The 72,089-nt window shown below is 37.0% G+C and overlaps 1 protein-coding gene and 1 long non-coding RNA gene across 2 annotated transcripts; one reads left to right on the top strand and one right to left on the bottom strand.

Moving 5' to 3' along the window:
* Window positions 1-15,446: 15,446 nt before the first annotated feature.
* Window positions 15,447-15,890, bottom strand: LOC140036282 (uncharacterized). The gene has a single exon (XM_072077635.1). It carries the CDS (start codon window positions 15,888-15,890, stop codon window positions 15,447-15,449), a length of 444 nt encoding a protein of 147 aa, XP_071933736.1.
* Window positions 15,891-56,299: 40,409 nt separating this feature from the next.
* On the top strand, window positions 56,300-66,951 carry LOC140037275 (uncharacterized). The gene is made up of 3 exons (XR_011841197.1): window positions 56,300-56,820; window positions 58,800-58,845; window positions 66,403-66,951. It is a non-coding gene; the product is annotated as an uncharacterized lncRNA (long non-coding RNA).
* The last annotated feature ends 5,138 nt before the right edge of the window (window positions 66,952-72,089 follow it).

Raw genomic sequence — 72,089 nt, 5'->3', positions numbered from 1 at the left:
TATTTTAGTTATTAAACTAAATAATCAAACCAAAATTAACTAATAAAACACACAAAAAATACGTAAAATAAACTCTTATCACCATCGAAGTGGCAGTGTGTACTTTATCGCACCAGCCTTTCGAGTGGTGATTTACTTGAAATGTTTTTTCGAAATCCTGCTTGCACTAGTTAACTACTGAGTGGGGAAATGTACCACACCTGAGGGTGGGAGGGCCTCTTATCCTATCTCAAGTACTAAAACCTTGAATTTGTTGACTGGAGCGTGGACTCGTCAACTAATCTACCAGGCAGGGGAACGTACCACACCTTAGGGTGGGAGGGCCTTTTATCCTGACCTGAAACAACTTGTTGTGACGTCGTTGGGTGAATCCCTCGACTAGTTATACAAAGGTATACTCGAGTAATACCAAGCACTTTCATGAGGTGTGCGGGTCCGGTGGGAATAAGTTGGTTGGAGCGTGTTAAGGAATAAAATAATGAATCTACATGGACTTTAGATAGTGAGAGTTGACGGAGGGTCAACTGCGATTAATCTTGATCAAGTTCGTGGAAATGGCTCCTGAAAGCCCTGTATCCTACCCTGTGCTGTTATACGCTTTTCTACTTGTTGAATTTAAGCTTGAAGGTTATTTGCTATTTGTGTTATATGATTGCATGTTTTGGCGACACCACTGAGCTTTAGCTCACCACACGATATTTGTTTTCCTTAACAGGTTTTGGCGTTCGAGAGATTTGAAATCTGCTTTTGGCTTTTGTAAATATTGTTTCGAATCGGTCTATGTATCTTTTGTTTTGGGTTGCCACTTGAAGCTGGAAAAGTGCAAACTCCAAACTTTGGTTTGTATGAATGAATTTGTAATTTTCGGATTTCACTTTGTAGTTTGTATTGTATAAGTGTAGTTATGTGTTAAACTGGTCGGAGGTTTTTAAGAGTGAACGTTTAGATTTCCAAATGGGGATGTTATCTCTGAAGTTAATATGTTTTTAGTGTTTTGGTTATTTTAAGGATTGGCTTGTTCGGGTGGTGAGTTGTGCAATGGTTTAAGCCATACGTCGGGAAGGTTTAGCCAGTTTGGTTGCGCGAGTCCTGGCGAGAGTCAGGCAGACGACCCTCCAACCCTTGGTTCGCCTTAGGGGGAAGTGGGGCTGCCACAAAAGTGATGCCGTTTGGAGCAATATATCAAAGGGCAATGCAAAAAATTTTCGATGATATACTCCATAGAAATGTAGAGTGCTACGTTGACGATCTTGTGGTGAAATCAAAGAAGCGAGAAGATCACATTCAAGACCTTCGAAGAGTTTTTCAACGTCTTAGGAGATACTAACTCAAAATGAATCCTTTGAAGTTCGCATTCGGTGTCACTTCTGACAAGTTTCTCGGTTTCATCATTTATCAATGGGGAATAGAGGTTGATCGATCTAAAATTGATGCGATTGTGAACATGTGTGAGGATCCGAAAATTTTCTTATTTTCGTCATATATTACTGGTTTATTTAAATAGTTATTCACTCACTTTCTCCGAATCATTTAATTCGACTACTTAAAATCTATTTATATGGAAAAACACCTCTCTTACGTTTTCAAAGCATTTTGTTAGGAAATTTACTTTTCAAAAACTCGTTTAGTTCGGAACAACAATTACACGTTTTTTTTTCGAGGCTATGTTTGAATTGAGAGTACATTAATTTTGGAGAAGTAAGAATGATCAATAGTAGATTAAGAAAAGTTAATTTGAAATTTGAGGAGTTAATACTCGACTCATGTGAGGACTCGTAAAACTCCTATTAAAACCCTATTTTGAGCTTATTTAATTATTTACTTGTTCATTTATTCCGAGTATTATTTTCTAGACCTATTGAACCTAATTACATGGAAATATAGTTTCATTATATTTTTAAAGTGACTTATTTCAAAAATTAATTTTCGGGAGCGCGTTTAGTGAGAAAGTGAATAGTGCTTGGAAATTTTACCCGATTGAGAGTACAATAGGCTTGGAATATTAAAGACTTATACATTGGACCTAAATTAGGTAATTTAATGTTTAAATACTCAAGTGATAGTTATTAGTATTATCATTGTAAGAATTTCTCGGAATTTTCGTGTTATCGCGCTTAAATTGGAGATACGCGTTTTCACACTCGTGATTTTAATTGAGGGACTTTAGACCCTTATTTTAGGATAGTTAAGAGTGAATAATATTTATATGAACATAAGTGCATTAGAGGGTTAGTGCACTAGTGAAACAAACGCGAGAGGAATCGAGCACGAAACGCGCGCGAGTGCGCGCGGTAGTAGAGTTGACTTTTGCATCAACATGGGCCACACAAATGAAGCTTCCTTAGGAAGCTAAATTTTGATCAAAATTTCTCTCTCCTCACCCCTCATTTGGCCGGCCATTGAGCTCAACAAGAACACCAAGTTCTTCCAAATTTTCCTTCACCAAAAATCATCATCAAACCATCACCAAATCCTACCAAAATTTAACCACATTTAGCTCTACACTAGAGGATCATCTTAAGCTATATAAAAGGGGAGCTTTCACGGTTTTTCTTGGGGAAAAGAGGACCGAAAATTCTATCCTTGTGTATCTAAGAAGGTGAGCCCGATCAACTCTCCAAATCTTGCTTCATGGAAGTAGTAATGCACGTTTAAGCCCTTGCATGTTTATGGGTAGCTTGTTTGTGATGGAAAATTGGTTGTGTGGGCTCTATGAACTCCCATCTTGGATATATGGACTGATTTGTGGTGTTTTGATGGTAATAATGTTTATTTAGTGCTTAAACTAGTGGATTAATGTTGGGTTATTGATAGAAACTCAAGGATGGTGCATTGACCAAAAGTGACTGTTTTGCCCCTATCTTGTTCGAGCACTTTAATGCAAAATTTTGAGGATCTAATGGCTTGATTGTGTTGTTTACATGTTTTCTTAGTTGTGTAAAAATTTTCATTGAAAAATATTGAGGTTTGGTTGGTTTGGTTGGTCAAATGAATTTAGTTCCCAAAGCTAGTAATCTGGAAACTGTTCCCGAAATGCTCAAACCAGTGTTCGTATTTCAACCATAATTCTGTGCTTCGACGTCAAAATCAAGTGCCATTAGCGGAATTTGAAACTAGACATTCCTACCTTTCCAACGGTATAAAATGCACCTTCTGGTTCCATGTGTGTGAGTCGCACCACTCTTTTGAAGTCAGCTGTTCTATTTCTCTGTTCTGCTGGAATGAAATACAGAAGCTGCGACTTGGAGCTCAATTTTGAGCTAGTTGTGTACTGAATTTCAAAACATTTTCTTTTGTGAAATTATAGCCCTATGAATTTATTTTCCAACACTATCAACCATGCTCAATTTTGAGTTAAATTGAGTGAGTTATGATCAAAATACAGAACCTGCCCTGCTCTTGAAAACCCTTGGATTTGGACAGATTTGATGCAAGACTTGTTGTGATCTTGCTAATTAAATTTCTTGATGTTAAACACCTAAAAAATGCACCATGAATATTTCTTAGTCATTGCTTACACAAATGAACCATGTTTAAAGGATTTTTCTTGACCGAATGATTGGAAGTGGAAAACAAAAGGCTCAAGACAATTTGCCTTAGGATTTTTCTGAAACTTTGGTTGATTGGTTAACTACCTTCCCGAAGGTATATTTCCATGAAATTTGATAGAGGGATACCTTTTATATAAGGGTACCACAGTGCCAAATTGGTCCTACTCCGAGTCCATTTCATTATCAAACTAAAGTCCCAAAGTTGGAAGCTCAAATCTGGAAATTTGTTCACCAGTTTTTAATTTTTCCAAACTTTGAGCTACCGTATCTCGGTGCTCAAAAATTCAATTTTCATTCTACTTACTTTGTTTTAAACTTGGATCACAACTCTAATAGAGTTCCAAATTTCAGAGGTTAGTTCAGATCGAGTGAATTTTGCCGAATTTTTAAAATTGGCCAAAAACCAACCTAAACCTATTTTCAATACCCCAGAACAGCAACTTTGAGCTAATTTTTGGATACCTTCCGTTTGGAATCATAGAAAATTGTCTTCTAGGAACTTTTATTACTTTGGAAGTAGTTTCCAATGGTATCAAGTTTTCCAATTTTGGACTTGTAGAGAGTGAGATACGATTTTTCAAAATAAGTGTAACAAATCTGAAAATTTCTAAATTTAAGGAAATGGAGTTTTTCAAATTCTCTTTTTCCCTTTGATAGCACATGATTGTTTTACACTTGAATTTAAAGATGAAAACCAGATTTTACTTGTATTTTAGAACCCCACTTGTGAGTCTCGATTTACGAGATAATTAAGGCTCATTCTCGTAAAATTTTCTTAGATTGTACAAGGGTACAATCTCCCTTATTAATTGGGATTTATAAGTGATAGTTTATTATTAAATGCTCAGGCGCTCAAGAGGGCCTTCCAGAGGATCTCACGGCAGACGCCTAAACTATCATTTGAACTCGCTACTTGAATCACTGTGAGTATCAAGTGCATGAATTTGTTGCTAAGTGTTTACTGCTTCTTATCCGTTATGTAAATTTGAGATTTTGAGACAAGAGTGTACTTTATCGTACTCGATCTTTTTCAAATGAAATTATATTCGAATTTTGCTATGTGAATTCATATCCAACTTGTACATGATAATGTAAATGTGATTCGTATTTGTGATTCGTATATGTGATCCGTATTTGTGATTTCTATTTGGAATCGTCGATTTGAGCGTTGCTCATCGACTTATATTCGTATTCGTATTCAGGGAACGCCCAAACTCGTCGGTTAACTTTGCGAATCAAGCCAGCATGGGCTTGGTCGATAAGCTTAGCCAACCATGAGATATTCGTAGAGCATGATCTATTGGAGAGATCTTGCTCGGCATTACTCGTGTAGTATTGCCATGATATACTCGAGTATTATCAAAACTTTGATGAGCGGGCTCGGTAAGGAGGTGTAACGGTGACGGGATTCGAAGAAAAGTGATGTATCTACGGATTTGATACTCATGTAATTGACGGAGTGTCAACGTGAGATGTGATCAAGATTTCGACTCGATTCGACTACTTGGAATTTAGCTCCTGAGAGATACAGTATCCTTGAATTATTTCTGTTTATTTTTCTTATTCGAAATATGAATTATTCGAATTTTATAGCTTTACTTACTATGTAATTTGTGGCTACTTGGATTACGTGTTTGCATGTGTGTTTCTTGGTCTCACTGAGTATTAGCTCATCCCATTAGTTTGTTTTCCTTAACAGGGTGGATTGGAAGATTTTTGAAAAGCCGACTAGATTATACTTTTAATTGGAATCTGGGTTGTAAATATTTAGTCGACTTTTAATGGTTGTAATTTGGGACTTGATGTATCTTTTGTGAACATGATATAAGATTTGAATATTTAGTTAAGGAAGCGACTTTTTTTCATTTTGACTTGTAGTATTTGGTATGTATCGTTAAGTTCGATTTGAATTGCCTTGAGTCCTAGCGAGAGTTGGGTAGGCGTCCCGCGGATACCCTTGGGAGAAGTGGGGGCGTCACAACATGCCCGAATCACGAAATATCCATGAATTGAAGAGCTTTCAAGAAAAGTGTTTATCTCAGTCCGTAACTTTTGATGATTACAAACAAATGGATGTTACTAATATTCTCCGATTAGACCTTTCAGAATTGGAGCAAAACAGGTCAAAGGCTAACATATGCTGAAATAGCTATCAGAACCACAAAAAGATTGCATCAGTCTTTTGACAACCATTGAGTAACTTCAGATGCATGAAGAACCCACCCTCGGACGTCCGAAGATAATAAGCCAAATCCTCTAAGTTCACTGACCTCGATCGGACGTACAACACCTGAGTACTGGACGTCCGACAAATGTTGCGACACTTTGGACGCAAAATATTGGAGGCACCGGACGTCTGAAAGAATTGTAGAAGAATTCCCAGTTTTACATCATATCTTCGGATGCATATTCTGGAGATCCCGGATGTCCTAAATATTTCAAGAAAACTTCTTAAACTCACTGCCTGCGTTCGGATGTAGAAAACTAGCCTACCAGACGTCCGACACCACCAACGGCTAGTTGACTTTTCAGTTACCTTCTATCCGTTGGTAGCATTAATTGAAGAATTTTTTGGTCTCTTATAAATAAAACAAAGTCAATCACTTCAAAGGGACTTTGCACATTGAGACTACATTAGATTTTGAGTGATTCAAGTGTGAGAATACTCTTTAAAGAAGATTTGTTCTCTTAGCTGTATAATTTTCGATAAGGTTTTCAAGTGTGTTTCAATTTCTTCAATAGTATAGATTTGTAAGGGTTATCCGAGTGATAGTAAAACTTACTTGCTTGACCAAGTGCAGCTTGGGGCGAGGAGGAAGTGATCCTTTCGTTGTACACAAGAGATTGGTTGTAAGTTGATCAACTTGAAGAAGCTAACTATATAAAGTGTTTTTCAAACTCAAGTGGAGTTTGAAACTTGGTTTGCTATTCTATCCTTTTACTTACTATCTTGCAATATAAATTATTTATTTTATCTACTCCCAAGCACTTGTGCTTTCTCATCAATTGCTCCATTGTGTGGTCCTTTAGAAAAAAAGGGCAAGTACTAAAAAAAAAAGTGACTCATATCTTGACTAGTTTTTTTAACTATCTAATTCACCCCTCCTCTTAGGTTGTTTTCGATCCTTACAATTGGTATCAGAGTTTGGTCTTCTAGAGATTAAGCTCAGTCAGTTTTGGAGTAAAAATGACAACCAACAATGCCATGTTCTTTTGAAGGACAATCTGTCACTAGACCCCCAATGTTCAATGGATCAAACTATGTGAGTTGGAAGGAAAGGATGATTATTTTCTTACAATCTATTGACATCGAGCTGTGGTTTATTGTCAATGAATGTCCATATGATACCTTTATTATTGATGAAATCACTCATAGATTTAGATCAAAAACAAGAAATGAGTTGACTGGTGATGATAGAACTCACCTCACTTTGAATGTCAAGACTATGAATATGTTATACAGTACTTTAGATTCAAATGAGTGTATTAGAGTCAAAGACTGTAGATCTGCAAAAGAGATTTGGGATAAATTGAGAGAAATCCATGAAGGGACTGAGAATGTGAGAGAATAAAAGAAGTCTATTCTAGTCACCAAGTATGAATCTTTTAAGATGGAATCTCATGAAAACATTGATAAGATGTATTGTAGATTCAATGATCTCATTAAGGACTTAGAGGTGCTTAAAAAGGAATATTCTCTTGGCGAGAAAAACAGGAAAATTCTGAATGCTTTATCTAAGGATTGGGAGAGTAAAGTGACTGCTATTGAAGAAGTTAGAGATCTAAACTCCATACCTATTGAATCTCATATTAATTCTCTAATTTCTTATGAATTGAAACTCAGATCCAAGGTGCAAGAGGAAGAAGATGCAAAGGTGAAAAAGAGCATTGTTTTAAAAGTCTCGCAAGATGAAGATGACTCAGCCTCCTTGGATGGAGATGATATGGAAGCTGATGATAGCGATATTGCACTTATCATAAGAAACTTCAAGAGAATTCTTAACAAAAGGAGATTCAGAAAAGGAGGACCTAGCAATTCATTCCAAAATCAGTTCAACAACTTAAGAAACAAAGGGAAGCAAGAGTTCAATAAGAAGCAAACTGACAAATGCTTCGAATGCGATCAACCTGGATAATATGAAAGCGAGTGTCCAATGAAGAAAAAGAAAGAAGGAAAAACTGAACGAAAACCAAAGTTTAACAATTTTCAGATCACTTGAAATGACTACAACTCAGAATGTGAAGTTGAAGAAGAAGAAGAAACTGCCCAAATGGCTTTCATGGCCATTGGTAACGAAGAGGTAACTACTAGTAACTCTCAAACTGATAGTAATAAGGAATCTGATGATGATGTTAACTCTTTTATGGAAAGAATGCATAATAACTTGAAAGAATCCTATGTCAGAAACAAGGAACTAAAATAAAATATTAATTTTCTTATTCAAGACAATGCAAATCTTTTTTGACAAAACAAGGATCTGAAAAATGAAAATGAGAATCTGAAAAGGATTGAAAATGATTTGCATGCTGAACTTGATAGAAAGACAAACTTCTGTGACATGCTAAAAAATGAATAAAGTAGCTTGAAAAGAAGAATGGATGATCTTAGTCAGATGTTTCAACATAAGAAATAAAGCTGTTTTCAAAAGAATGATACAAAACCTCATTTTGGTACTCATCAGAAAAGGTTGAATCATAGTGCAAATGAGTTTACTATCTATGAGAAAAGGCAAATCAGATTTATTAAACCTGTACATTTGAATAATTCATTGACTATGTGCAGCTTCTGTTGTCAATTTGGACACATAAAAAGCAATTGTTATGTTAAAAAAAATATGAAAAATGGCATGAGATGCATGTGGATGGTTAGACATAATGCTAATTCTCAAGAATCCAAAAAGTAAAGGATACCAAATATTATCTTATGGACTTTTATATAGGTGAACCTGGTGAATATTGTTAAGGAATCAAAAGTGGTTCATAGATAGTGGATGCTCAAGATATATGACTGGTGATCCATCACAGTTCATCAACCTCAAGCCAAAAACAAGCGGAAAGGTAACATTTGGAAATGATAACTAAGTCAAAACTGTTGGAATTGATGATGTTGGTAAGAATGATCAAACCTTTATTCACAATGTTCTTTTAATTGACAATTTGAGTTATAACTTGTTAAGTGTTTGTCAACTGTGTGATAGGAATCTGTTTGTGTTATTTAAAAGGCATGAATGCCTTGTTCTTGACTCAAAGTTCCACACTATTTTCAAAGAAAAAAGAGTTAATGACATTTATGTAGTTATTCTTGAAAAAGTTGATTCTTCTAGCCCTAGTTGTCTCAAAGTAGCAAATGAGAACCCCTGATTGTAGCATAGAAGGCTTTGTCATTTCAATATGGATCTGCTAAAAGAAATTTCCAAAAAAAAAAACTTGTTAGAGGGCTGCCAAAGATCAAATTTGAAAAGGACAGAATTTGTGATGCCTGCCAATTTGGAAAACAAGTCAAAATGTCTTTTAAACCCAAGAAATGTGTTTCTACTACAAAGTCTCTAGAACTTTTACATCTTGATTTATTTGGTTCTACACAAACTACCAACTTAGGTGGCAAAAGATTTTGCTTTATTGTTGTTGATGATTATTCTAGATACACTTGGATGATATTTCTTACGCACAAAGATGATGCTTTCAAAAACTTTGTTTCACTATTTGCAAAAGTTCAGAATCTGATTGGATTGAAAATCATCAAAATCAGAAGTGACAATGGCTCAGAATTTCATTTTTGTAACTTTCCAAAATTTTGTAACAACAATGGTATTACACATGAATTTTCAATTGCAAGAGTTTCCCACCAAAATGGGATTGTTGAAAGAAAAAATAGAACTCTTCAAGAGACTACTAGAACCATGCTAAGTGAGTGTAATTTACCAAAACACTTTTGGGCTGAACCTATAAATACAACTTGCTATACCATGAATAGAGTTATTTTAAAACCAATTTTGAGCAAAACCTCCTATGAGCTGATGCTTGATAAAAAATATGTTGTTGGATACTTTAAAATCTTTGGTTGCAAATGTTTCATTTTAAACATCAAGGAACATCTCGAAAAATTTGATAAAAAATCTAATGAGGGAATTTTTTTGAGATATTGTGAGAATAAGAGAGGTTTTAGAGTCTATAATCGAAGGATTTTGGTTATAGAGGAAACTATACATATCCCTTTTGATGAATCTAATGGTAACATTTCCATAAGTAGTGGTGAAGATGATGATGCAGGTATTCAAGAAAAACTAAAGAAACTCACAATCACTGACCAAGGCATTGTTTCACTAGAAAATGATTCCAAAGAAGATGAAACTCAAGACAATTCAGCAAGGAAAGACAATGACAGAGACACTAGTACACCTAATGATCTTCCAAGAGTTTGAAAATTTGTTTAAAATCACTGTAAGGAACTCATCATTGGTGATCCATCTGTGAAGGTCAGAACTCGTTTCTTCTCTAAACAACTGATGGATAATTTTGCATTAGTTTCACACTTTGAACCCAAAAATGTTGTTGATGCATTGAAAGATGAGAACTAGATTCTAGCTATGGAAGAGGAGTTAAATCAATTTGAAAGGAACAAGGTGTGGACATTAGTTGCTACACCACAAGAACATCCTATCATTGGCACAAAGCGAATTTTTAGAAACAAAATAAATGACAAAGGTGAGGTAATAAGAAATAAGGCCAGACTTGTAGTCAAGGGATATACTCAAGAAGAAAGAATTGATTTTGATGAATCATTTGCACCCGTAGCTAGGCTGGAATCAATTAGAATATTTTTGGCCTTTGCATGTTTCAAGAACTTTAAATTATTTCAAATGGATGTTAAAAGTTTTTTCTTAAATGGATTTATAGATCAAGAAATATATGTTGATCAACCTCCTGGTTTTGAAAATGAAATTTATCCAAATCATATATTTAAACTCTCAAAAGCTTTGCATGGATTAAAACAAGCTCCAAGAGCATGGTATGAACGTTTGAGTGATTTTTTGATTGAAAATGGTTTTAAAAGAAGTATTGTCGATACTATTCTTTTCACTAAGCAAAGTTCACGTGATCTTTTAATTATGCAAATATATGTAGATGATATTATATTTGGTGCTACTAATGAGAGTTTATGCAAGGATTTTTTCAATATCATGCAAAAAGAGTTTGAAATGAGCATGATAGGAGAATTAAATTTCTTTCTTGGACTCCAAATGGTTCAAACCTGAGAAAAAACGTTCATCAATCAAACAAAATACACCAAGGAGCTGCTCAAAAGATTTCGAATAGAGGATTCAAAGCAGGTCGGAACACCTATGTGCACATCTACCAAACTTGACAAGGATGAAGAAGGTACAAAAGTTGATGAAAAGAAGTATAGAGGTATGATTGGTAGTTTGCTTTACTTAACTACTAGTAGACCTGATATCATGTTTGCTGTGTGCTTATGTGCTCGTTTTCAGTCTTGTCCAAAGGAATCTCATTTAAATGCAGTAAAAAAAATTCTTAGATATCTAAAAGGAACCTTGAATTTTGGCCTATGATATCCTAAGTGTCATGAACTTCCTTTGTGTAGATTCTCTGATGCTGACTTCGGTGGTTGTAGGGTTGATAGAAAAAGTACAATAGGTATATGTAACTTTCTTGAAAATTGCTTAGTATCCTGATTTAGTAAGAAACAAAATGCTATTTCATTATCTACAACTGAAGCGGAATATGTTGCCGCTGGAACTTGTTGTGCTCAATTATTATGGATGAAAAACACATTGAATGATTTTGGATTGGTGTATGATTGTGTGCCTATGTATTGTGATAACACTAGTGCCATCAATTTGACAAAAAATCCCATTCAACATTCTAGAACTAAGCATATAGATATAAAGCATCATTTCATTCGAGATCTTGTCAATAAGGGTGAAATTTGTGTTCAATATGTTTGTTCTAAATATCAAATTGCTGATATTCTCACAAATGCCCTACCACTGGATCAATTTGTGTATCTGAGAACAAAACTGAGCGTCTCAGAAAAAGTATTATAAAAATTTTCTGTCACTCTTTATCGGACGTCCGATGAGTTAGAACGGACGTCCGACAGTGTTCTTCATCATTTTTTCAGAAAAGTTTTGGTTCGGACGGTTGTGTCAGACACTTCACTTCGTTCGGCCGTCCGACACTCAAATGTTGTGTCTTATAAAGAAGTCATCTACTTCATTCAGTTCATTTATATCCTTAGTCTCGGACGCAACCCTTCATTTCTCTCTCAAATTCAAAATTCAAATTACTCTCTCTTCTAATCAAGTTTCAAGAAATTGATCCAACTGACATCATTACATTTTTATTGCCCGTTTACTATCCCTCATAACGACTCCTAACTCCCAACTGCCCCATAAATCCCAATTCACATCTGAAACCCTAACTTCTCAAAATCCACTCCTTGTGGTCGATTCAAACATCCATTATAGTTCATATTGCATTCTTAGTCAATTTGATACGCATCTACACTACACTCTACCACAAAAACCAACTGCATTACATCATGGTGAAAGTTAGAGATGGTTCTGCGGGTGTCGGACGCACTTTTAGACTTAGAGATGAGGAGATTGAAATTGTAGAACCCTCCACCAGAGCATCCAAAAAGAGAATTAGAACTCGTGGTAGAAAGGTGAAGCAACCTGCAAAGAAGAAACAAGATGCTCCAACTGTTGATCCATCCCCTGAGCAGATGAAGGAGCATCAAACTGAAGAACAAAATGCTGAGGATCAGCAAACTCTTCAACCCTCTACCAGAAAGTCACCAAGGACGAAGTCTGGTGTTCAGGATACTGGGTCAACTGCTAAACGAAGTGCAAAGAGGAAACGTACTTCAAAGGAACCAGAGGTTCAACCTGCCAAGGAACCTACCCCATTGCCAAAGTTCATAGATGACGAGGCCAGAGATAGGTTCGAGTTGATCTCACAAAAAGGATTCATCACTTAGAGGTCTATCATTCCTTACGAATTTCATAAGCTTGATCTCGAACCAGTTATTAAGCTTTTTGAATTCCAAAAATGGATTCATCTTCTGACTATTTCCAATACCTTTTACCCTGATATGCATCATCAATTTTTTACAAATCTTAGGAAGGGTAATTCACACACAGAGCTTATCTATGGAGTCAATTCTATTGATATCACACTAACTCCTGATGTTGTCAATTTGGTCTTAAAAACCAACATTAAAGATGGTTATAAAGGAAAATTTGTAAATTTCTTCTCATATGAAGAATTTTCTTCTGCTTACCATCACTTTCACCTTGCTAAACTGATGACTTACTTTCGCACTCATTTTAACACTCCTGCTGAGGCAAAATTGGAGGATCTCAATCCTCAAAACTTGATTATTTTTATCATTATTTTAAATCTGTTGGTACCCACTGATGGTCACAGAACTGATGCAAACAAAATGGAGCTTTATCTGTTTTGTTGAAAAAATCAGAATTGATGTTAATTTTGTGATGTGCAAATTTTTGCTCAAAATCAGTTTTGATAGTCGTTGGAAGCTTTCTTATGAAAAATTTCTGACCCCTATCCTTGCTCACTTTGAAATTTCCTTCACTCGAAAGTCACCTAAATATAGTGCATCATCAGTTTTCTCAAAAGCATAGTTTGAAAGAAAAAATCTGAAATTTTTTGAGGGTCATTGGTGTTACAAGAAAACTGCTTCGGAGTCTAGGAGAAAGAACTTTCATGAAACTCCTGTGACTCCTAGGACCCCTCGTGATCAGTCCATGTATGTCTCACCTTTCACCATTTACCCTAGAAAGTCAGCCGATAAATCTTTTTCATCTAACTCTAAGGTCATTTCTTTGCTTGAGAATCTCAAACAACATATCCTACTCGTTGAAGATGGTCTAATGATGACCATGTCACCCGACCAGCAGGCTACCTTTATTGAGAAAAGGAATCTACTTGTATCTCCCACTCCTGTAGACAATGAAAATATTCATCAAAAAGAGCCAAGAACCGAGCAAACTGAGCATACTCCTGGCACTGAAGCTACTCCAGAGACGCATACTTCCAGTTCTTAGCCCAAAGATAAAGGAAAGGCTCCAATTACTGAAGAGACAACTGAAGAAGATGATGAAGAAACTGAAGAGGAAGATCAAGTGGATCCTGAGCAGTTTCGTTTGGTTAGGAGAAGGTCTGGATCATCCAATATCATCATATAGGCACTACTAGGCTACTGCACTTCATGATTAGGATAATAGTTCATAATAGATTTTTGCATCTTTTGCACTTAAAGACATTTGGTGTGCTCTGTCTTGAGGATTTTACTCCTCTACTGATCTGTAAAACTATTTAGTTATCCTTTATGTTGAATGTTGCTTCTGTAGAATTTTTCCTTATTTTTTGGATGGATGTTACTTATTTCAGTTTATCTGCCAATATTAGTTCCTGGTTGATATTGTTTTGGTTTTGATTCTGGATGGATGATGTTGCTGTTCTGCTGTGTTTTATTTTATTATTTTGCTAAATTCGGTTTAGATGGGTGTTACTGTGTTTTATCTTGCTGATAATACCTGGTGATAATATTGGTGAGCCAATGATGTAAAATGATGACCACATTGTTGGTAATGTGGATAATTTTTACTGGTTGATTCAATGATGACAAGAAGGGGGAGATATGGATATGTAAATGGATATGTAATCTATATGTGAGGGGGAGTCATTTTAAGGGGGAGTGAACATTATTCTGAGGGAGAATTGTGAATATTCATAAGTAGACATTATTCTGAGGTGAAATTGTGAATACTCCTTGGATGCATTAAGTAAGGGGGAGCTGTACCTAAAACGGTTTTACTCCATCCATTGTTTTGTCATCATCAAAAAGGGGGAGATTGTTTATCCCAGTTTGTAACTTTTGATGATTACAAAACAAATGGATATCACAATATTCTCTGATTAGACTTTTTCAGAATTGGAGCAAAACAGGTTCAAAGGCTAACATACGTTGAAATAGCTATCGGACGCACAAAAAGACTGCATCGGTCGTCCGACAACCATTGAGTAATTTCGGACGCATGAAAACCCCACCCTCGGACGTCCGAAGATGATAAGCCGAGTCCTCTAAGCTCACTGACCTCGATCGGACGTACAACACCTGAGTACCGGACGTCCGACAAATGTTGTGACACTTCAGACGCAAAATATTGGAGGCACCGGACGTCCGAAAGAATTGAAGAAGAATTCTCAATATTACATCATTCCTTCGGACACATATTCTGGAGGTACCGGACGTCCTAAATATTTCAAGAAAACTTCTTAAACTCACTGTCTGTACTCGGACGCAGAAAACTAGCCTACCGGACGTCTGACACCACCAACGGCTAGTTGACTCTTCAACTGCCTTCTATCTATTGGTAGCATTAATTGAAGAATTTTTCGGTCTCTTATAAATAGAACAAAGTCAACCACTTCAAAGGGACTTTGCATATTGAGACTACATTAGATCTTGAGTGATTCAAGTGTGAGAATACTCTTTAAAGAAGATTTGTTCTCTTAACTGTGTAATTTTTGATAAACTTTTCAAGTGTGTTTTAATTTCTTCAATAGTGTAGGTTTGTGAGGGTTGTTCGAGTGATAGTAAAATTTCCTTACTTGACCAAGTGCGGCTTGGGGTGAGGAGGAAGTGATCCTTCAGTTGTACACAAGAGATTGGTTGTAAGTTGATCAACTTGAAGAACCTAGATATATAAAGTATTTTTCAAACTCAAGTGGAGTTTTTTTTGGTCAAAATGTCACTAGCTTTAGTATTAATTAATTTTGTGCCTATACAGCATTGTACAAAAGGGAGCAACTGCTCCATTAGGACTGTGATGTTCGTTTGAATCACAGGGGGAAAGATCTTTCCCACTTAACATCATGTATCAGTTTGGTTGCAAATTGTGCAAGATTAAAACTAACTCTATCTTTATGCTGACTAACTAAGTAGAAATTACACTTCCAAAAGGATGCTTTGAGTTGCTTTATATCTCTGATAATGACTGCAACCTGGGATTCATCTTCAGCTTCTTCATTTAGTCTAACTATCAAGGCTTTACATTCAGATTGGATCTCTAAAGAAGCCCAATGTTGTTCCATAGCAAATAACAATCCTGTACGAATTGTTAGAGCTTCTATTAAGATCCTATCTCCGCTGAAAGTTAAAGGGATCGCCTTTGTTACTGTTAGCTTCCTACTATTATCTCTGACTACTATTCCTATTCCTGCCTTTATCCTTTTCCTATCTACAACTCCACAGGTGGCCACACACATTGCTCCTGGGACTTCCATCGTGGGTAGCCTGGTCAAACTTGTGGGGCGAATCCAAGATTTGACTCCTTTCTTCTTTCCCTATCTCTTCATATTCAAGCCATTCTTGTTGTGCTCTGGTGACTATCAGGTGGCTTTCTTGAACCTTAGAATTGAAACAGACTTCGGTCCTGCTCTTCCATAAGTGCCACAGGAAGTTTGCTGTCGGGCAATATGACCTGATCCCTGGTTCCTGTGAGCAGCCTCTTGTAATTTGCCCCACCATCTTTCGAAGTTCCACTGGTGCTCGAGCCATCCATCCCACTGAATTGGGAATAGCTTCCAGCTATCCTGGACATTCCTGCAAAAAAAGAATAAGTGCTCAATTGTTTCTACTTCTTCTCCACATCTTCGGCAAATGTTGCATCCTTTCCCTATCCGTGTGGCAATTGCTTCATTTGTTGGGAGGGTTTGATTGAGGCATTTTCAGATGAAGTGCTTAATTTTATGCTTCAAGTTGAGTCCCCAAAGTCTTTTCCAGATCATTTCTTTACTTGGCTCTGTGCTTTGTCCACCCTGATCAAACTTGCTTGGTCTATGGTTCTTTGCCATTTCCTTTAAAAGAGAGTAGCCTGTCTTGACTGAGCAGATCCCTGACCTTGTGAGATTCCATCTTATTCTGTCTCGGCCAAAGGGATGCTTTGAATAGCTACACTCTCTTCTTCAGAAAATAGCCTATTTATGATACCTAGATCCCACTGTTGTCCCTTGATCAGCTGCTTCACCTTGATGATTTCACAGTTGGTAGGTTTGGCTGATTGAATTTTACCTCCTATTAAGTTTGAAACCCATCTATCCTCCCAGATGTTGATTGTTTCCCCGTTTCCCACATTCTTCCTACTTCCCTCTTCTATAAGGCCTATAGAGCTGTGTATACTTTGCCAAATCCATAAATCCCCTGCTACCTTTATAGCCTGTAAAATAGAAGAATTTGGAAAATATTTAGGTTTCATGATCTTACTAACAAGAAAGTTTGGTTTTGTGATGAACTTCCAAATTTGCTTTGCTAGTAAGGCCATGTTGAAATCCTTGAGGTCCTTCAAACCCAATCCTCCCCTTTCTTTGATATTTGTCAAATGGGACCAGCTCATCCAATGGATTTTCCTCTTGTTGCCTTCGCTACCCCACCAGTAGTTTGCCATGATGGAACTTAACTCCTTGCATAAACCTTTTGGCAATTTGAAGACTGACATAGCATAAGCTAGCATGGCCATTGCTACTGACTTCAGGAGGACTTCTTTTCCTGTTTGGCTCAGCAATCTTCCTTCCCAACCTTGAATTTTCTTTTTGACACTTTCTCGGATGAAACTCATAATCTGATTTTTTGATCGTCCTATAACAAGGGGAAGTCCCAAGTATTTACCCTGAGCAACTACTTTGATTCCCTCCAGCTCCCTTATTATGTCTTCCAACACCTGTCTGTTTGTGTTCTTGCTGAAAAGGGCCGTTGATTTCTCCAAGTTGATTTGCTGTCCTGATGCGGTTTCATAGACTTTTAGGATCCTCCTTATTTCCTTTATCTCACCTACATTTGCTTTACAAAAAATCAAGGAATCGTCAGCAAACAAAAAGTGGGACAGACTTGGAGCGTTCCTAGCCAGCTTCAGACCAGAGATTCTTTTGTTTTTCAAGGCTTGGTTAAAGAGACTAGAGAGGCCGTCAGCACAGATAATGAAAAGGTAAGGGGATAAGGGGTCCCCTTGTCTAATGCCCCTGGAAGGAACTATATAGCCTTTTTTGTCACCATTGATATTGAAAGAAAATGAAACTGAATTTAAGCAAGTGATAATCCATTTAATCCAAATAGGGCAGAAGCCCATTTTAGCCATCACCGCAGCAATAAAGTTCCACTTCACTCTATCATAGGCTTTTGACATGTCTAATTTTAGGGCCATATAACCATCTTTACCTTGCCTCTTGTTATTTAGGTGATGAATGCTTTCATGAGCTAGAATGATATTATCAACGATTTGCCTACCAGGGATAAAAGCAGATTGGGCGGGATTGATGCAATTTGGAAGGAGTGGTTTCATCCTATTGATGAGGATTTTTGCAATGATTTTGTAGACCACATTACATAAACTAATGGGTCTAAACTGATTGAGATTAATGGGGGCATCATTTTTTGGAATCAAGGTGATCAGAGTTTCATTTGTAGCTTTAGGCAAGAAATTTCCCTCGAAAAACTGTCTAACCAAAACAATCACCTCTCTTTTAACTATATTCCAAAATTTTTGAAAAAATAAAGGGGACATACCATCCGGCCCAGGGGCCTTGTGAGGATGCATGGCGAAGAGGGCCTTTCTGATTTCAGCTTCAGTGACATTTCTGATTAGGGACCTATTCATCTGGTCTATTATTTTCCTTGAGATTCCATCTAGGATTTCCCCATACTCTGATGGATTGTTGGTTGTAAACAATTCTCTATAATATTCAGCCACCTGCATCCCAATTTGTTCCTTATTTTCACACCAACTGCCATCCCTCCTTTGAAGCCTTGAAATCTTGTTTTTTCTTCTCCTTATATTTACACAGGCATGGAAGAATTTTGTATTATTGTCCCCTTCTTTTAACCAGTTTACCCTTGCTTTCTGTGCCCAGAACCTTTCCTCCCTCCCATATGCCTCTTTCAACTGATCATTCAAGGAGTTCAGCTTGTGATGCAATCCTTCTCTGAAATTTCCTTTGAGCTGCTGAATTTCCTGCTTGATTCTACCAATGTCATTGGAGCCGTTGCTTTTCAGATTTTTGCTCCAGTTTTTCAAAGCAAACCTGCAATCTTTTATCTTCCTTCCTAGCACAAACTTTTTTGGACCTGCTTGTGGTGCCTCCCATGCTTTCTTAATGATCTCAGTTACTTCCTAATGTTGAAGCCATTTTGCATCAAAAAAGAACCTGTTCTTTTTCTTTCCCTCCCTTGGAGGGAAGGTGTCCAGTAATATCATACTGTGATCCGAGGCCTGGTTCTCAATGTGCAAAACTTTTGCACTATTATGCTCATTTACCCAACTTATACTACTCAACACTCTGTCTAGCCTCTCTTTAATGTTAGTACCGTCTTTCCAATGACATTGTCAGGTCCAAGGAAGTCCCTCAAATCCCAAATCAACAAGTTCATTCTTTCTCACAAAATCCTTAAAATTCTTAAAAGTCTAATCTTCCCTCCACCTACCACCCCATTTTTCCTCTTGAGATAGTAAGTCATTAAAGTCTCCCAGTATGACAAAATGTTCCCCCCAAGCTTTCTTCCTCTCGGTCAGCATATCCCACTGAAGTTTCCTCTTCTGATCATTGGTACTGTTATATATGCAGACACAACCCCAATTTTTGCCACTGTCCTAATCCACAACTTTCAATTCAATTGAGCAATCCGAAAATAAGATACTCTCTATTTTTTGTTCTTTTTTCCAAAAAACTGTAAGACCACAAGCAAGGCCTACTGGATTAACTACTACTAAATCATCATACCCAATTTTTTTCCTAAAATTACCTAAGAACCTAACATTATTTTTTGTTTCACTTAAAAAGATAACATCTGGAGAGTGGAGTCGAATGATCTCCTTGAGTTGGGGAATTGTCAAGGAGCTTCCGGCACCTCGACAATTCCACGCCAACACTCTCATGGATGTTTTGGGGATTAGTTAAGGTTGGTCTCTGTGACAGCCCCACCTTCCCCAAAGGCGAACCAAAGGGGTTAGCGGACTGCCTACCCAGCTCTCGCCAGGACTAACGAGCAGTAACACGCGATCTAAAACGTTTCGGGAAAGTAAAAGCGCGCTCGGACAAGCCACAAGCATCAAAATAACAAAATAAAAAAAAATGAAAACGATGAATAGTGCCTGGAATAGTAGAATCCGGAATCCCACCAAACATTAATACATAGCAATTCAACATTTACAACCAAATCGGCATGTCAAAAACTATTCATCATAGGTAGACAAAGTTCGGTTTGCCAATCAAAAGATGAACCCAATACACATTAGGGTTTCATGCAAAGAGCTATTCGAAATAGACATATACATGGCTCAATTTGGCAACCAACAAGTATGATCTTCCAAAAATGATCATTTTCCTGTAAGGAAAACAAATGGAACGGAGTGAGCTAAAGCTCAGTGAGCAACTACCACATAATAAGCAACAAAGATCACTTAAGCATAACCTTTCATTTCAAGTACACAACTAAGGAATAAAACAAATCAGTAAAAGGATACGGACGGCTCTCAAGAGCCCATTTCCACGCTTACATTCTTGATCCAACTTCATTGACCCTCCGTCAATGTTAAAAGTACCAAACCGTAGACCTCACTTCACTTCCAGTCCTTCCACCCAACATACCCCAACCGGGCCCGCACTCCAAGCAGTAACTTTAGGTGATACTCGAGTACACCGGAACCAAGGGTCTCATTACCACAAGATTCCCATTTCAGTCCCCGTCGCTAGTCAAATTTCACGACCAAGCCCTCGCTGGCTCGATTCAATTGACTACCAACGGGGTCGAGCTCAGTAGTACAGTAGGGCCGTTGGATACTCGTCCAACCGACACCCAAACAATATCCCATGAATGGAATCCAATAACTCATATAGCAAGTGCAGTAATACAGTGAAACGGTAAACAGTCATTTACAGGAATAAAAGGAATGAGGGCGGTCAAGTACACCCTCACCCTAATCATTTCCAATAGCCAAACAAGCCTTCAAGGCATCACAATCACATATAGCAAAGCCACATTATAAACATCCAAGTGAGTAGTATACTCACCACTCACGTAGGTGAGGTTTCATGCACCGTCGTCCAAAGTATGTCGTGCACTAACGTCACGCCCTAGAACACGTAAACAAATACAATGAGACTCGCTAACGAGTCATAAAGCCAAGCCAATCACAACCCCAATAGGGTTTCATATGCATATATAGGCATAATAGCAAACCAGAAATTTCAGCAATGCACTAACTTGACCTTAACAAAAAAACAGTTTTCGTCCTCCTTTTGCGGTAATGGCACAAAATACGCTACGCTTATCGGATGAGGGTGTAAGACCCACCATCTTGAAGCTAAATGACAGGGCTACAACAATGTAGAAGGCCACTCAGTCCAAATCCTAGCACAACTAGGTCAAAAATGCAGAAAACCAAACCAGAACCGTAATTGCAGGTTTACAAATCACACTATGCTGTAATTAGTCCAACTCAGTCTATACCGGTCCAAATTCATTGATTCCAAAGGCATGCGATAGCTAAGACATCAAGATACATTTCATCAGAAGACACCAACATCCAAATCCAAAGCAATTCCAGTCAAAACAGACGATTACAAGCGCAGTTGGCACATTCTGATCAACCCAGAACAGCAACAGTAAAATCGACATATCTCACTCTACACTACTCCAAATGACCTGAAATTTTACAGGCACCTCAAAAACATCAATACCTACAACTTTAATGTTTAAAGAAAAGGCCAATTCGGCCTCTAACCATATGATACAAAACCGGACAGAAAAGGGGGTTATGAAACCCTAACTTCCTCAAATTCCTTCCAAACCCAAAATTGGTTGCAATTATCAATCATTTACATCCACTAGAGTCATAACCCCTCATTACCAACCATCATAAATAACCACAACACCATGATCACATTAAACCATAAAATTCCTCAAAAAAATAAAAACTTCACCAATTCATCTCAAACCAAGAAATAAATCACAAATTTCAACACTTTAGCCACCACTAGGCACAAATTAAACATCATTAAGTGTAGGAGGAAGTGTAAGCAGCACTTACCAAGTAAACAAGAGAGAGGGAGTTGTAGAACTCCTTAGCTTCCTTAAAAACTTCACCAAACAACTTACTAGCACCTAATGGAAGGATTTTATGAAGTAGAAACTAGTTTATGTGATTGTTTTTGGAAGATTGAGCTAAATGGAAGCTAAAATGGTGAAGAGTTTCTTCCTTCTTTGCTCAAGAGAGAACCGGCCATGGAGGAGAAGAAAAGAGTGATTTTTATTGATTTTTTTGAGATATTTAACTTAATGGGAAAAAGTCAAAAAGGTTAATAGTGTCCCATAAAGTCCACCCAATGATATAGTGACACTTGGCACCTCATAAATGCATTTCTATCCTTTTGTTACCTCTCACATCAATCACTTCACCTCCTCTACTTATCTCTTAACACCCGATAAATTTTACACAGTATCCGAAACTTAACCTTATTGGCCGAATTTTTCCGAACTTTTCGCACTAGTGGGTCCCACGTCCTTAATCTATCCGTAATTTTTCAAAAACTACCCCATGCTAGAAAAATCATCTAAAAACTATAATTACCCATAAAATCCACCAAGAAAATTTTCCTAAGCCAGAAAATGCAGAAAACATGCAATTAAAGGGGAAAAACCCTAGGAAAATATTAGGGAAATACGGGTTCTCACAGTCTCCTCCACCTTCTCAGAATTCAAGCACCTAGTTTCCTGCTCAATTTTTTGTTTCTTACCAGTGAGGTCATCCACTTGCATATCTTCAGTCCACATTCCTTCCTCCTCTTGAATTTTTCTCTTTAGCCCAATTTGTAGCTTTTGGGAATTTTCATTTAACGCACCCAGTGGTTTTCTGCAGGTCCTCATTAGGCTTTTCTTTGTGTTCCCTTTGCAGGTTTTCCGGCTCATGCCTCTGCTACTTATTCTTTCCCGCTGTTCAGAAGAAACCTCTTCCTATGCTGTCTCTGTCTCTGTGTTTTTTGTTGCCAAACTTCCCCCTGTGCTGACTGCCTGAGGTTCTACAGCGTGTATCTCTATGTCTATCAAGTTCTCCTTGCTGTCACCTAGTATTGCTAGCTCTTTGCCCCTTTCCTACATTTTTGCTTGTCTTGCCTCAGCACTCTCCCCTGCTTTCACCAAACTGGTGTCAAAAGCTTTCTCCGGCTGCAGGGGAACTGATTGGTTGGTGGCCAGGGTGTCATTGAGATCCTTTATTTGTCTTACCTTCAATCTGAACTCAGCTGAAACTGGACTGTGTGAATTTTTTTGGCTGGGTTTCTGTGATGTTGGATTTTTCTGTTGTACCTTTTTATGAACATTTGTGCCTTGAGCATCTCCGTGTGTCCTATCTGGGTTGACCTCCGTTCTTGTTCCTTGAAGTTTCGTTGGGCATAGCCACAACCCTTGAGCTCTCATCCAAACACCATATTATTTTTTGTTTCGTCCGTGCATATCCTCAACTTCAATGTTACAATTCTTCTCCCCATGTCCTATGATTCCGCAATTGTAGCAAAAATCCGGAGCTTTCTCATATCTAAAATCCACCCAGCACCTACTACCTTGGAGGTTTATTATTGTTCCCCTCAATAAAGGTTGGGTTGTATCTACCTCACAAAGAACCTTTATATGCTTTCCCTCTTTGCTGCCCCCTTGGGGGATTAGGACTTCTTTTACTTCCACAAAAATACTTCCAATCTTCCTACCTATTTCTTGGGTGATGAAGTGCAGTGGAAGGCCCCAAATTTGTACCCAGAGTGGTGCTATTTCGAACGCTCTAGCATCCCTATCTATGCCCACTCTCCACCTCTTTATATTGAAGATTTGGTTATCAATGAGGTAAGGTCTTCCTAACATGACTTTTTCACTGTCTTCTTCACTGTTTAAAATGAATTGGAACAAGTTTGGACCTATTTCCACGGTTTCCATCTTCCTGGGACAGTTCCATAGTTGGTTTGCCACATTTTTAACACTAGTGAAATTGGCTGACTTTGACCCTAAAACTTTCCCTATCAGACGTCTGTTGCAGTCCCCCAATCCTCCTTCGAAATTAGTTCCTTCAATGTTCACTCCGCTGCATTCTTTTTCTAATAGTGCAAACCTTTTCAGTACTTCTACCAGCTCATCCTCCATTGTATGGGGAGATCCCGATGGGTCTTCTAGGCAAATAACAGACTGATATGGTCTCCTACACCAGATCTGCCACCAAGCCAAATAGAAAGTTAAAAACCAGAAATAAAAAGAAAAAGAAGGGAAGGAAAAGGAGGGAATGAAAAAGAAATAGAGAATAGAAAAGAAGCTAGATTGATTTCTATAAACTTTTGTGCTGCGTCTGAGGTGTTGGATCGCTTTAATGGCCACATTAATTAGACAAGTGCAGCTCATACGAGAGAAGAAAATGCTCTAATTTTCTAGGAAAACTAGAGAGAGAAGCTCTCATCTGGAATTTGAATTCTAGAGAGAGATTCCCAAGCCGCCTTAGTTGACACTAGAGAATAACGAGTGACAACAGCCAAACTCAAGTGGAGTTTGAAACTTGGTTTGCTATTCTATTCTTTTACTTACTGTCTTGCAATATAAATTGTTTATCTCTTCTACTCCCAAGCACTTGTGCTTTCTCATCAATTGCTCCATTGTGTGGTCCTTTAGAAAAAGAGGGCAAGTACTCAAAAAAGGTGACTCATATCTTGGCTAATTTTTTTAACTACCTAATTCACCCTTCCTCCTAGGTTGTCTTCGATCCTTACAGTTTTGTCCAATGAAATCAGCCCCAATTCGCTCCATTTTTGAAACCAAGGTTCCAAAAACATTTAATGAGCAATTGATGGCTAAATGACACTAAAATTTTTGAAATATAACATCTCAAAACAGACTTAACCATTCAGTCAACAGAGAAGGGAAAATTTTTCAGTTTCCAGCTTTGTCGCAGTTTTGAATTCAAACCATATCCAACTCTATACAAATCCAAATTGAGAGTGGTTTATGGGGTTGGAAACTAAGTTCAAAATGCTACAATTCATCAGAAGGCATCATTTTAAAAATCGTTTCACAAGTAGAAATCAAGCCACAAGATGCAGCTTCCCAGTTCATTCAGACAAATAGGCAAAGCAGGATAGTCCACTTTGCCGATTCGCCACGGATCACTCAAAATGAACTAGCAGGGGATTTTTATACCGTTGGAAAGATATAAATGTCTAGTTTTGAATGCCATAAATGGAACTCAATTTTGACTTTTGTACATAGAATTACATTCGGACAAAGAACCACTGCCCGAGTACCCTGTTAGGCATTTTTCATATTTGAATCTTTACCAAAACTCAAGTTTTGTGCAACCATTTGATACGATTTTTGAAAGAAACTTTGTACACATAATATACAACATATATCCATCAATTTAACAGTCAATCAAGCATCAAAATTTCGAAACTAAAACAGAACAACATGACCAGAATTTCGGCCAGCTTCCTTTCGCAACTTTCCTTCGATTTCTCTCCACTTTCTAACCATAATCATCTCATTCATCACATAAACAACCATAATTAAACAATCAAGCCTCAAGCCAGCTATCTAGAGGCCTCATCAAGACAGCTAGCCTATGATTTAAAGCTAGATAAATTGTTCTTCAAGTCCGCTAGTCTATAAACACAATTAGGGTTTCAAACCCATGAAGATTAACCATTAAACTTTAGATAATTGGAAAGATTAAAGAGGTCGAGTGATTACTCTTTAAACCCTTGATAAAAGTCAGATTTTTCCACCGAAGTTTCTCCAAGAAAATCTACAAGATTGCTCCTTTCTCTTAGATGGAATGAAAACCCAAGAATCTATGAAGTTGGATGAAAATTTGCAAGTGAAATGGAGCCAAAAGAAATGGAGTTCTCCTCTTCCTATTGGTTGGCCGAATGGAGAGGAGAAAGATGAGGGTTTGTGTGATGAAACTTGTGAGGGAAGAATGAAGGAAAGTAGCTTTAACTTGGGTGCAAAAAGTCAACCCTCTATAGTAGCAAAAATAGTGTTGTGCACTACCACTTCTTCTCTTGTTTGGTACACTTATGCACTAATCCTCCAAGGTAATTCCTTTAACACTGAAATTTCTCACTCTTACTAGCCTAATATTAATTTCTTAAATCTCCACTTAGTCGTTCTGGCCCGAACATTTGAGTCGCGCGCGATAAAACGAAATTTAAAAGAAATGCATACAACTAATATATAATTAACTAACACTAGGGCAAATAATTATAAAAATGACTAAATTAAGAAATAAAATATGAGTCCTCACAAGGTGAGTGAGTTAAATTAAACCCAATTAGGAGCACTAATGGCCTCCTATTCATTTGTTGACTTTTGGGTACCAAAGCACCTTTATGTCATTTCTTCCTTTCACTCCATCACTTCACCAACTACCACACAAATCCCTTCTTCTCCTTCTCCTCTTGGCCGGCTCTTCCTCCACCATTTCTTACCAAAACTTTCAGCTAGTTTTTCTTCCACTTTTGCTCCAAGAACACACTCCAAACTTGCTCCTTTTCTTGGTTCATCACTCAAGCTTGAAGGGAGACTTGATGGAGGAAGGAACTTTGGTGGTTTAGAGCTTAAACACTAGTGGTTTGGTCTTCATCTCTTGGAAGCAAGGTAATCCTCCAAAGCTCTCATCTTTTCCTCTCAACTTATAGTAGTTAGTTAGTTAGTTCTATCTAGTTAGTCATTAGGTTGTTGATGGGTTCAAAAGAACCTTGACACTAGTTAGAGGACTTGAGGTGGCTTCATAGGTAGAGGTCCTGAGGATTATTGTGTGTGTACGTGTTTGTTTGGTGCTTGTTTTGATGGATTATGGCTTAGTTTTGGTTGGGAAGTTGAAAAGAAAACTTGAAGAATGAAGGGTGCTTGCTGTCCAAAAATTTGCTGATTGATTACCTCATGTTAATTTCAAATTTTGTTGTTGTTTTGGTGCTATAATATTTGTTATATATTGGTGTTTATGTGTGTTAAATATCTCCCAAAAAGCTTTACAATTGGTTGAGTTAAAATAGGAGAAAGTGAGGTTGCAAATCTGGAAAATTGCTGACCAGGATACCAAACCAGTGAGTACATTTTAGCCCATAACTTTTCGTCCAGGAGCCGAAATCACATGCTATTTGTGGCATATGGAACTATACTCTAAGAGCTTTCCAGCGGTCTAAAATACAACTCCTAGTTTGTTTCCTATGAGCCGTAGTGAACCGGAAAAAATGACTGATTTTCCTCACTATTTTCATCCGAGAAACAAGCATAGCTGCAGTTTGTGGCTCAATTTCACCAATCTTGCAAAATGAATTTTATAACAGTTCCTTCTAGTAATTTTTAGCATTTTGAATCTAGTTTTCAACGCCACAAACCAAGCTAAATTTTGAGTTTTGTAGCTTTAGTTATAACCAGATTTTGAAACTCTGTCAAGTACTTCAAACTGGAAATTTCGTGAATTAGATTCCAAAAATTAGTTTTTTTTTAAAACTATTGTATCTTGGTATAGAAAGGTCCAAATTGAATTCCGTTTGTTGTATTTGAAACTAGATTTGGAGTCTATTAGTGGTATAAATTTCAAGAACTGATTCTATTTCTATGAAATTTTCCAATTTTCCAAAGTTTACTGAAATTGCAAGCCTGTTTTGCTGTGTTCTGTCTGGAACAGTGAACTTGAGCTAAAATTGGAATGATGTTGGATTGAAATCCAGGAAAAGTGTCTTCTAGAGAGTTTTAGTACACCGAATCTAGTTTCCAACGGTATAACATTTTCAATTTTTGGACTTACTATAACGCCCCCACTTTTCCTTAGGGCAAACCCTTGGGTATCGGCGGGACGCCTACCCAACTCTCGTCGGGACTCACTACAATTCTCAAATGAAAAACAGACAAATTCCATTAATTACATCTAAATATGCCAAAAACTAATAATAATATGACTATAATGTTTCATTGCACAAGTACATCCAAGGACATAAATTTCAAGTCAACCACATCGAGTTCCAAATCTTACAATTCCCCAAAGGTCAGTTACAATAATACCAAACTATACCAAAGACTAGCCTTCACTAGTATCTTCCAATCACTTCCTTCACGCCAGTTTCCTGTTAAGGATTAACAAATACAATGGGATGAGCTAACGCTCAGTGAAACCAAGAAAAGACATGCAAGTACGTAATAGAGCAAGTAGAAGAGAGCACGAAAAAAAAATCAAGACAATAGTAAAACCAAAAGTTTCAAGTAATTAACATTTCAAGTAGGAAAAATAAGTAAAACCAATTAAGGATACTGGAGCACTCAGGAGCTAAGTTCACTCGTAAAGCAGTTGAAACTGATACCATTCTATCTCAGGTGTTGACTTTCCGTCAACCAAGTAAAGAACAAGTCCGTAGAATCACCACTTGCTACGTCTCCTCCCAACATTTCTCCCTCTCGGGCCCGGAACTAAAATTAAGGATACTGGAGCACTCAGGAGCTAAGTTCACTCGTAAAGCAGTTGAAACTGATACCATTCTATCTCAGGTGTTGACTTTCCGTCAACCAAGTAAAGAACAAGTCCGTAGAATCACCACTTGCTACGTCTCCTCCCAACATTTCTCCCTCTCGGGCCCGGAACTAAACATGCAAGAGGTGGTAATACTACTCGAGTATACCAAGTAAGATCTCTCAAATAGATCAAGCTTATCACTTCCTATGGTTCACCAAGTTTTCCGACCAAATCTTTACTGGCTCGGGTCCCAAGGTTAGCCAATAGGTTTGAACGTCCCCCATGAGTAAAATTTGTCGATGAGATACACTTCAATCGACATTCAAGTTCAAGTTCAATACAAGTCAAGTTCAAGTAAGTCAAGTAACAAGTCAAGTAAACGAGAGCGAGTGCGATAAAGTACACACTCGCCTCATCAAGTCATGTTCACATACACAAGCAAGATCAATCAAGTAGATACAACAATTCATGCACTTGACACTCACCGAAATCAAGAGTGTAAAGCAAGAGCAAGACAAGATCAAACGAGTTCCTCGTGATCCTCTTGATCACCTGAGACATGCATAATTACAAATCACCTAGGTATTCAACCAAGGTCTAGTAGTATTCCCGCTACCCTCACTTAAGAGATAACATGTTAAAATCGAATACAAATATCACTTATTAACTTAATCCACGAGGGTAGCATTTGAAAATATCTAAGAATGCATTAATTCAATTCAAGTCAAGTCCAAGATTATCCAATTTGAGGATTAAGCAGATCTCTAAGTTTTGGCACACAAATCGAGAAAGATGGAAGATTATTTTCTTGTCAAAATTCCCTAGTTAAATGCCCAAGTTTCAAGTATAAGTGAGCTTCACATTTTCCAACCTCATTTAGTTAAAGTCCAGTAAAATCGCCACTAACGGCTCAATAACTTCTTTAGCTACCACTTCAAGTTGTAAAAGTAAATCAAGTAAAATTCTCAAGTTTTCTTTTAGTAAAAGACTCACTTACCGTTCATTTTCAACGATTAAATCGAGGGCGTAAACTTAGGAGACTATGGCGATAGAAATTTTGGCTTTCAAATAAGGAAGATGAACACATTTATACTTGGTAGCTTGGCCAAAGCATTCCGAGTATTACTAATTAAGTTCACAAGAAACCTTTCAAATCATTCTTTTAAAATGCTTGTATGATTGCCAACTCTAGTACAAATATCAGGGCCAAATGTGACGACCCCATCTCTCCCTAAGGCGAACCAAAGGGTTTGGCGGACCGCCTGCCCAACTCTCGCCGAGACTCACTACAATTCTCAAATGAAAAATAGACCAATTCCAAATTATTACATCTAAAAGTGCCAAAATAATATCACGATTATAATTTTTTTTATTGCACAAGTACATCCAAGGATACAAATCTCAAGTCAACTACATCGAGTTCCAAATCTTACAATTTCCCCGAAGGTCAGTTACAAAATACCAAACTATACAAAAGACTAGCCTTCACTAGTATCTTCCAATCACTTCATTCACGTCACTCCCCTGCTAAGGAATAACAAATGAAATGGGATGAGCTAACGCCCAGTGAGGCCAAGAAAAGCAGGCAAACAAATAAGTACAACTAGCATTAAAGTTTATACAAGAAGATAACCATGATATTCATATAACTCACAAGGGAAAACAAAACACAATCAATAAGGATACGGGAGCTCTCAGGAGCTAATTTCCACTGGATCGATGAGACATCGCTCCAATCGGGTTAGAATTGTTTATGGTTCTGAGTCGACATGAGAGGTACCTCCCACCCGAATTGGTGTGGTACATGCTATCGCTTAGAGAACCGGGTCGATGAGACGTCGCTTCAATCGACTTAGAATTGTTTATGGTTCTGAATCGACATGAGAGGTACCTCCCACCCGAATTGGTGTGGTACATGCTATCGTTTCGAGAACCAATTATAGCACTGAGATGGCATGAGAGGTACCTCCCACCCGAATTGGTGTGGTACATGCATCCGCTCAGAGCTCACGAGTTAAATATATTCATGTACAATTACCAATCATATGTATTCATGTAATAGGTATCACGCAATTAAAAGATAGAGAGGGCGAGGGCGATAAAGTACACCCTCGCCTCGGCAAGTTTATGTATCATGTATAACACTTGTACAATTAACATTTCAATCACATAAGCATTTAACATGCACTTGACACTCACCACTAGCCAAGGGCAAAATAAGAGTGAAGTGAGAAGTCAAACGAGCTCTTCGAAGTTCTCGTGACCACCTGAGATGTGTACAATCATAGTTATCTAGGTGCTCGACCAAGGTTAAAAGAAAGACATTTTCTCACTACTCACTCTCAAGGTCTGAAGTTCGAGCTAAATTAAAGAAGCTCTTCTAGTTAAATCGTTAAATAATGCTCAAGAGAGCTCGAAGGTGATTTTTGATTCAAGTCGTGGTACGTAATCTCATATCCAAAAGAAAGTATCATTTTCACTTTCAGCACGAAAATCGAGAAAAAGGGTAAATCGTTTTCAGTTTCCTAAAACTTTAAGTCATATGTCCAAACCATAAAAGATAAAAAGCATGCACATTATCCAAACAAATGGAGTTAAAAACTCGTTCAAACTCCACTCATTTTTATAGAAAATATCAAAGTTAAGGTTCCAAGGTTCAAGTATGAAACTAGTGAAATTCATCAAGAATTATTCCAGTCAAAAGCTCCCTTTTTGCAGTCTAAACTCATGGAAATCGAGGCATAAAACTAGGGTTTGAAGTTCATTTTTCAAGTATAAAATAAGGTCTCATTAACCAAGAAAGTGGAACAACCAAGAAAATGCGTTAAGAGAGGTTTAACCTTCAGAAACCAAGATTTGAAATGAAAGTTTAAAGTTCCAAAGGAACCCTGTATTCAACTATGAAATTACACCTAAAACGGTCCTACAATTGCAAAGGAATGTGGAAAGTTCTTGAAAGGAGTATTTGTTTGAAATCAGAAATTTTCCGCTTAGAGCGACACTACTTGGAAAAATCGTATCTCGAGTTCTTTAAGACCAAAAATTGAAAACTTTGTACCGTTGGAAACTTGGTTCGAAGTACTAAAAGTTCGTAGAAGGTACTTCTCTATGATTCTAAATAAAAAGCATTCATTTTTCAGCTCACAGTTGCTGATTCAAGAAAGCAAGACAGAACCAGTCTTGGTTTTCGGCGATGTTTGGAAATTCGGCAAAATTCACAGAAAGTGAATCAGCCTTTGAAATTCGTAACAGAATAAGAGTTCCAAAAAAGGTTTCAAACACAACAAACAGAACTAAATTTGGAGTTTTGAGCAACAAGATATCACAGCCTAAAGTCGGTTAGTTTTCACTATTTGAACAGTGAATTTTCAGATTTGAAAAGCAATGTTTGGGGCATCATTTGGATATCGAAATGGCCTGGAAATTACACCAAATTTGGTACACTTAAACTTCCATGTGATCAATACTCCTCTATCAAATTTTACAAAAAAAATTACACGGAAAGGCAGTTAACAAAATGACTAAAGTTCGTGAAATTTTCCAAAGCAATTTTGCCAAACCACTCTTTCTTTTCTTTCCAAAGGTTTTGTCCAATGAAATCAATCCCAATTCATTCCATTTTTGAAACCAAGGTTCCAGAAACACTTAATGAGCAATTGATGGTCAATTGACATCACAATTTCGAAATATAATCTCCCATAACAGGTTTGACCATTCGGCCAGCAAGAAATAAAAAACTTCCCAGTTTCCAGCTTTGTTGCACTTTTGAAATCAGACCACATCTCACTCAATACAAGTTCAAATTAAGAATGGTTTATGGAGTTGTAAACTAAGTTCAAAATGATACATTTTATCAGAAAGGGTCATTCTCAAAAATCAGTTCACAAGTGAGAGAAAATCGAGCCACAAGATGCAGCTTCTCCATTCCTCTCGGACAGATAGTCACAACAGGACAGACGATTTTGCTGAATCACTACAGTTCACTCATTTCAAACTAGCAAGTGATTTTTATACCGTTAGAAAGCTATGAATGTCTAGTTTCAAATGCCATAAACAGCACTCCATTTTGACTTTTGTACAAAGAGATATGTTCAAGCAAAGAAGTACTATTCGGCTGTCCTGAACACCGTTTCTAGATTTCTTTCTTTTTTTCGAAACCCTAGTTTTGAGCAACCAAATCAAATGATTTTTGGAACACTTTGTACACACAATATACAACATATATATCCATCAATTTTAGAGCCAAAAAAGCATCAAAATTTTGAATTAAAATAGAGCAACATGGACAGAAACTTTCGGCCAGCATGTTCCTCACCAATTCCTTCGATTTCTCTCCACTTTCTAACCGAAATCAACTCACTTAACATATAAACAACCATAATCAAGCAAAAAATCCTCAAGGAAGCTACCTAAAGGTCTCATCAAGTCCGCTAGCCTAGCGATTAAAACAAGAAATGAAACTCCTCAAGTCCTCTAGCCTATTTCTTGCTTAGGGTTTCAAACCCATGCAAAATAACCATGATTCTTGGAGAAAATGGAAAGATGTGAAGGAGATGAAGGGTACCTCTTGAACCCTAGATGAAAACAGAAATTTTCACCACAAATCCTCCAAGAAGGTCCAACGGGTGTTGTCTTTCTCCAAGTTAGAACTAATCTCCAAGTGGTATGTGAGTTGGGTGAAAATTTTTAAGTGAGATGGAACAAGATTTGAGCAAGATGAAGAGAGCTTTCTTCCTTCCTTTTCCTTTGCTGTTTTGGCCGACCAAAGAGAGGAGAGAGAGAGTGAGTTGTGTGTGTTTGGCTTGTGAGGGAAGATTGGAGGGAAAAAGAATTAAAAAGCTTGCCAAAAGTCAACTCGCAATAGTGCATAAATAGTGTTTCGTACCACCACTTTTCTCTCTTGTTTGTTGCACTAGTACACTAATCCTCCAATGTAATTCCTTTAATTGTAGTTACTCACTCTTAATAGTCTAATATAAATTTCTCAAATCTCCACTTAGTCGTTCCGACGCGAAATGCGCGAACTTTGGACTCGATCACGATAAAGCAAAATTTAAGAGCAATTCATGCAACGATAATATAATTAACTAACTCTAGGATAAATAATTATAAAAATTAATATTTTAAGAATAAAAACATGAGTTCTCACATTCTCTCCTCCTTAAAAGAATTTCGTCCATGAAATTAATACCTTGTTCTGGAAATAGATTTGGGTATTTCTTTTGAATCTCCTCTTCTATTTTCCAAGTCTCTTTCCCCATTTCATGATTTCTCCATAAGACCTTCACTAGGGGGTTTGCTTGCATCTTAACTCCTTCACTTTTTGATCAGAAATCTTTATCGGCCTTTCTTTATATAACAATTCTCATCAAGTCCTACTTCTTCCATTCAAAATTCACACTTATTGACCTTAACAAAAGTTGGTGCTCTCTCGGAATTTTCAAAACTATTCTTAGGTGTCATTCATGATCTTATCATAGGTCTAAAGGTGTGGAACAATAATTAAAAATACGTATAAGCCGAAAAATTAATTAAAAACAAAGTAAATTTTCATATGTCATAAAAGATCATAACAAAACGTGTTAAGTCACAATATACAAACAACAAAAGAATGTCATCCCCTATACGAAATTACAACCTCTAAAAGCGCCAGTCTAATCTAGGGTAAAACTACAATCCCTATTTGTCGAGTGGGATCAGATCCATCCCTACTTGTAGAGTTTCCATTACTTGGATCCCTCTTACAATCATTAGTATTAATCACTCCTTCTAGCACTTGACTGATTTGCTATGGATCTAGCAGGTTGTTGAGAATTTTCTCCTTCCTTAGAGGCTCTAGGGCAATTCAAAAACTTATACTCGGTACTACCGCACCTCAGACATTTTCCTTGCTTTCTCCAGTATTCGGCCTCAGTGTGGTTAATCTTGCCACAGTATCCACAAGTTACGTGAGGAGTCACGGCTTGATCAGTTTGAGAATTCCCCTTCTGTTGACCTTGCCTACTCTGATTTCCTGTTGGCGGGGATTCGCTTGATGGAGTTTCTCCGGATTTTTCAAGCATTTTCACTCCTCCAGCCCGTTTTCCCATTTTAAGGGGTTGGGTAGACCTCTCGGATTTCTTAGAGGTATCGCTTGGTTTACCCTTCTTTCTAACATGAAAAGTCTTAGATTGAGATTTAGCATTCTCTACCCTCTGTGCCTTATCCAAGGCATCCATGAAAGTGGTGATCTGGGCAGCTGCTAGGGATTCTTGAATTTCTACATTTAACCCTTGAATAAACCTCCTTATCCTTTTTCGTTCCGTGATCACTAGCTCAGGGGCAAATTTCAAAAGTTTAGTAAACCGTTCCTCATACTCGGCCACACTTAGTAACCCTTGTTTCAACTTAATAAAGTCATCCTCCCTCCTCTCTTGTATTATAGGTGAAAGGAATTTGACATTGAACTCCCTCTCAAAGTTGGCCCAAGTCCCAGGGATTTGTTCTCTTTCCCACTTCGCCCTTACAACATTCAATCACGCGCGTGCCGCTCCTTCAAACTGGAAAACGGCAAAATTCACTTGCCTTTCCTCGATATAATAGCAAAAATATCTACCATCCTTTCAAACTAATTTTTCACTACCTCGGGATCAAACCCTCCATGAAACTTAGGTGGAGCGAATTTCAAGAATCGCTCTAGGGCTCTGTCCTCACCCCTCCCTTGGTTCCTAAGTTGGTTGACTGGTTCAGGTTCTTTGCGCTCAACTAAGCGCTCGAGAACATCGGTCATGCGGTTAATGGTCGTAGCTATTTGGTCACCCTCTTCGTTTCTAGGATTTTAGTTCGGCCCAATCGCGGATTCTTCACCTCTCTCGGGAGTGCGGGGTTACCGAAACCCACGCCTACGCCCCCGTTCACATTCTCTCCGATCCATTTAGCAAATTTCTAAACGCATAATAAAAGAGGAAATATAAGCATATAAGTTGGAAAACATGTACACAATGCAAGAACACTTTAAATCAAAACGTAGATATTTTCATAAGTTAGAAGTCATGTCACAAGTCAAGGTGCATACAACGAGTTAATAGTATCAAATGCAGGACATAGGCAACTAAGTGCCACAAAATATAGGAGTACATGCAGGCAAAATACAAAAGGCCTCACGGCGTGCACCAACCCTACTATCCTAGGCAGGATCAAAAGAAGGAGAAGCATAAGCCTAGTTAGGAACAGAACTAGAAGAATCCACGATACCAAACCACATCATTCGAATGACTATAAATTCCAAATTCCATTCAAATGTCTAAGTTACTTTCTAAATTTTTAGCCTAAAACTTCCAATGAATACATATTTCCTCACTAAATTCAAGATGAAAATTCCTATACGGGATAGGGTAATAAGTCAAACTAAAAGGAGAGCAAAAGATGTCTCAATTTCAAGCTCAAAGTGGGGTCCACAAGAAATTAAATCAAAGATGTATAATGATTTAACTCCCAAAAAAAAGAAAAATACTAGCATTCAACATCTGTGAAGACTTACAAAATTTATCTATTTTAAACTCCTAATTCTAGCTCATTTAATTATTTATTTGACCAATTGGCCCGAATATTATTTTCTAACCTTTTTAGACCTAACTATATGGATCTATAGCTTAGTTATATTTTAAAGTGACTTGTTTCAAAATTTAATTTTTGAAAGCTCGTTAAGTGAAAATAGTGAATACGCGATTGGAGTCAATAATCGATTCGAGAACACAATAAGTTTGAAAAATTGGAGACTTGTACATTAACCTTAAAATAGATATTTTTATGTTTAAGTGTTCAAGTGTTAGTTAGTTATACTAGCGTTATAAGAATTTCTTGAAAATTTCACTTTATCGCGCAAAAATCGGAAGTACGTGTTTTTATGCGTGCGATTAATTGAGAGACTTAAGACCATTATTTTTAGACCATTGAGAGTGAATAATAATAGTATGAAAATAAGTACATTAGAGATATAGTGCACAAGTGAAATAAACTCGAGAGGAATCGAGCATGAAACGCGCGCGTGCGCACGTGGGGAGAGGGTTGACTTTTGAACGAATCATAGCCACACATTAAAGCTTCTCTTGGAAGCTTAATTTCAGATCAAAACTCTCTCTCTCTTGCTCTCATTCCAGCCGGCCACCAAGGGAAGGAAAACAACCCAAAGCTCTCCAAAATTCTTCACCATTTCTTCACAAAATCCTCACCCAAATCACCTCAAATTCCACCTACACTTAGTTAATCACTTAGTTAATCACTTGCTTTCCACAGTTTTGTTGAGCTTCAAGAGGCCGAAAATTTCTACTTTGTTCATCAAGAGAGGTAAACAACGATCAACTACAAGAATCTTAGTTTATGAAGACTATCTTGCACTTATAAGCTTGTATAATCATGTGGGTAGCTTTATTTATGTTGGAAAGTTGGTGTGTGGGCTCTATAACCTCCCAGTATGGCTTGATGGGCTGATTTGTTGTGTTTTGATGTTATTAATGTTGGATTAGAGTTTAATCTAGTGGAAATAGGTTGTATTGTTGAAGGAAAACTCAAAAGAAGTGATGAGGGAATTTTTCCATTTCTGCCCCTGTACATGCCGTGGCCCTTAGAGCAATTTTTTTGTGGTTCCAATGACTTTTTTATGATGTATACATGTTGTGTGGGTTGTGTAGAAAGTTTCATAAAAACATTTCGTGATTTGGATTGGTAGATGTTGAGTTTTTGAAAGTCTAGTAAAACTGGAATTTTTCACGAAACTGTTCTGGCAGTGTTTTTCAAACAGCTATAACTCTTTGCTCCGATATTGAAATCGAGTATCATTTGTGGCACTGGAAATGAGACATTCCCAAATTTCCAATGGTATAAAATTCACATTCGGATTCCACCTGAGTAGTCCATACCAATCATTTGAACATGACTGTCCTGTTTCACGTCTACACTGGGAACTCTGTTTTGAGCAGCAAATTGATGCTCAAATATGTGCTAGCTGTGGACAGATTTTGAAAATGATTTCTTCTAAGAAATTGTAGATTTATGAATCTAGTTTTCAACGCCACTGACCACGCTCAATTCCAAGTTGAATTGAGTAAGTTGTGACCGAAATCCTAAACTGACTCAATGATTTGAAACCCTCTTCTTGGCTAGTAAACGTCTAAATCTTGATTGGGACTTGTTGTTTCGAAATTCTTGGTGTTAATCACCTACCAAATGCATCTTGGATGTTTCTTAGACATTACCTACACAAAGGGACCATGTTTGAGACATTTTTATTGGCCAAACGTTTTGAAAACGAAAAACTCATGTACAAGGCAGATTTGCCTTGGAAATTTGGAAACTTTGGTGATCTGGTTAACAAACTTTCCGTGCGTATTTTTCCATGAAATTTGATAGAGAAATAGCCCTCATATGGTAGTATAATACTGCCAATTTGGTGCCATTCTGAGTTCATTTCGATGCTCAAGTAAAGTCCCAAAGTTTGTAATTTAAACCTAGAAATTTGCCTAACCGTCTCAAATTTTCAGTAACTTTGACCTACTATATCTTGGTGCTCAAAACTCTGATTCTTGTTCCACTTGTTTTTTTTCTAAACTTTGATTGTAACTCTAATTGAGTTTCAAATTTCAAAGGCTAGTTCGCATTGTGTGAATTGTGCCAAATTTTCAAAGTTGGCCAAAAACCAACCCAAATCTGTCTAGACTTTCCAAAACAGCAACTTTGGGCTAAATTTCGAATAACTTCCAATTGGAATCATGGGAAAGTGTATTCTAGGAACTTTTAGTACTTTGGAAGAAGTTTCCAATGGTATCAAGTTTTCCAATTTTGGACTTGTAATGAGTGAGATACGATTTTTCAAAAATCTCATATCAAAATTGAAATTCTCAAAACTAAAGGAAATGGAGTTTTTCGAATTCCCCTTTTCCCCTCGATATCACTTGAACGTTTTACATTTGATTTCAAAGATAAAAATCCAATTTCTCTTGTGCTTTAAAAACCCCACTTTTGAGTCTTGATTCGTGAGTAATTTAGGCTCGCATTCGAGATATTTTCTACATTATACAAGTGTACAATCATTCGTGTTAATTGGGGTTTTATACATGATAGTTTATTATTAATTGCTCAGGCTCGCACTAGGACCTTCAAGAGGATCCCACGGTGAACGCCTGAATTTCAAGTGACATTTCTTCTTCTTCGTTTTACTTGGTGAGCGTCAAATGCATGATTACTTGAACTCCTGTGAACTTGATACATGTTTACTTGTTATCCATGGCTTGAGATTTTGAAAATGGAGTCGAGTGTGTACTTTATCTCACTCGTTCTCATTTGAAATGAATAACTCATGCTTGAAATGATGGAATATATCAAATGCTTGAAATTATCAAATGCTTGGATATATCAAATGCTTGAATAACATGAAATAGTATACTATGGCTGCATATGTCGTTGGAGTGAATCTCCTCGACGCTCACATGTTACATGGGGGATGCCCAAACTCATAGGCCGACCTTGGGACTCGAGACGGCATGGGCTTGGTCAGGAATTCGGTGAGCCATGAGAATTACATGATAAACTTGACCTATCGAAGAGGTCTCGCTTGGCATACTCGTGAAGTATCGCCTTATAAATGTCATTCGGACTCGGTGCGGTGTACGGTGGACGAACATGAGAAGTAAGTGGAGATCTACGGATTAGAAATACCGACTCGGTTGACGGAGAGTCATCGTGGGAAGATATACGAATGACCCTGGGAAAGCAAGTGGAATTTAGCTCTTGAGAGCTACCATATCCTTGAATTGTTTCTGTTTACATTTCATTAAAATTGTTAATTACTCGCACTTTATCAATTGACCTGTTATTTGGGCTTGCTCCTTGGATTATATGCTTGCATGTGTGTTCTTGGCCTCACGAGCGTTTTGCTCACACTGTAGATTTGTTTTCCTTAACAGGAAATGATCGAAAGTGAACCTCGGAGAAACCCCTTTTGAATGTACTTTTGTATTAGAGTTTTCAATGTACTTGGCTAGACTCTGGATTATTGCATATTTTGGGGATTTGATGTAACTTTTGAAAATCCGATATAAGGCTTGGAGAATTGTTATATATTGTTAAGTTGAAAGTTTTCCATACTTTCTTACTTATATCATCGTGATGACTGGTATTTCATTAAGTTTGAACGGAAATTGCCTTGAGTCCTTACGAGAGTTGGACAGGCATCCCGCGGATACCCTCTGGTTCGCCTTAGGGAGAAGTGGGGACGTCACAACATCACTCTAATTAAACACAAACACTTCAATATTACTCACTAAAACATCAAGCACCAAGGTCACATTGCGCTTAATACACAATCAAATCCCACAGTCCGGTATCCTAACCTTTTAAGTTTAGGATACACTACAAAAATCTGAAACCTAAACTCTGATACCAACTGTGACGACCCCACCTCTCCCTAAGGCAAACCAAAGGGTTCGGCGGACCGCCTGCCCAACTCTCGTCGGGACTCACTACAATCCTTAAATGAAAAACAGACCAATTCCAAAGGATTACATCTAAAAATGCCAAAATAATAACACGATTATTATTTTGTATTGCACAAGTACATCCAAGGATACAAATCTCAAGTCAACTACATGGAGTTCTAAATCTTACAATTTCCCCAAAGGTCAGTTACAAAATACGAAACTATACAAAAGACTAGCCTTCACTAGTATCTTCCAATCATTTCCTTCACGTCACTCCCCTGTTAAGGAATAGCAAATGGAATGGGATGAGCTAACGCTCAGTAAGGCCAAAAAAAACAGGCAAACAAATAAGTACAACTAGCATTAAAGTTTATACATGAAGATAGCCATGATATTCATATAACTCACAAGGGAAAACAAAACACACTCAATAAGGATATGGGAGCTCTCAGGAGCTAATTTTCACTGGGTCGATGAGATATCGTTCTAATCGACTTAGAATTGTTTATGGCTCTGAATCGACATGAGAGGTACCTTCCATCCGAATTGGTGTGGTACATGCTATCGTTTAGAGAAACCGGGTCAATGAGATATCGCTCCAATCGACTTAGAATTATTTATGATTCTAAGTCGACATGAGAGGTACCTCCCACCTGAATTGGTGTGGTACATGCTATCGGTGAGAGAACCAATTTTAGCACTGAGACAGTATGAGAGGTGCTTCCCATCCAAATTGGTGTGGTACATGCATCTGCTCAGAGCTCACATGTTAAACATATTCATGTACAATTACCAATCAGATGTATTCATGTAATAGGTATCACGCAATTAAAAGATAGAGAGGGCGAGGGCGATAAAGTACACCCTCGCCTCGGCAAGTTTATGTATCATGTATAACACTTGTACAATTAACATTTCAATCACATAAGCATTTAACATGCACTTGACACTCACCACTAGCCAAGGGCAAAATAAGAGTGAAGTGAGAAGTCAAACGAGCTCTTCGAAGTTCTCGTGACCACCTGAGATGTGTACAATCATAGTTATCTAGGTGCTCGACCAAGGTTAAAAGAAAGACATTTTCTCACTACTCACTCTCAAGGTCTGAAGTTCGAGCTAAATTAAAGAAGCTCTTCTAGTTAAATCGTTAAATAATGCTCAAGAGAGCTCGAAGGTGATTTTTGATTCAAGTCGTGGTACGTAATCTCATATCCAAAAGAAAGTATCATTTTCACTTTCAGCACGAAAATCGAGAAAAAGGGTAAATCGTTTTCAGTTTCCTAAAACTTTAAGTCATATGTCCAAACCATAAAAGATAAAAAGCATGCACATTATCCAAACAAATGGAGTTAAAAACTCGTTCAAACTCCACTCATTTTTATAGAAAATATCAAAGTTAAGGTTCCAAGGTTCAAGTATGAAACTAGTGAAATTCATCAAGAATTATTCCAGTCAAAAGCTCCCTTTTTGCAGTCTAAACTCATGGAAATCGAGGCATAAAACTAGGGTTTGAAGTTCATTTTTCAAGTATAAAATAAGGTCTCATTAACCAAGAAAGTGGAACAACCAAGAAAATGCGTTAAGAGAGGTTTAACCTTCAGAAACCAAGATTTGAAATGAAAGTTTAAAGTTCCAAAGGAACCCTGTATTCAACTATGAAATTACACCTAAAACGGTCCTACAATTGCAAAGGAATGTGGAAAGTTCTTGAAAGGAGTATTTGTTTGAAATCAGAAATTTTCCGCTTAGAGCGACACTACTTGGAAAAATCGTATCTCGAGTTCTTTAAGACCAAAAATTGAAAACTTTGTACCGTTGGAAACTTGGTTCGAAGTACTAAAAGTTCGTAGAAGGTACTTCTCTATGATTCTAAATAAAAAGCATTCATTTTTCAGCTCACAGTTGCTGATTCAAGAAAGCAAGACAGAACCAGTCTTGGTTTTCGGCGATGTTTGGAAATTCGGCAAAATTCACAGAAAGTGAATCAGCCTTTGAAATTCGTAACAGAATAAGAGTTCCAAAAAAGGTTTCAAACACAACAAACAGAACTAAATTTGGAGTTTTGAGCAACAAGATATCACAGCCTAAAGTCGGTTAGTTTTCACTATTTGAACAGTGAATTTTCAGATTTGAAAAGCAATGTTTGGGGCATCATTTGGATATCGAAATGGCCTGGAAATTACACCAAATTTGGTACACTTAAACTTCCATGTGATCAATACTCCTCTATCAAATTTTACAAAAAAAATTACACGGAAAGGCAGTTAACAAAATGACTAAAGTTCGTGAAATTTTCCAAAGCAATTTTGCCAAACCACTCTTTCTTTTCTTTCCAAAGGTTTTGTCCAATGAAATCAATCCCAATTCATTCCATTTTTGAAACCAAGGTTCCAGAAACACTTAATGAGCAATTGATGGTCAATTGACATCACAATTTCGAAATATAATCTCCCATAACAGGTTTGACCATTCGGCCAGCAAGAAATAAAAAACTTCCCAGTTTCCAGCTTTGTTGCACTTTTGAAATCAGACCACATCTCACTCAATACAAGTTCAAATTAAGAATGGTTTATGGAGTTGTAAACTAAGTTCAAAATGATACATTTTATCAGAAAGGGTCATTCTCAAAAATCAGTTCACAAGTGAGAGAAAATCGAGCCACAAGATGCAGCTTCTCCATTCTCACGTAATTAAAAGAGAGAGAGAGGGCGAGGGCGAAAAAGTACACCCTCGCCTCGCCAAGTTTACATATCATGTATAACACTTGTACAATTAACATTTCAATCACAGAAGTGTTTAACATGGACTTGATACTCACCACTAGCCAAGGGCAAAATAAGAGTGAAGCGAGAAGTCAAACGAGTTCTTCGAAATCCTCGTGACCACCTGAGACGTATACAATCATAGTTACCTAGGTGCTCGACCAAGGTTAAAAGAAAGACATTTCCTCACTACTCACTCTCAAGGTTTGAAGTTCGAACTAAATTAAAGAAGCTCTTCTAGTTAAATTGTTAAATAATGCTCAAGAGAGCTCGAAGGTGGTTTTTGATTCAAGTCGTGGTACGTAATCTCATATCCAAGAGAAAGTACCATTTTCACTTTCAGCACAAAAATCGAGAAAAGGGTAAATGGTTTTCATTTTCCTAAAACTTTAACTCTCAAGTCCAAACCTTAAAAGGCAAAGAGCATGCACATTATTCAAACTAATGGAGTTAACAACTCGTTTAAACTCCGCTCATTTTCATAGAAAATATCAAAGTTAAGGTTCCAAGGTTCAAGTATGAAACTAGTGAAATTCACCAAGAATTATTCTAGTCAAAAGCTCCCTTTTTGCGTTTAAACTCATGGAAATCGAGGCATAAAACAAGGGTTTGAAGTTCATTTTTCAAGTATAAAATAAGATCTCATTAACCAAGAAAGTGGAACAACCTAGAAAATGCGTTAAGAGAGGTTTAACCTTCGGAAACCAAGATTTGAAATGAAAGTTTAAAGTTTCAAAGGAACCATGTATTCGACCATGAAATTACACCTAAAACAGTCCTACAATTGCAAAGGAATGTGGAAAGTTCTTAAAAGGGGTATTTGTTTGAAATCAGAAATTTTCCGCTTAGAGCGGCACTACTTGGAAAAATCGTATCTCGAGTTCTTTAAGTCCAAAAATTGAAAACTTTATACCGTTGAAAACTTGGTTCAAAGTACTAAAAGTTCCTATAAGGTACATTTCCAAGATTCTAAACAAAAAGTATTCATTTTTCAGCTCAAAGTTGCTGATTCAAGAAAGCAAGACAGAACCAGTCTTGGTTTTCGGCAATGTTTGAAAATTCGGCAAATTTCACAGAAAGTGAATCAGCATTTGAAATTCGTAACACAATAAGAGTTCTAAACAAGGTTTCAAACACAATAAACAAAACTAAATTCAGAGTTTTGAGCAACAAGATATCACAGCCTAAAGTCGGTTAGTTTCACTATTTGAACAGTGTATTTCCAAATTTGAAAAGCAATGTTTGGGGCATCATTTGGATATCGAAATGGCCTGGAAATTACACCAAATTTGGTACACTTAAACTTCCATATGAGGAATACTCTTCTATCAAATTTTATGCTAAAAATTATACGAAAATGCAGTTAACAAAATGACTAAAGTTCGTGAAATTTTCCAAAGCAATTGTGCCAAACCACTCTTTCTTTTCTTTTCAAAGGATTTGTCCAATGAAATAAATCCCAATTCATTCCATTTTTTAAACCAAGGTTCCAGAAACACTTAATGAGCAATTGATGGTCAATTGACATCAAAATTTTTGAAATATATCCTCCCATAACAGGTTTGACCATTCAGCCAGCAAGAAGGGAAAAACTTCCCAGTTTAAGCTTTGTTGCACTTTCGAAATAAGACCACTTCTCACTCAATACAAGTTCAAATTAAGAATGGTTTATGGCGTTTTAAATTAGGTTCAAAATTATACATTTTATCAGAAAGGGTCATTTCCAAAATCAGTTCACAAGTGAGAGAAAATTGAGCCACAAGATGCAGCTTCTCCATTCCTCTCGGACAGATAGTCACAACAGGACAGACGACTTTCCTGAATCACTACGGTTCACTCATTTCAAACTAGCAAGTGATTTTTATACCGTTAGAAAGCTATGAATGTCTAGTTTCAAATGCCAAAAACAGCACTCGATTTCAAATTTTGTACAAAGAGATATGTTCAAGCAAAGAAGTACTATTTGGCTGTCCTGAACACCGTTTCCAGATTTCTTTCTTTTTTTCGAAACCCTAGTTTTGAGCAACCAAATCAAATGATTTTTGGAAGACACTTTGTACGCACAATATACAACATATATCCATCAATTTCACAGCCAAACAAGCATCAAAATTTTGAATTAAAATAGAGCAACATGGACAGAAATTTTCGGCCAGCTCGTTCCTCACCAATTCCTTCGATTTCTCTCCACTTTCTAACCGAAATCAACTCACTTAACATATAAACAACCATAATCAAGCAACAAATCCTCAAGGCAGCTACTTAAAGGTCTCATCAAGTCCACTAGCCTAGAGATTAAAATAAGAAATGAAACTCCTCAAGTCCTCTAGCCTATTTCTTACTTAGGGTTTCAAACCCATGCAAAATAACCATGATTCTTGGAGAAAATGGAAAGATGTGAAGGAGATGAAGGGTACCTCTTGAACCCTAGATGAAACCAGAAATTTTCACCATAAATCCTCCAAGAAGCTCCACAGGGTGTTGTCTTTCTCCAAGCTAGAACTAATCTCCAAGTGGTATGTGAGTTGGGTGAAAAGTTTTAAGTGAGATGGAACAAGATTTGAGCAAGATGAAGAGAGCTTTCTTCTTTCCTTTTCCTTTGCTATTTTGGCCGACCAAAGAGAGGAGAGAGAGAGTGAGTTGTGTGTGTTTGTCTTGTGAGGGAAGATTGGAGGGAAAAAGAATTAAAATGCTTGCCAAAAGTCAACTCGCAATAGTGCGCAAATAGTGTTTCGTACCACCACTTTTCTCTCTTGTTTTTGCACTAGTGCACTAATCCTCCAATGTAATTCCTTTAATTGTAATTACTCACTCTTAATAGTCTAATATAAATTTCTCAAATCTCCACTTAGTCATTCCAACGCGAAATGCGCGAACTTTCGACTCACGCACGGTAAAGCAAAATTTAAGAGCAATTCATGCAACGATAATATAATTAACTAACTCTAGGGTAAATAATTATAAAAATAACTATTTTAAGAATAAAAACATGAGTCCTCACACCAAACATATGGACAAATCTAGCAAGTAAGCTTCACTTGGAAATTCGAAAATGGTGGCTAAAAGCCAAGTACAAGTCTTGACCGCTTTAATTAAGGTAACTTGGTAAAAGTGTAAAACTTTGAGGAAATGAGAGATACATTAGCGAGAGAAATTCAATAGGGATACATTTGAAGTCAAGGAAGTGGAAAAATCAAGGTAAGAGGTTGGAAGTAGGCCGACCGAGGTTTTAAAGTCAAGAAGCCCGTTTCTATGCTTCAGGAATCTACTGAGATGAATAGTAACAGTAAACTTTAAAAATTCGCAACTCGAGTTACACAAGTCGAGAAATTATGAAAGTTATACCATTGGAAAATAGATTTTTAGTACTACAACATCCCAGAAGACACTTTTCAGAGATTCAAATCACAAGTAGGCCAAATATTCGATCCAAGTCAAAAATTCATTTTCTTGAAGAAACAGGACATTCAAGCAGGACAGCCTACTTTGAGGAGTCACGGACAGAAGTACACATGGAGGGAAAATATGAAATTTTTACAGAACCAAGACCTATGAGTCCAGTTTCAAATGCAGCTGATGGCACCTCAATCGAATTTTTCTACACCAAGGTATAAGCATTTTACTGAGACTGGTCAGTGAAATCCGAAAATCTGGAAATCTGGAAACTCATTTTTCAGTTGAAAAAACTCCTTTTCCTCTTTTAAAACCACAAGACTTTTATTCAAACCACCGATACACTTAAGTATGGCATTCATACCAGCAATTTTAACATAATTTAAGCATAAAATACAACAAAAACCAAAAGTGAAACTCGGCTCTTCCTCTCTCCCATTTCGGACAAATTCAAGCTTTGAAGCTTTCAACTCTTTCACCAATCACCACAACAATTTCATTAACCAATCATACTATACATTTACCTACCAACAAGAAGCTTAACTACATCAAGAATCTTACTAGAAATTTTGAAAATCAAGGCAAGAAAGGAAGGGAGTGGTTCGGCCAAAACAAGAGCCAAAGCTTTTCAATTTTTCCAACCAACTTTCTCAAGGGTTCATCATATAGCCAAATAATATAACAATCACAACAACAACAACCACAGTCCTCAAGTCCTCTAGCCTAGATTCTTGATTAGGGTTTCAAACCCATGTAATTCAACCACTAATCTTTGTAAAATTTAAAGATCAAAGAAGGATGAACTTGTTACCTCTTCAAGTTCTTGAACCCTAGTTGGAGGAAGACTATCACCAACACTTTCACCAAAAATCACCACAAGATTGTACCTTTCTTCTAGCTAGAGCAAAAATCCAAAGTTTTGATGGTTGGATGAAGATCTTTGAGCAAGATTGGAGTGCAAAAGATGAAATTTTCTCCTCCCCTTTGAGCTTTTTGTTCAGCTGAGAATGAGAGGGAGTGAGTGTGTGAAATGTTTTGATTTTTGTGGTGAAAAGTTGGAAGAAAACTATCCTTATGTTTGGTGAAAAAAGTCAATTTCGAATAGTGGCTCCAATAGTGTCTTGCACTACCAATTTCCCCCTTGTTTGCTACACTTAAATACTAATCCTCCAAGGTAGTTTCTCTAGCACTACAATTACTCATACTTACTACTCTAAAATTAATTCTCCAAGATCATTACACTTGCGGACCAAATATTACCTCGAAAAATGTGTATTCGTTATTCCTTACTAAACGAGCCGTAGAAAAATTAAATTCACTAACAAAACATTTTAAAACATAAAATGAGACATTGTTTTATGCAAATGAAATTAAAATGAATAAAATAGATTAATCGGAGAAAACGGATAATTAAATAATTAAATAGGCCAGTAAAATAAAATAAAAGTAAGAAAAAAAATTCGGATCCTCACACTTACAGAACTTGAGATATGATTTTTTCAAGTGGTGTCGTACGAAGCTGGAATTTTCTGGTTTCAAGCAAAATGCTCTTTTAAGAACTTTTAACTTTCCTTTGAGAACGTTAGTTCGTTTTAAGTTTGAATTCATGGTTGGATACTGTGAAAGCCCCACTTCCCCCTAAGGCAAACCAAAGGGTTTGGCGGACCGCCTGCCCAGCTCTCGTCAGGACTATGGAGTCAAATCTCACAAACCCTATAGTACGCGTAATAGGACCCAAAGAGAAACGAACGATCAGAGACTACTAAGGTGAGAACATGCTTATCAAACCATAAAATCTTAATATCTCAAATGAATACACTTAATAGACAAGGTTGAACACTTATACATATATGTACATCAGAGTCTTTAACAAATTAACTAAACTAAAGTACAAGCCAAAGTATTCATACAATTAAAAATACAATTCGGGTTTCGATTACAAAAGAGCTTAACAAAATAATATTTACACTAGCTTGACCCTTTCTTCCAAAAATCATGGATTCAAAGTTTGCCCCTAAAAGGAAAACAAAGATAACGGGAAGGGGGTGAGCTTACGCTCAATGAGGTACCAAAATAATAGCAGTCAAGAATCATGAAATTTCATGTTCACTTAGTCACATATGCATATCACATAGAGAAATGAACAAACGCCTTAGATAGGAAGGATACAGGTGGCTCTCAGGAGCCAAAATTTCCATTGCCGTACTTGAACCAAACTCGTTGACTCTCCGTCAACGTATAATGAACAATCATGTTCGTAGACCCCACTTTACACCAAATTTCGTCCACCGAACATACCCCTTACCGTGCCCGAACACCTCAACAGAAACAGAAGTGGTAATACTTGAGTATACTGGAATCAAGAGTCTCAATACCCAAAGATTCCCAGAAACAGACTATCGTAGTTCGTTATCTAATCGACCAGACCCTTGCCGACTCGACTCGAGTAACTAACCACAGGTTTTGAGCTCAGAGATCACCGAAGGGTCGTTGGATACAAGCCTCCAAACGACGTCAGAACAGACTCAGATACAGATAACAGAGTCAAGTATACACATTAAATAGGCATACAGACAACCAAGAGAACAAGTGAGATAAAGTACACCCTCGTCTCAAACAGAATAAACAGATAGTACAATCATTCAAATGATAGATTTCATGTACAGAAACCAAGTTAAGCAACAAATTAGGGGACTGGTACACTCACCAGTTCCAGTACAGATACTTCAAAGTTTTTATCCAAAGTGGCTTTAATCGCCAAGAAACCTTAAAATAACCCAAATAAAATAATTATAGTTCACACATCCACAAATCCAGTAAATAGAATGTATAAATGAGGCTCGACTACAAGTCGTATGCCTTTCCAGGTTAAGTACTAGTACAAAAGAATAAAAATATGACTTTTGAGCAAAAAGATAACAGTTGGTCCTAGAGTTACAAACAACCCCCAAAACCCTTCATTTTTACCAAGATCAACTCAATTTGAAGGAATTGCGTAGCCCTAAAATTTTGGGCAGCATGCCCTTTGTGTTTTGCTATATTCCAGCCATTTATGGTTTCATTCTTTTCCTCAATCAGTCCCAAAGTCACACACAAAATAATCCCATTTCAATAGCCGTTCGATGGCTCAAAGTCATACAAGTACAAAATCAAGCTAGGAAATGTCCGGAAATGAAATATAAGTCATAAAACAAAAGACAGATTTGACGTCACTTTGCGGAATGGACACAACCGAAGCTACGCTTATCAGATTGGGGTGCAATTTATACCGTTTCGAAGCTATGATAAAGGGATACAACTTTGATGAAGACCACTCAGACCAGTTCGTAACCAGAATCTCACCAACAGGCTAGTTAACTGCACTATAGTCAAATGACAATAACTCAGGATACACAAGTCCGATTGAGGCGAATCTTATGGCGTTTCGAAGCCAAGACATATATCTACATTTATTATGAAGGCCTCCAAAGCTAAAACATGCATTTTCAGAGTCAAAAATTGAAATCTCCACGAAGACAGAAAACTGTCCACGAAACAGGACTTATGGGCAGTCAAGGGTATTTCGGTCATTTCACATGATACAGTGGTCTGATTGAGTTAAAAATTTACAGGAAGCTATAAAACATCATTTTATACAACTTTGATGTTTTGTGCTAAGTCTAATTCGGCCTCCATCATGGTCAAACAGAACCGGGCAGAACAGGGCAACTTGGAAACCCTAAACTGGAATTTGTGCACACAAGCTGAAATTTCTTTAGGCAACCAAAACTAGCGTACCAAAGCTTCATTTTACCCAATATAAAGCTATCATTCCATGTCCAACCATTACTCATCTCATGAGGGCAGAAAAATCACCATAAAATCTGAAATTTCCATAATACTACTTCAAACTATGAAATATGCTCATAAAACTACCAAAACTACAACTTTAAACCACTAATTGGCACTATTAGAAACAAAGAGGGATTTTGCAAGCAAAGTACCTTGGATCCTCAAGAAAAATGGTGGCTTAGAGTTCTTCTTCCCAAATTAGCTCCACAAACACCTTGAAAACTACCTTAACTAGCACTTTTATGGAGTAGTTTGCGATTTAATTGGTTGGAACTCAAGATTTAGACAAGAAATTGAAGTGGAAGATGAAGAACTCTCTTGTTTTTCTCTCTCACTAATTTCGGCCAAAGGAGACAAGAAAGTGTAGGAATTTTGGTCAAAAATCTGATTTTAGTAAATAACCTTGGTCAAAAGTCCAACTTCCAATGGTTTTGTGACAATTGGTCCTTTAGGATTTCAATCTTATCCTTTTGTCTACCAATGGTAATTTATCTAGATAACCTCTAATTGTCTCCTAGCATCTTGTATAGTAATATTCCTTTATACAAAACTTCAACTAGTCGTCAAAAATTTACCGCACTTAGCGCACTAGCGGGTCCCACGCCCATAATACATTTCAAACTTATCATGAACTATCTTATACTAGGAAAATGAGTTAAAAACTATACTCACTTATAAAAATCTTTGAAAAATTGATATAGTAAAGTAAAGTAAAGAAAATGCATGCGAAATAAATAAAATAAAATAAAATAAAAATAAGGAAAATTTACGGGTCCTCACAAATACAAGGTCTCTTTGAACATTAGACCTTCATTTTGAATCTAGGTTTCCAAAGGATTAAATCTCTCTTGATGTGTTTCTTAGTTGCTTAACTTTCTTGGTTAATTGCACCTCATTTCATATTTGAGAAATGGATTTCAACCACTAGTCTTATGCCCTTGATTTCCATGAGATTGAACTCTAAAAATGGAGTGTTTAGCTAGGGTAATTTTTGGAGAATTTGTGATGCCCCGAAAGAATTAGTGTGAGAACATGTAAATTTTCTCATTTTCTAGGGTTTTATTCTATTTAATTGCACGCTTTTCTGCATTTTCTTTATTAGAAAAATTTTTCCAGATAATTTTTATGAGAAAATAGAGTTTTTAAATGATTTTTCTAGTATCGGTTAGTTTTAAGAAATTAAGAGCGTATACTGAATGTGGGACCCGCTAGTGCGAAAAGTTCGGTAAAATTCGGCCAGTTAGGTTAAGTGTTGGATACCGGGTTTAATTTATCAGGTGTTAAGAGATAATTAGAGGATACCAAATGGATGGGTGTTGGAGAGACAAAAGGATAGCTATGCATTAAAGAGGTGACAAGTGTCACTTTGTGATTCAAGTTGGACTTTTGACCATTTTACCTCAACTTTACTAAAACCAAAATTTGACGAAAAATCAAGCCATTTTCTCCTTCTTATGGCAGAAACTTTGAGAGCAAGAGAGAGAGAAAAATCTTCATCTTTCACTCCAATTTCTTACTCCAATCTTGAGTTCTAACCGATAGAATTGCAAATTATTCCATAAAAGTTGTTTACTAAGGAGATTCCAAGGTGTTTGTGGAGCTAATTTGGGAAGAAGAACTCTAAACCATCACCTTTCTTGAGATTTCAAGGTATCATGTCTAGCAATCCATTCTTTGTTCTTAACAATGGTTTATTAGTGACTTGTGTTGGCTTAAGAGGTGATTTTATGGAAGATTTCATGGATTAAAGTGGAGATTGCTAAATTTCTGATTATTTTGGGGTTTTTTCTGTTTTCATATGATGCTTATGGTTGGCCTTGGATTGATGGCTCTAAAGTGTGTTAAATGGATCCCTTGTGCATCAATTGCGGTTATTTGCGGAAAATTTCAGCTGGTGCGGAAAATTTCAGGTTAGGGTTTCAAATCTGCCTTGTTCTGACCGGATTTATTTGAGCATGTTAGAGGCCGAATCAGGCTTAGATTAAAACATGAAAGTTGTAGATAATGATGTTTTATAGTAGCCTGCAAAATTTCAGCTCAATCTGAGCAATGTAGCTTGTGAAAAGACCGAATTACCCCTGCTACCCTGTAGTTACCCGAGACTGAAAATCAGCTTCTGTAATTGGTTGTTTTGACCCAGAATACTACTGATTTGGTTGTTGTTGTCTTCTTAATAATTGTAGCCTTGTATCTTACCTTTCATATTCCTTTGGAATCATTTGAATTGGAGTTGTAGGTGCTGAGATATGACTGAATAAGTCAGGACTGCTGCAGTACACGTCGAACTGGAAAATCTGGGGTTGTTTTGGTAACTTTGGCCTAGTTGCACAACAAACTGGACTGAGTGGCCTTCTTCAACATTGTAGTCCTCTGTCTTAGCTTCGTAACGGTGTATAGTACCCATCCATCCGATAAGCGTAGCTTCGGTTATGTCCGATACGCTAAGTAATGGTAAATCTGTCTTTTGTTTTCAGACTTAAACTTCATTTCCACACATGTCCTTAGCTTGATTTTGTACTTGTATGACTTGGAGCCTATGGAATGGCTATTGAAATGAGATGATTTTGTATATGACTTTGGGGCTTTATTGTGATTGAGTTGAGATGTGATTTGTAATATCTTGTAGGATGGAAAATAAGGAATTTAAGGGGAAGTGCTGTCCGATCTTTGAAAGCATGTGTTTGCTTTGAGTTTGAGTTGAAGGGCTTGAGTTTGATCTACGACACTGTCCATAATGGATGAGGTTCATGAGTCGTGGTGGTGAGTGATCTCCAAACTATTTCCAATGTTACTTTTGAACTATTTCTTGCATCGTTTACTCAATTGTGTCTCATGTGTACTCGCATGTGAATTCATGACATGATTTGGCTTCAAGGAGTTCTTGAGGAGTCTTGTGCTGAATACCAACGTCTCCACCACCTGTTTACTAGTTATTTATGGCATGAGGGCTCCTCATTCCTGTTTCTCTGTTATCTGATCTGTTTGAGTGTTGGGTGTTTAAGTGCAATGATTTCATTGGCTCACGAGAGCAAAAATACGTACATTTGATCTTGGCATCATGACATCATCGAAATGCATTATTGTGAAATATATTTGATTACTGATTTTATTGGTTACTCACTGAGCTTTTAGCTCACCCCAAAAATATTTTATTCCCCTCCACAGGGCTCGTGGCGAAGGAAGGCTTGTAATACTTATTCACGTGACTGGATGGCATATATCTCGTACAGTTTGGATTTGGAATCATTTTATGTATAGTTGGGAATTGTTCCCGCTTCGCTTATGGCATGTAATTATTGGAGAATTTGATGTAATATTTGGAATTTATATTGTAATCTATTTGAGGATTGTAGTGAACGACTGAGTCCCGGCGAGAGTTGGGCAGGCGGCCCGCCGAATCCTTTGGTTCGCCTTAGGGGGAGGTGGGGCCGTCACAAATTTCACTAGTTTTATACTCGAAACTTGGAACCTTTAGCTTTAACATTTACTATGGGAATGAGTGGAGTTTTGATGAGTTTTGACTCCATTAGTTTGGAAAATGTGAACTCTCCTTTATATTCTAAAGTTTGGGCATAAGATTAGAAGTTTTGAGAAATGGAAACCATCTACCCTTTTCTCGATTTTCGTGCCGAAAGTAAATATGGTACTTTCTTTTGGAACTGAGGGTTCTTGCCAAGACTCGACTCGAAAATGACTTTGAGTTTCTTTTGAGTATTATTTCAATTATTTAGCAAGAAAATCTCCTTTAACTTGACTCGAACTTGCAACCTTTAGAGTGGGTAGCAAGGAGATGTTTTTCTTATTAAGCCTTGGTCGAGTACCTAGATAATCGTGATTGTGCGTGTCTCAGGTGGTCACGATGATGCCGAGGAGCTTGTCTGATCTCTCACTTTGCTCTTGTTTTGCTCTTGGCTCTTGGTGAGTGTCAAGTGCATGTTCAATGTTCCTATGATTGAAATGATATTTGTACAAGTGCTATATGATACGTGAACTTGCCGAGGCGAGGGTGTACTTTACCGCCTTCATCCTCTCTCTCTCTCTCTCTCTTTCTTGATTGAATGATATTTGTTAAATGAATGTATATGACTTGCACTTGTACTCGAACATGTTTTAACTCGTGAGCACTGAGCGGCAGCATGTACCACACCCTATTTGGGTTGGAGATGTCTCTCATACTGACTCAGTGCTATAAACAATCATGTTTCAACTCGTGAGTACTGAGTGGCAGCATGTACCACACCCTATTCGGGTGGGAGGTGCCTCTCATACCGACTCAGAGCCATGAACAATTCTAAGTCGATTGGAGCGTTGTCTCATCGATCACTTATACTTGTGGGGACACCCTAACCTATCGGCTAACCTTGTAACTCGAGCCGGCAAGGGTTTGGTCGAGAAGTTTGGTGAACCTTGGAAAATTTTATAGTTTGATCTTTTGAGATTTCGCTTGGCATACTCGAATAGTATCGCCACCTCATGCGTGTTTGGTTCTGGATCAGAGTGGGTGTTATATTGGATGGAGGAAGTAAGTGGAGCGCTACGGTCTTGTTGTTATTTGAGTTGACGGAGAGTCAACCCCAGATGGCTTGAATTAATCGAGATGTGGAAATAGCTCTTGAGAGCTCTTGTATCCTTCCATGTGTGTTTATTTCCTAATTGTGCACTTAAATGAAATTTCATATTTAAAGTTGCTTTCAAGCATGTTATTTGATTGATTGGTGCTACTTGCTTGCTTGCTTAGTTTGTCTTGGCCTCACTGAGCGTTAGCTCATTCCTTTAAATTTGTTTTCCTTAACAGGCTTTGGAGGTGGAAGTTGGAGATTCTAGACTAGCGACTTTTGGTTGAAGCTAGTATACTTTTGTATGTTATTGGAGACCATTAAAGTGTAAATTTTGTCATACTTGGGGGTTCGGCTTGTATATTTGAAGTATCCTTTAATCCTAAGTCTATGATTGATTTGTGGATCTCGATTAAGCTTGAATGAGTGTGTGAGTCCTGATGAGAGTTGGTCAGGCGTCCCGCTGATACCCTAGGATTCGCCCTAAGGAGAGGTGGGGACGTTACACTTAGATCTTAAGTTCCACACTATACTATCTTTAATAGCTTTGCTCAAGAAGAATCGATAACCTTTCCTCCCCAATAGTGCCCTTTACGATTGTCAATTAGGGCGGTCATTCTAAGTTTGCCAAGAGGTAGCATACAATATTAAAATCCAAACCCTCTTTTCTTCGAAACTCCCATACCAAATCCAAAACTCTCAACCTCAGAGGGATAGAAATCAAGCAGATGGGCAAGGGTAGTCAATCTAGGGCCAAACCTATCACAAGAGAAATAGATAGGTAGTTGTAATTAGACTACATAAAAAATAAACACAAAACAAGGCCATACATTCATTGGAGCAATTAACCAGGTCTGTAGTACTAACACCTTAGACATTTACGGCAACCATCAGATTTCAAATCTTGCTCCCATCTATAGAAACCCTAGCCAAACATTTACGAGACTAGTCCATGATAGCATTTATTGATCCACTCCCATCAATCGGTTTAATTCCTAGGTCAAATAGTGGAATCTTCCGCATCTTGACTTGTGCCATCAACATTTACCTCAAATTCAATCAGAATATCGACCATCATCCTAATATTCTTAACTCTTTAATACTCGGGTACAGGAATCCGAAATAAGATAATTCACAACTCGAACTAGCCAATCCCAAGAGTAAATCATCTACATTTGAGATTCCTACCTGACACACATATCTACCGTCCCCAAGTACAATCATAAAGGTTTGACACCTATAACATTCATGATTCACGGCTTATTCTCAAAAGAGCACTTAGTTCTTTATACTCATTCATGAAATCGGGACCATAACACCACTTGGCCCAAGCTCACCCTGTGTAGAGGCCACGCAAAACAACTCTGATACCACCTTTGATGACCCCACCTCCCCTTAGGGCGAACCCAAGGGTTTGGCGAACCGCCTACGCAACTCTCGCCAAGATTCCCTCACTCACTTCAATAAAACAAGTTACAAATTTAAAAGTAAATGAAACAACAGTTCTCAAACTTAGAATGTACATTTATACCCAGTTCTATCTGAAACATTCATACATTTCCCAATATAACAAAAGATTCAAGTTCTAGATAACTTTCAACCCTAATTGAGCACTAGCGCAAGTACAATCACAAAGGTCAAAAACTAGACATCACCAGCCTGTACCAGTCTCATGCCTATGCTCGTACCCACTGTAAAGAAAACAAAACTAATAGGGTGAGGCAAAACTCAGTGAGGTTCCAAAATATCATGCAAACCCAAGTAGCGAGTTGACCATTGTATAAAATTTGAAATATCAAAATAGCAAGTGTAGACACCAAATTTTTAAGGAATTTTGTTTACTATTATTTCTATTTTTGATTAATTTCATTTACTTTTAGTCTTTTATTTTTAAGTCATTTTTATCATTCAATTAAACTTTAATCATTTAATCATTTAACTTTTACTTTTATTTGTTTCGATTCTAGGTTTTTGGAAAAGAAAAGAGAAAAAAGGAAAAGGAAAAAAGAAAAGAGAAGAAAAGGAAAAGTCAATCAAAGGGACAAGAATGAAACACATAAGCCTACTTTGGGGGATAGAATCTTGGCCTTTTATCTTAGGTTTAGTTTTTTTGGAGTGCCTTAAAAATGAGAGCCGCAAATAAAGGAAAAGCGGAGGGAGAGTGAAGAGGGGGCTGGGGCAGGCGGAAACGAAAAACAAAAATGGGAGCTTCGTTGGGAGAAAGGAAGAAAAGAAAACAAAGCCAAAGAAAAAACAGAGGGAAGACTCCGATGGTGGCTAGGGCTGAGAGTTTGAAAAACAGTGGGAAAAATCGAGAGAGGCAGTTTTTCGGCAAGATCAGAAGAAAAATCTGAAAATCGGGAGGCATTAAAAAAGGGGAAGCTGGAAATAGGTGACGGCTGGTGGCGTGAGCAGAGGGGAACTTCGTCCGGGAGCCAAGGGAAACGAAAAAGAAACAGGCTGGACAGAAAAAGGAGGAAAAAAGAAAAGATTCGGACGAAGAAGAAGAAACGGAGGAACCAAAGCAGAGGTGCAAAGCTGTGATGAAAATCGAGCAAGGAAGGTTCATCCGAGGAGTTGCTGTTGCCGCGGCTACAACCGGAATTCGCTACCACCACCATTTATAGCTGTTGCCGCCTCACCGACTCCACCGTCATTGCTTGCAGAATCTTCCAAGCAAGAGCCCTGTAAGTTTTTTTTTAAATTTCGGTTCTTCTCAAGCTTCAGAAACAGGTCTGCCGAGGTTTTATTTGATGCAATGTTCCTGCTAATTAGCCTAAATTTCTGGATACATGCTAGTTGGATTGGATTTCGATTGAGTTTGCTGATGAGCTTGGGGCCGGTCATACCATTAATTAGATAAGGAATTAGTGGTTTTTTTCTTTTGCCCACCTGTTGTTCGACGATATGCCCCATTAATAGTTTGGTTTGAAAGATGGATCAATTTCTGTTTGTACACGTTCGGCTATTTCCAACAAGAGTTATGGGGAGTTTTGATGTGCTTGTTTTTGTGCGTTTGCCCTGTCTTTCTTACCCTTTCTCTGCTGTGAATCCGAGTCGCATCTCAATATGGTATGAGAAGGAACTCGGGTGGGTTTAGTTGCTGTATGTGCAGGAATGCATAAATGTTCTTTTGGTTTCGTTTGTGCATAATCTGGGTAGAAAAATTTTGGGGCAGAAATAACCTTAATTGAGCAGGAAAGTTGGTGACATTTTAATGCCTATTTCCTGTTCGATGAAGTGCTTGTTTGAAAATTTAATTGAAAGGTAGTTTATCTGCATTTGCGAGTGGGGGAAAACAAATGGTCAGTGAAGTTCCATGCCTGTCCGAATAATTGATTCTCATGAAAAAGTAAAGTTCGAAGAGTTTCGTTTTCTTAGATTTCCTTTTTTGCATGAACCTGATTTGAAGGCATGAATCTTGTGCCATTTTGTTTGGCTCCCGGGCTTTTATCATGATTCCTGTCTTAGTGTCTCGCTGGTTGCTGTTTGTTGGGTTGACGAAATTCTGATTGTTAGGTTTTAGCGATAAGAGGTGTAAGTCTCACATTCCGCCAGCTTGGGGGTTGGTTGGTATGATTTAAAAATTTGTTCATGAAACCCAGCATGTGAGAACCTAGTAGAAGCAACAAAAGATGTTTTCCTGTCTTTGCAAATCTGTTTGGGAGGAGGGATGTTGAATCTTTGTTCTCGTGTCATTGCCTGAATCTTGTTTGAGTTGCGTTTGTGGGATTAGTTGACAGGTTTGCAAGTTTCATTTGAGTTAATATTCATGGCTGTTTTCCCGTGTATATGGAAGCTGAAAATTGCTTGAAGTCAACCCATGAATGCATTCGAATTTGCTAGTTTTCTCAAACTTAGATTTCCGCTGTTCGCATGTTAATCTTGTGCTTGAAAAGGGTGTATGGAATTTGAAGCTCTGTTTCATATTTCCGTAAGCTGCCTGGGTTACTAAATGGTTCTTTGTAAGGGATTAAAGTGTTTTCTTTCTCCTTACTTGTGTTTTCTTTTGTTTCACACGTTCCTGTCTTGAAAGATTTGTTGGCTGAAGTTGGGTAGTTCAGTTCGTATTCTTGATGCTAGTTCATGTTTAATTCATGCAAGAGGGATGGGTAGTTCAGTTTAGTTTAGTTTGGTTCATGTTCTTGTGATTATTCGAAGGAAGTTGCATGAAGTTGTAAAGGTTTACAGCTGCAAAGTTGCAGCAAAGAGTAATAAGGCTTTCGAATCATTGTTTGCATTTCCAGAATTTGCATAACCTCATTTTAAGTTGTTAGCTTGTTGAATTTTGTAATTGTTTTGGGTTTAATGTCGAGGCTTTGACTGATTGGCTGAGATGTTAGTGACATTAGGATTTCACTTGAGAAGCTCAGTATATTGCAGAAACAAAGAAAGCTTGATTCGGTGGTTTGCCTAAAACATTTGCATGTTCTTGCATGAGAATCTTTCAATAATTGCGCTTTGGCCCCCTAAGTCTCCCTTTGCTTCACTAGGGCCCAAATAGATTAAAAATCAATCAAATTCCCTCCTCGAACTTTCCTTTTCTTTTCAATTGGATCCTAATCTTGTGAATATGGGCTGTTTAGGCATTTGAATGTATTTAATGATTCAATTTCGTATTAATGTGATTACTTGAGATGTCTTGACCTTTTCTTGTATTTTGCAGGGCAAATAAGCGATTTCATGTCATTGGGGCCCCGAATTCAAAGGAGGTACACCTTAATCCCTCATTTGTTATTTTATTTGGCTCTACGTGCCTTATGTGCCTTAACATGCTTAATTGCTTGACTTTTGAATTATTCATTTATTTATTTATTCGCTTTATTTATTATTATTTTTTAATTTGGCATATTTATTTTTCAATTTTGGTTATTTGAAAGGCACTTGAATGCCAAATTTGTAATAGTTAGGTGTTCCTTTTTTATTATTTATTTTATTTCCCCTTTTAGATTGTAGTAGGCTTCCCCCCTCAATGTAACAGATAGGGCTTCCTTTCTTGTTGCTTGTGTGATTTGCATGCTTACGTGCTATTTGTTACCGCTTTCATAGGGCTTTTGCATCTAGACAAGCATGCTTATGTGTTACGTGATATGTGAAACTATGTGTCTTGCATGTCTATTTGCTTTAGTATTATATCTGATTATGTGGATGAATGCACGTCACCGTGGCTAGTCCAATGCTAGTCATGGTCTTCCCCCTCGAACTCTCGCAAGTCCAATGCTTGCGAGAGAATTTTAGAAAAGGGCTAGTCCAACGCTAGACCCTTAGGGATCCCTCTCATTAGTGCATATTTGCATGTTCACTACATTTCATGCATTTTTCTTAGTTTTTATCATTTGGCATGCTCCTCTAACCCTTTTCCCCTCATTTTAGGTTTTTTGCATCCTCATACTAGTTATAGGGTCCATTTGCTTGAGGGTCCCCTTTCGATAAGGGAAACGAGCGAGTGTGGCTACCCAATAGCCTTAGCACGCTAGTTTTTCCTTCCAATCAAAGGGAAAATTAAAGTCGCAAAGTTAGGAGTCATTCCCGTACCCGACTTGATGCATTCCTCTAGGTTCATACATTCTCATTCTTATTTCACTTTCTCACTCTTTTGTTCACATTTTTTCACTACTCATGTCCTTCTCAATGCAAATGCTATGCTCACACATTTTTTCACTTGTCACTTGTCTTTCCGCCTCGCAAATAGCACTCAAATTGCACTTATACGTATCTAATATCCTATTTTTATTCATTTGCACACACAAACACCTTTATTTTCACACACTTGCACACTTACACTGATATTTGAGTTTTCATTTGCATCATTCGCGACCTCTATGAGGACTTTCCTCATTGGCCACCACAACTCATGTGGTTGGGACCGAGAAGCCTCGTAAGGGACATTTTAGATTTAGGATTGCATTTTTTTTTCATATCCATTAGTCACATCCGACATGCAATGTATACTTTGGGTAGAAAAACTAGGAAAAGAAGAGCTAAGTCACGCAACTAGCTTTTGCTAGGGTAAGGGAGTGCCTTAGGCTTTGCCTTTGCCTTTTCCCTTATCAAATGTGACCCCCGATCCCTTACTTTGGTTACGTAGACCTAAAATTTTTCAAAAAGGGTTTGTTTATTTTTCTTTCTAAAAAATCACTTTTTGGGTGACTTGGTACACCCTAACTCTATACCAAGTGGCGACTCCATTTTTCATTCAAAAACCCTTTTTGAATTTCGTTTGGCCAAATCATCGCATTTTTAAGTCCCATGGCCTTTTATTTTCATTTACACACGTTCACATATTCCACACTACATTTACACTCACACCATCAAAAAGTGGGGCGCGACAGCAAGCATAAAAGTTCATAAAAGTGAGCAATAATACTTCGATGATCCTTGAATGAAATGATTTACTAATGCGATTGAATAACACTTAACTTGTCTGATCGGACAAGGGTGTACTTTATCACACTTGCCCTAATGTGACTTATTACTGTGCATTGGTTACAATTGACTTGATATACATGTATATGACTTGAATACTGTCTAGAATTCCAAAAACCCTTTGGCTAGTTAATCGAGTCAAGTCGGCAAGGGTCTGGTTGATTAGATAACAAACTCTGGGTCTCTTGTTTTGTCGAGTGGAGTGTTATCTTCTCGACTAATTGGTATGTTCGAGTATTACCACCACTGTTTATATTGGAGTTCAGGCCCAATAGGGGGTTGGATGGTGGATGGAGATTGGAGTTAAGTGGTACTCTACTGGACTGGTTACATTACTTTGAAAGTTGACGGAATGTCAACTACTTCCTGGCAAGCTATGGCCGAGTTGGCTCACAAAAGCGACTATATCCTTATACTTGAAAATGTTGGATATTTATCTAATTTGTTACCAATCATGCACTGGAAAACACTCACCAATGATTTATTGCTTTCCAAAACCAATCTCAGGTTCAACTCCCTGGCTGGAGCACAAATTTGCGGTAAAATATCATTTAACAGTTTGCAATCAATTAGGGTTTCAAAATATAGGAGTTTCAAAATAAATTAGGGTTTCAAAATATAGGAGTTTCGCTTAAAGAAAACCAAGTAAATAGAACTCATTTAAGTAGTACTCATTTTACTTATTAAACCCTAGAAAATTTATGCTCGCTCTTTGGTTTCGATAAAAAAGCGGTTAAAACTTTTAAGTTCGCAACTTGGTATAAGAAACTGGGAAATCTTGTTTAAAGTCGTTACTTTGTTTTTGAAAAATATACACTTTTGAGCAAAATTTTAGCTTATAAGTCACCCACAAGGTCAACCTAAGCATCCCTACATAACTAAGTCCCGAATCGAGTACAAGTCACATCCATATTTTCGCTTTCACTCACTTATCCCATGAGAGAAAAAACGGCCAGCATTTCCTTTGTGTTTACCTAATTTTTCAGCCATTTCAAGACTACATTTTCATCCCAAATCAGCCCCAAATCAACACCACAAGTAATAAGATAAAAGTAGCTCTTAATCTAGGCCATAAACCTTCCAATTAAAGCTCACTTCTAGCACATATACATCACAATATCAAAGCTGGGAAATCTCTAATAAAGCAGGAATTTCCTATTTAAAAGCTAAAAAGTCACAATAAGGCCACCAATCATCACACAAGTCCAAAACCAAACTCAATACCAACATATCATGGATAAACAACATAAATCAAGGCTGAAAAATCATAAACCCTAGGCTGATTTTTCACGAATCTTCACCAAATCTAGATTATCATCCATAAAATTCCAAGTTTCAAGTCATCTTCACCATATTTTGCAAGAATAAGAAAGAGAAAGGAAGTTGTTCATCTTATATCTTCAACCCTTGAAGAAAATGAAGAAACCAAGGCTTCCTCTCCAAAAACTCTCCGCTACAAGCTTTCTTGGCGCGAGTTTGTTTGGTTTAGTTTTGTGATTCTAACTTAAACAAGGCAAGAATCAAGATGGAAATGGAAGTTTTTCTCCTATCTTTTCTCTCCTAGTGGTTCGGCCATGACAAGAAGAAATGGAGGAAAATTGGCCAAAAGAAAGATAAGAAGGAAAGGAAGTTACTTTGGTCAAACTTGTCTTGGATTACCAACAATTGGCAACCAAGTTTTTTTTTTGTTTTTTTTCTTTTCTTTCCTTTTTTTAAGTCAATAATTTTGGCTAGCTTTAGGGTTAGATTAAGGGAGAATTAAATGAAATAAAAACAAGGAGATTAGGGTAAGAAAGTATTGCTCAAGTGGGGTAGTCAACCGGTAACAAACGGCGCACGTCGGTTGTGAGCCTACTTTCTTAACTCTTTTGTACTTTTGTTTTAACTTATAATTCACTAACTTATTTTTAGCACTTCTAATCACATATTTCCTCTTACTTAATACCCACTCTTACACAGCAAATTTAGTACACACACCTCACCAAGTGATCACACTACCAAAATGCACAAAAAACCCTAACTTACGCCACTCCTTTAGAAAAATCATAACTTGAGTTATAAATGTCAAAATTTCATACGAATTAGCCTATTAAAAACTAGACTTGAAACACTAATAATCTTTAGAAGACACCTCAAAGAGATTCAGTTCATAAGTTGGTCCAAATTGAACCGTAAGCAACTATAACATTCCTATTTTTAATATGATTGAACCATTAAAGCAACCAAGAATTTAAGGCAAGTAAGTTAAATAAGAACTATAAAGACAAGTAAAATTTTGAGGCCTGACAGGTATGTTAAAATTTTTTAAAATAGTCAACTTTAGGAAATACTGCTATTTGATAGCCTCAACAGGGTAAGTATATAATCAATGCAGGTTGAATGCCTTACCAAATTATGAGCCTATAAAATTCCTTTTCTTTCTTTTCTATAAACTCATAGATAACCTCGTCTTGGCATATTTTCTACAACCTATTACCATATTGAATTCTCTATCTTTACCAATTTCTGTATTAAAAGGCCTTCAGCCTTTTCCATAACTAACCTCTAATCTTGACATAACAAGGGATTCTAATCCCTAGGATTCTCTCACTTAATCTTTGACCAATTCTAATCTAACTTGTATTTGCTTTCATTTAATTTCTTGCAACCTACTACCTTGATGGTTGGTTTTACCAATTAATGGCCGGTTTCATATTTATTGCTTTTGCTATATGGCAAGTCGTACTGCCTAACCAACTTTTAACTTTTACGGCTGGTTGTACCACCTAAGCTAACATCTTTCGTTGTTGATTTTACCACCTAATTAACTTTCTTCATTTTTACCTCCTTAAAACTTTGATTGTCTAGATAATCAAGTAAGTGTTTAAAATCAAGTAAATGGCAATTTCTAAGTCCTTGTGGGATCAACACCTATATTCCTATGGTCAATAAACGAACCGTGCACTCGCGAAAATAGGATAATAAGGTTTTAAAATTTGTGGTGAAGTAAAAAGCCCTACCATATCACATATATTTGTATAATAAAATGATGCTCAATTCTGTGTATCGTAGGTTATTGATTTGGTTATTCCCACGTTCTGCTAAGTGGATGTCCATATTTCTACCATGTGTACATATTCCCCTAATTTATTTGGTTTGATTTATATTATTTTATTTTTGTTAACAACAACTAATCCTATACTATTCCATGTTTGGGTGTAGGATTTCTATCATGATTAATCAATTACCTTGCTGGGGGTAAGGGGGGAAAGATTGTAAGTTGTAGACCCTAGGTTCAATACCTCCCACTTACCCGCAAAAAAAGGAAAAAAAAATCTCATTTTGCTATCCTTATTTTCGTTCTTTCTTTTCTAAATGTCCTTCCACTCTCCACTTTCCTATCCTTAATTTTCGTTCTTAATTACATCACATATATTTGTATAATAAAATGATGTTCAATTCCCTCTATGGTAGGTTATTGAGTTGGTTATTCCCATGTTCTGCTAAGTGGATGTCCCATATTTCTGTCTTGTGCACATATTGTCCTAATTTATTTAGTTAGATTTAAATTATTTTTTTTGTTAACAACAACTTATCCTAAACTGTTCCATGTTTTAGGTGTAATATTTCTATTAACAATGATTAATCATTTACCTTGTTGGGGTAAGAGGTAAGGGGTAAGGAGGGAAAGATTGTAGGTTGGAGACCATGGGTTAAAAACCTCCCATTTACCGTCAAATAAAGAAGAAAATTCCACTTTATTATCCTTAATTTTCATTCTTTTTTTTAATGCCCCTCCCACAATCTTTTCACCCCTAACAGTCAGACTCAAGATTCGTACCTTGAACCTAACAGTGGGAAGAATTCAAAGAGCTCTTCCTTGGCTACTGATCTTACTTTACACTCTTACTATGTTTAATTTTGGTCATATTTTAGAAAATTTACAAAGTTTGTTAACTATAATCAATCACCACTTTGTTATTCTTAATTTTTGTGCTTATATAAAGCAAGAAAGTTATATATATTTATTTATGCTCACAAACAATCACATATCCCGCTCTAAATATTTCCACTATGGACTTGTTATTAACATATCAATCAACTTGCCATAAATGAAAAAGAAAAATTAAATCATATAAATTACTTCACTCATATCCATGGCAAGTCACGATTCGCTCATTGATAATTAAGTCTAGGGAATTTCTAACCAAGTGCCTATTATGTGAGGACCTGCAAAATTTCTTTATTTTATATTATTTTATTTTAATTCTTCCCATGCATTTTCATTACTTTACTTTCTTATAATTATTTTCCAGAAATTTTTATAAGGGAGTATAGTTTTAAATCATTTTCGTAGTATAAAATAGTTCATGTTAAGTTTGAAGTGTATTATGGACGTGGGACCCGCTAGTGCGGTAAGTGCTATCAATTTTTGACAACTAGTTGAAGTTTTGTATTAAGGGATATTATTTTACAAGGTGCTAGGAGGCAATTAGAGGTTAGCTAGTTAGATTAACCATTGGGAGAAAAGAAGATAAGATTAAACCCTAAAGGTGCCAAGTGTCGCGACCCAATTAGAAGTTGGACTTTGACCCAACCTTTCTTCACTTTACTAAAACTAAATTTGACCACAATTTCCTTCATTTCTTTCTCTTGCTAGCCGAATTTCTTGAGGGAGAAAAGAGAGTGAAGACTTCAACTTGTACTTCAATTTCAAGCCTCAATCTTGAGTTCTAACCGATAAAGTTACAAATTACTCCATAAAAGTACTAACTAAAGTAGATTTCAAGACTTTGGTGGAGTTATTTTGGAGGAAGAAATACTAAACTACCATTTTTCTTGAGGTTCCAAGGTAACTTGCTAAGAAAATCCCTCTTTGCTCTTAATAATTTCAAATTAGTGGCTTAAGGTTGTAGTTTTGGTAGTTTTATGAGAATATTTCATAGTTTGAAGTAGTATTATCGAATTTTCAGTTTTATGGTGATTTTTCTGCTTTTATGTGATGAGTAATGATTGGCTTTGGATTGATAGCTTTGTTATGTGTAAAATGAAGCTTTTATATGCTAGTTTTGGTTGTCTACGAAAAATTTCAGCTTGTGGGGCTAATTTTTTAGCTTTAGGGTTTCAATTTGGGGCTCTATTGTGATTGGTTTTAGAGCCACCAATTGGCTATATATGAAGGGTATTGTGACCCTAATTAGGTGTGTTTAATAGCTTGTGATTTATATGTGAAATTGTGGTTGATTTGAGTTGAGATTGGTGATGAAATGTAAGGTGGAAAGTAAAGGAATTTAAAGGGAAATGCTGTCCAAATTTCTAAGCCGTTTGGTTCCTTTAAGTTTGAGTTGCATTTGGTAGAAATGAAGGGTTTTGGGGTTGTTCGTATCCCTAGGACCAACTGTTATCTTTTTGCTCAAAAGTCACATTTTTATTCTTTTGTACTAGCAATTAACTTAGAGAGGCATATGACTTGTAGTCGAGCCTCATTTATGCATTCCGTTTACTGGGTTTATGGATGTGGGAACCATAATTGTGTTACCTTGGTTATTTTAGGGTTTCTCGGTGATTAAAGCCATACTTTGGGTGAAAACTTTTGAAGTATCTTTGCTTGAACTAGTGAGTGTACCACTTCCCTCATTTGTTGCTCAACTTGGTTTATCTGTACTTGCAATTTGTTACTTGAATGACTGTACTATCTGTTTATTCTGAATGAGACGAGGGTGTACTTTATCACACTCGTTCTCTTGCCTGTGTGATAGTTTCCTGTGTAAATCTGAATCTGCTATCTGTGTTTGATCTGATGTCATTTGGAAGCTTGTATCCAACGACCTTTCTGATAAATCTGAGCTCAACCTCCTTGATAGTCAATTGAATCGAGCCAGCAAGGGTCGAGGAAAATTGACAATCTATGAGGTCTGTTTCTAGGGAATCTTTGGGTATTGAAGACTCTGGATTTCCGGTATACTCGAGTATTACCACTTCTGTTTCTGTTTGTTTTGCGGGCCCGGTAGCGGTATGTTTGGTGGACGAAATTTGGTGTAAAGTGGTGCTCTACTAGACTGGTTACTTTACTTGAAAGTTAACGGAGTGTCAATGACTACTTAATCAAGTTTCGGTGAAGCAATGGGAATTTGGCTCTTGAGAGCCACCTGTATCCTTTTGATTTGAATCACTGTGTTTAACTGTTTCCTTTTATATCTAGTGTGTGTATATGATTGATGAAAAGGAAGTTCCATGATTCTTGACTGCTTGTACTTTTGGTACCTCATCGAGCGTAAGCTCACCCCTTTCTCGTTATCTTTGTTTTCCTTACAGGGGCAAACTTTGAAACCATGATTTTGGAAGAAAGGGTCGATCTAGTGTAAACGTTCTTTTGTTAAGCTCCTTTGTAATAGAAATAAAAACGTTCTTTTGTTAAGCTCCTTTGTAATAGAAATAATTGTATTTTACTCAATTACCACCTTTTGATTTGTAAAGTTTTCAATGCATGTATATAAGTGTTTAACCATGTACATTGAGTGTATTCGTTTGAGATGGTACGTTTTACGGCTTTGGTGAACATTACTTGTGACCGTTGGACGATCGGGCGAGCGCGGTGTTTGAAAGGGGAAAGAAAAATTTCTGGCGGGAAAATCCTTCAGGGAATCCGGCTGTATATCGGATTGGCAGGGGACGTTGAAAAAACATTTGGTTTCGCTACTGCCTCGAATCCGGCCAGTAATCCGGATTGTGACGTGGCCGCGGCTCTTTCGTTTCATTTTCAATTTTTGTTGGAGCGTTGTAACAAAGTTCTATTGCATCGTTCAGTTTAGCTAATTTAGTTTCTAAAAGTTCATTTTCTCGAAGTCCTTTTAACGTGTTGTAGGGTTTACGTGTGTTTCGGTTCAGTCATTCTGGCGAGAGCTGGACAGGTGGTCTGCCAAACCCTTTGGTTTGCCTTATGGGGAGGTGGGGCTGTCACATATTATCCACTCATTAATATACATAAGAAACAATCTGCTTAATTATTTCATATTTTGGAAAGTTACTTTTAAATATTCAAACGTTAAATGACATAAGTAACCATTTTCCTAAAAATAAATATCACAATTCTTGTGCTAACACGTATCTTTCTACCGTTGAAATAATGAATTCACCGAGGCACCAAAACTGGTGCTTTTATGCCTCAAAAATGGAATCAAGGTGCATACAACTCATATTTAACTCATGTTTAGAACTACAAAAAGTTTTTACTCATGTTAAAAATCTTCAATGCTTTGAGAAATATATTAAAGATAAAACAAGTGTAAAATCCAAGAAAGACATTATCATTTTAGTTGAAAAATTTCCTGTATTGGAAGTTGACTCATTTTATGTTTTAGACATATTTTCACATTAAAATCATTACTTGTTTCACATGAATTGGCTAAATGCAAGTAATATTTGGGGGTTCATTTCTGCAAAAAAAAAAAAACATTAAAATCATTAATTTAGTTTTGACAAGTGATGTAAAATGTCACAAGAACTGTGTTGAATTCATTTATCAAACAAAAGAAGGAGAAAACCCAGTAAACCATTCAGTTAAAATTTTCATTTATTTCATACTACTTTGTTTAATATTAACCCAACGAGGACTTGCTTGTTTTGCCAATGTTTTTTGAATTTATTTTTTTCAATACTTTCTTTTTCTACATGTGGGGACCCGAAATTTTTCTTACTTTTATTTTATTTTACTGGTTTATTTAATTATTTATTCACCCATTTTCTTTGAATAATTTATTTCAACAATTTCAAATCCATTTACATGGAACAATATTTCATTTATATTTCTAAAATGTTTCATTAGTAAATTTAATTTTTCAGCGGTTTGTTTAGTAAGGAATAGCGAATACACGTTTTTCGAGATAATATTCGGTCCGAGAGTGCGATGATCTTGGAGAATTAAATTTTAGACTAATAAATATGAGTATTTGTAGTGCTACAGGAATTACCTTAGTGTATAAGTGTAGCAAACAAGAGAGAAAGTGGTAATGCAATACACTATTGAACCACTCTTGAAAGTTGACTTTTTGCACAAAACTTTTGGCTGCTTTTTCTTCATTCTTCCTCCCCAAGAATCATAACACAAACCCTCCCTCACTCTCTCTCATTCGGCAAAACCAAAGGGAAAGAAAAGGGGAAGAAAAACTTCATCTTCTTGCTCCAATCTTGCTCAAAGTTCTTCATCCAAACCACACAACTCTTGGAATTTGGCTCTAGCGAGAAGAAAGGTGCAAGCTTGTGGTGTTTCTTGGTGAAAGTGTTGGTGAAAATCTTGTCTTCATCTAGGGTTTAGAAGCTTCAAAGGTAACCACTTCATCCTCTTTAATCTTTCAAAGTTTACCAAGATTAGAGGTTGTTTTTTTTTTCATGGGTTTGAAACCCTAATCAAGAATCTAGGCTAGAGGACTTGCGGAACTTTTATTTCTTGCTTTATATTCTAAGATAGTGGTCTTGAGGTGGCCTTTAGGTAGCTGACTTGAGGCTTGTTACTTGATTGATGTTGTTTGTGTCATGAATGAATTGGTTTTGGCTTGGAAACAAGAGAGAAAGTTGGAAGAAACTCTTGAGAGGTGCTGGCCGAAATTGCTGTTCCTGTTGTCTTGCTTTGAATTCGAATTTTGTTACTTATTTGACTGCTAAACTGATTGATATATGTTGTGTTATGTGTGTGGAAGTTGTCTTTCAAAAATCATTTCAATTGGTTACATAAAACTTGGGTTTTGAAGAAAGTTAGAAATCTGGGAATGGTTATCAGGACAGCGGACAGGGGTACTTTGTCTGAGTATAAAGTTTTGTACAAAAGTCAAAATCGAGTGCCGTTTATGGCATTCGAAACTAGACATCAAGAGCTTTCCAATGATATAAAACTCCCCTGCTAATTCGTTTTGAGTGAGCCGGAGCAAATCGGCAAAGTGGACTGACCTGTTTTATCTATTTGTCCGAAAGAAACTGGGAAGCTGCATCTTGTGGCTCAATTTCGTCCCTTTTGTAAAAGGAGTTTGGGAATGATTTCTTATGATGAATTATAACATTCTGAATCTAGTTTCTAACTCCATAAACTATTCTCAATTTGAACTTGTGCAGAATTAGATATGGTATGATTTCAAAACTGTGTCAAAGCTGGAAACTGGAAAACAATGCAGAACATGTTGTGAAATCCAGTCATCTTCAAACTGTTGTATCTTGCTGTTCAAAAACCCAAATTTAGTTCCACTTCTTGTGTTTGAAACTTGATTTTAAACTCTTGCTGTGTTATAAATTTCAGAGGTTAATTTCATAACTGTAAATTTTTCCGAATTTTCAAACTTTTCTGAAAAACAAGAACTGGTTTTGCCCTGTCTTCCTGAAACAGTAACTTTGAGCTGAAATTTGATTGATTTCTGCTTGGAATCTCGGAAAAATGTCTTATGAAAAGTTTTAGTACATTGAATCTAGTTTCCAATGGTATAAATTTTTCCATTTTTGGACTCATCAAACTCAAGATCTAATTTTCAAGTTTTGTCACGTGAAGCTGAAAATTTCTGGTTTCATAAGGAAATGAACTGTTAAGAACTTCCAACTTCTTTTTTTTGATTGATGGTTCATTTTAAACTCAATTTCATGAATGATACAAGTTCTCTTGTGACTTAAACTTCATTTTTGAAACTCGATTCCCGATGGAATAAACCTCCCTTGATGCGTTTTCTTAGTTGTTAACTTTCTTGATTGTTACGCTTCATTTTCATACTTGAGAAATGGACTTCAATTCCTAGTCTTATGCCTTTGATTTCCATGAATTCAAACTTTAAAAATGGAGTGTTTTAACTCAAGTGATTCTTAGAAAATTTCTCAAGTTTTCTACTCAAAACTTGAAACGTTTAACTTTGACAATTTCTATGAAATGAGTGGAGTTTTGGATGATTTTATCTCCATTAGTTTGAAAAATGTAAACGTCCTTTATATTTTAACTTTTGGGTCATGAGATTAGAAGTTTTGGTAGATGAAAACTACCTACTTTTATCTCGATTTTCGTGCCAAAAGAAAAATTGGTACTTTCTTTTGAAATTGAGATTTACTTACCACGACTTGAATCAAAACGACTTTTAAGTTCTATTTGAACATTATTTCAATGATTTAGCGAAAAACTCCTTTAACTTGACTAAAACTTGTGACATTTAAACCTTCATTTGTGAATTTCGGTTTTCAATAAAATAAACCTTTTTGATGCATTGTTCTAGTTTTAGGCAAACAAACTTTCTTCTTTGTTTGCTCAATGGTCTAGAGTATACGTGAGTGATGGATGGTCACTATTTCTTCGGGTGCTCAAGAGGGTTTCGAAAGGAATCTCGATGTAGACAACTGAAGGGCTTTATTTGCTTACTTGCTTTTTGAACTGGTAAGTGTCAAGTGCATGACTTATTGCTTAATACTTGAATTGTTTCTTGTTGAATAAGTGAATTTTGACTTGTCGAGACAAGTGTGTATTTTGATCGCACTCGTTCTCTTTTACTTGACTTGATAATTGACTTGCTTGTACTCGATAAATTATACTTGTGTTTGACTCGATGTCGATTGGAGTGCCATCTCATCGACTTATACTTGTGCTCGTGGAGGACGTCCAAACTCGTTGGCTAACTTTGCGACTCGAGCCGGCATGGGTTTGGTCGAGAAGTTTGGTGAACCATGAGAAAATCATAAAGGTTGATCTTTTGAGATCTTGTTTGGCATACTCGAGTAGTATTGCCTTCTCTATTTGACATTCGGGCCCTATAGGGGATGTAACGGTGGATGGAAATTTGATGAAAAGTGGGGTTTCTACGGACTTCCTACCTACCTGGTTGACGGAGTGCCACCACATGGAGGTATTGGATCAAGACTTGGCAAAACAATGGAAATTTAGCTCCTAAGAGCTCCCATATCCTTAATGATTGTGCTCTATTGTCAACTGTGAATTACATGAATTTTATGGCTATTTTCTTGTACAAATATTATTGCTACTTGAAATTATTTGTTTGCATGCTTTTCTTGGCCTCATTGAGCCTTAGCTCACTCCCGTTGTTTGTTTTCCTTAACAGGAGCTCGGAAATTTGTATCTTGGGGATGGTTGTTTGCATACAACTTTGGATGGTTGTATCTTGGGGAATTTCGATGTACCTTTTGGAAATTTGTGATGTAAGACTGGAATGATTATATAAGAAAGCGACTCTTCTTTATATTGACTTTTATTATTGGTTGGTTACCTTTAAATTTAAATTTGACTTGTATTGAATCCTGGAAAGAGCAAGGCAGGCGTTCCGCCGATACCTTTGGGTTGCCCTAGGGAGAAGTGGGGGCGTCACAGTACAAGTCTTAAAAAAAATTTTATTCTATGTCTTCTTCCAAAATAGATTGAATTTTTCCTTTCAGTTTGTCATTTTGTTGAGAATAAAAAGTTTCAAGTTCATAATTGTTTTCCCTTTTTTAGCCATAAAAGCCTTGATTTGGTTTGGTTTAGAATTTCGGAACCTATTATCTCTTTGTAGTTAAAAAGAAATAAAAGTACAAAAATATG

This window comes from Coffea arabica, chromosome 2e (genome assembly GCF_036785885.1).
Source record: "Coffea arabica cultivar ET-39 chromosome 2e, Coffea Arabica ET-39 HiFi, whole genome shotgun sequence".
NCBI classification, from domain to species: domain Eukaryota; kingdom Viridiplantae; phylum Streptophyta; class Magnoliopsida; order Gentianales; family Rubiaceae; genus Coffea; species Coffea arabica.
Note: the sequence above shows the minus strand (reverse complement) of the source record. Positions and strands in the feature narration are given on the sequence as shown.

Bases quoted from the DNA above. Each gene is read 5' to 3' on its own strand.
- LOC140036282 (XM_072077635.1), bottom strand. From the start codon at position 15,890: ATGGAAGTCCCAGGAGCAATGTGTGTGGCCACCTGTGGAGTTGTAGAT.